General features: G+C 31.8%; 4 protein-coding genes across 11 annotated transcripts in view; 2 read left to right on the forward strand and 2 right to left on the reverse strand.

Moving 5' to 3' along the window:
- The first annotated feature begins 24855 nt into the window (after nucleotides 1–24855).
- On the forward strand, nucleotides 24856–27336 carry LOC112791988 (transcription factor DIVARICATA). Its single transcript, XM_025835060.3, has 2 exons — nucleotides 24856–26353; nucleotides 26760–27336. The coding sequence occupies exons 1-2, from the start codon at nucleotides 25875–25877 to the stop codon at nucleotides 27286–27288; spliced, it is 1008 nt and encodes a 335-aa protein (XP_025690845.1). The 5' UTR covers nucleotides 24856–25874; the 3' UTR covers nucleotides 27289–27336.
- Nucleotides 27337–35312: 7976 nt separating this feature from the next.
- LOC112791998 (uncharacterized) lies at nucleotides 35313–40896 on the reverse strand. 2 transcript variants are annotated; one of them, XM_025835071.3, is made up of 10 exons: nucleotides 40722–40896; nucleotides 40418–40626; nucleotides 39311–39515; nucleotides 38551–38641; nucleotides 38223–38368; nucleotides 37806–38049; nucleotides 36944–37048; nucleotides 36689–36871; nucleotides 36309–36510; nucleotides 35313–36030 (listed from the first exon to the last, which is right to left on the reverse strand). In XM_025835071.3, exons 2-10 carry the CDS (start codon nucleotides 40572–40574, stop codon nucleotides 35552–35554), a joined length of 1812 nt encoding a protein of 603 aa, XP_025690856.1. In that variant the 5' UTR covers nucleotides 40575–40626; nucleotides 40722–40896; the 3' UTR covers nucleotides 35313–35551. The 2 variants fall into 2 exon arrangements, with proteins under 2 accessions (XP_025690856.1, XP_025690864.1); XM_025835079.2 differs by lacking the exon at nucleotides 40722–40896 and having other exon boundaries at nucleotides 40418–40715.
- Nucleotides 40897–51128: 10232 nt separating this feature from the next.
- LOC112792013 (uncharacterized) lies at nucleotides 51129–56689 on the reverse strand. 2 transcript variants are annotated; one of them, XM_072236294.1, is made up of 3 exons: nucleotides 55153–56689; nucleotides 52304–53202; nucleotides 51129–51694 (listed from the first exon to the last, which is right to left on the reverse strand). In XM_072236294.1, exons 1-3 carry the CDS (start codon nucleotides 56234–56236, stop codon nucleotides 51263–51265), a joined length of 2415 nt encoding a protein of 804 aa, XP_072092395.1. In that variant the 5' UTR covers nucleotides 56237–56689; the 3' UTR covers nucleotides 51129–51262. The 2 variants fall into 2 exon arrangements, with proteins under 2 accessions (XP_072092395.1, XP_072092394.1); XM_072236293.1 differs by having other exon boundaries at nucleotides 51129–51697; nucleotides 55153–56687.
- A 9447-nt stretch (nucleotides 56690–66136) lies between these two features.
- Nucleotides 66137–72089, forward strand: part of LOC112792024 (phosphomethylpyrimidine synthase, chloroplastic) — a 7580-nt gene continuing 1627 nt past the window's right edge. For 3 of the 6 annotated variants that reach the window (XR_003817795.2, XR_011869241.1, XR_003197330.3), the window contains exons 1-7: nucleotides 66137–66423; nucleotides 67385–67699; nucleotides 67845–67972; nucleotides 68621–69447; nucleotides 69650–70326; nucleotides 70723–70829; nucleotides 70985–71175. Coding sequence is in view for 2 of the 6 variants with exons in the window: in XM_025835103.3 (XP_025690888.1) it covers nucleotides 67389–67699; nucleotides 67845–67972; nucleotides 68621–69447; nucleotides 69650–70326; nucleotides 70723–70732 (1953 nt within the window). In the remaining 4 variants the exon portion in view is untranslated. Of the gene's footprint in view, nucleotides 66424–67384; nucleotides 67700–67844; nucleotides 67973–68620; nucleotides 69448–69649; nucleotides 70332–70722; nucleotides 70938–70984; nucleotides 71176–71939 lie in introns of those variants that run through there. The other 3 variants (XR_011869246.1, XM_025835103.3, XM_025835118.3) reach the window with 3 other exon arrangements.

Genomic DNA, 72089 nt, shown 5'->3' on the forward strand with positions numbered 1-72089 from the left:
GTGAATATTTTATCCGATTCGGACAATTATTTTGAAAGAACAACGAGTTTTTAAAAAAAATATTCAACCTGGCTTTTAATTTTTTTTTTTGGATTAATTAATTTCTGTGTCAAAAAAATAATATTAACTTTTTTTAATACAAGGACTAATCAGTCTTATAAAAATAAATATCAGAGATCAAATTAGATATTTTTTTTCCAAAAGTCTCGTTGTCTTTTGAAATAATTGTCAGAGATTATTTTAGATTTTTCTCAATTTTTGAATATATACACTTTTATTTAGATTTTGTGTTTTTAAGACAGTAATAGATTTCCGATGTCAGAATTTTATAATATGAAAAATGATTAAGAATCTTAATTTATTCTCCTAATTATTTTTTTTAATTTTTAAATATAAAAGTTTTAAATTTTTTATTTTTGTTGTTTTCAAAATAAATTAGGACTCCACGTTCTTATAATATATACTGATATTTTAAACAAGTACTCTAAATAGTTAATTGGTTTAAAATAATTATATGAAAATATATATTAAAAAATTTAAAAATATTCTTCGTACGTTAAAATTAGTCACTACAATTAGTTACTAATATATTTGATTATAAATATATACATGTGTAATTTAATTTATTTTCAATGTGTAATTATATTTTAACATATATTGTATATTGGTAACTGATTTTTGTGACTAATTATAGTATACACATAATATAATAATTAAAAAAATTAATTAAATGAATTGTGTTCACGGTTAAAATTTCATGATGAATGAAAAAATATTTTAAAATAAATATATAATTAACGACTATTAATTATAACAAATAAATAAAAAATGCTATTGACGAAAAAGACAATTCATGTCATTTTAAAATAAAAAATAGAAGATTATTTTAAAATATCAATTCGAAGGAAAATTGAAAAAAAAAAGTTTAAAACGAACCAAAGGAGTACTACCCAAACAGAAAATTAGTAAGGTTTTGTATTTATTGTTTTAAAGACTTGACTTATATTTTTGTTATCTATCTGCCGACAATGGACACTTTCTGCAATAAACCAAACTACGTAAAATCAAGTATTCATCTTTCAAAGGGTAAATAATAATGCCAACTAATAAAAGCAGATCACTACCCAGTATAGTATATAGACTCTCTATTTATTTAAGCATCTAAGATGGAAGTTATTAATTAATTAAAAAATATATTTTTTATTGTGTTTAGTAAACTTTTAATAATAAAAATAAAAATATTTTTTAAAAGATATAATTTATATTTTTTAAGAGATTTTTTTACTTTAAAAAAATATTTTAACATAATAGATAAATAAATAATATTTTTATATTTTTGTACTAAAATATAATTGTTAAATAAAAAAAATTATATAAGATATTTAAGCATAAAATTATTTTTATTTTTTTAAATATTTTTTAAAAAATTACTTAAAAATAGAAAGTCACCCAAAAAAGAAGCTTAATAAATATTCAACAAGTGTTTTTTTCACCTAAAGAAAGTTTTAATAAAAAGTAAATTAAATATAATTTTTTATGAATTGAATATATTGAAAAATAAACTTTTAATTTTATTATTTTAACCAATATTTTTTTGACACTGTTTAACAAAATCTTTAACACTTATTACTAATAACTCTGTTTAACCAATATTTTCACGGCGGTGCTCCTCCACGGTGAGTGGTTGCAACTTGGAAGCAATGAAATCAAAAAAAGAAGTAATGTACTATCAACTTACAAACTTATATTAAATAATTAAATTTCATAAATATAATCGTATATAGTATTACTATTATCTCATAACGATACGTATGAATAATTGTTACGTTTGTTTATGAAGCATATATACTAAGCTTTCGTTTGGTAAAATTTGTTGGAGAGGTGTTGGTAATTTTATAAAACACAAATATATTACTTTGTATGTTGGAAATAAAAGAACTATGCATTTGTATTTGTAATTTTAAAAAATTAGCGATACCTTTTAAAATATCTAAAGAGATATTTTTTAAAATTGGTTTGTGTTTTTTGAAATTAAAAAAAATATAAATTTATATATTAATTAATATTTAAATTTATTCTTAATCAAATTATTAATATCAAATTTTAAGTCACAATTAATTTTATTATTTATATCTACTATGATCATTTTAAATTTAAAAACTATTTTATTAAATATAAATTATTGTTGTCTGTGTTTATTAAAAATTACCTTTAATTTAGTTTAGCAAACATAGGTTACTACAATTTTTTTAACAAGACTGCTGCTCCAAACTATATAATTATTCTAAATTTTGCAAAATACACGTGTTCATACCGTAACTTAAAATATAAGTCAGGCTCAAATCAGAGAAAGCTCAGAAGACAGCTATCAGATAATCGACCTCTTCAGAAGTTGGACTGAATGTTATAAAGTGATTACTTTTTCTCTAAAAGAGTTATAACTAACACCTATTATTTCTTACCTACTTCTAAAAGAGAGATCTTAATAACCCCTACTTAAAGGGGATGGTTATCCACCACCAATAGTGGAGCCACTCCAACAGTAGTTATTGGTTCATCACCTATAAATACACTGATACCCCTTAGGTATACTTAAGATCCAAATACACTAACACCCCACCTCCTCACGAAGAACTTGGACGGCAGTACCTCGGCGCGAGATCAATCGGGCACAGCCTCACTCGGAGTCTGGACCTCATGTCCATGCCCCAAATACAACCCAGTTTTAGGTAACGCACGAAACATTGGTGCCGTTGCTGGGGACTTGGAAGTTAACACCCCATGGCAGATGATCACTTTGAAGACGGACGTACAACATCCGAATCAAAACCAGAGCACCAAAATATAGGCAACGATGACCAAGCCATCGTGATACCCCCTCAGAGAACTGAAGAACCACATGGTGAAGGCACCTCGGAAAACCCTCCTCGTAAAAGAATTCATTCCGAGATTCACCACCCAGAGTAGGGACGGACCTAAGGGGACGAATGGAGGCCTCGGCTCCCTCCCCTAACTTTTTTAAAAAAAGATTAATAGTAATAAGTTATTAAGTATGATTTATTTTTTTTAATTTATTTAGTATTTAGTCTAATATAACTAAAAGTCCAGTTTAATCTAAATATTAATGATTTTTAATATCTCAAAAGTAAGTAACAATGTTGAAAAATCTGAAAAGATATTATTAGTAATATTTTTAATTAAATAAAAATTTTCAAATCCCATAAAGTGGATTTTTTTCTTCTTGTAAGCGTCTTTCTTGATTCATTTGATATTAATTCTCTCTGTTTCAACTACTACAACTGAGAGATCTTTTTCAGCTATGAATATTGTGAAGAATAACTCAAAAATAAAATGAAAGATGAATTTCTTGCTAATTGTCTTTTAATTATATTAAAAAGAAAATTATTGAAAAGTTTAATACAGATTCTATTATCGATAAATTTTTTAATACGAATAATCGACCACTTCGTTAATAAAAAGTACATACATATTTTTTGTACTTTAAAATATATTCTCTATCTGTATATTTTTGTAATACATTTTACATTATATAATTTTTTGCATAATTTTTTAATATTATATATGTTATTGGCCCCCATGATAATATTTCTGGATCCGTCCCTGACCTAGAGGATGAAGATGAACCCCATTCTACCGAACTTATGGGACTACTGGACAGACACCACGACCGACTCGAACAACTCCTACAAGGGATAGAGTGACAAAGAGAGGTAGAGAGAAACCTGAGGAAAGAAATTAAACGACGAAGAGAGCTGGAAGAAAAGCTCTGAAAGCTGGAATCGACCTTCGAAGTAGGAACCGACGCGCAGTTTAGGAAGACACCCCACTTGGAGAAGAAGATCCTTTCATCGAAGACATCATATGAGCAAAGGTTTCTAGAAACTTTAAAAGTCCCGACACGAGCATTTATGATGGAATGATCGATCCGATGCACCATTTGAGCAATTTCAAGAGTGGATGTATTTGGCTGACGCCTCAGATGCGACCCTTTACAAGGCCTTCCCAACAACCCTTTCTAAGTCGGCCATGAAGTGGTTCGATATCCTGCCGCCTAGGTCAGTCACTAGCTTCAACGACCTTGCAAGAAAATTTTTCACCCGATATTCAATTTAAGAGGACAAGGTCAACCATGCACTTAATCTGCTAGGAATCAAACAAGAGATTGGAGAATCCCTCAGAGATTACATGGAGATATTCAACAAGGCATGCCTGAAGATCCAAAACTTTCCCATAAAAGCAACAATAATGGGGTTAGTCAATGGTCTCCGAGAGGGGTCTTTCTCCCAGTCTATCTCAAAGTGGCATCCGACTTCTTTAAATGAAGTACAAGAGCGAGCCGAAAAGTACATCAATATGGAGGAGAATGTCAGGCTACGAGAACCTAATTTCCGATAAACACATCCTTATCAAGCTCAAGAAAAGGAGAAAGAACCCAAGAAGAAGGAAGAATACAACCCGGAAAAACCGAGTAGGTACCACAATTACACCCCACTACTAGTTTCCTTGTGGATGTTTATAGAAAAATTTGTCATACCGAAAAGCTTTCCCCTTCTCATCCAATTAAAAATAAGAGGAGTAGAAGTCGTACTAAATATTGTGAGTACCATAAGTTATACGGACATTCTACAAATGACTGTTACGACCTAAAAACTGTGATAGAGAAACTGGCCAGGAAGGTTGGTTGGATAAATATCTCATAGAAAGGTCAGACGGTCAGAGAAAGAGGAAAAGGGACGAGGAAGACACTGGACAAAGAGATCGGCCCACCTGAACTCCAAAAAGACATATCCACATGATAGTAGGTGGATTTGCTAGAGGCAGACTAATTAAGTTGTCCCGAAAGAGACACCTAAAGAAAGACTACCAAGTGAAAGAAGAAATCCTTAATTCTCCCACCATTTCTGTCACAAAAGAAGATGCGCAAGGTATACTACCCGGGCATGATGACCCCGTGGTAATTACTATGATACTTGCTAATGCAAATCGTCATAGGACCTTGGTAGATTAAAGAAGCTCAGCTGACATTCTATTCAAACCTGCTTTCAAAAAACTAGGATTGGAAAAAACAGAACTAAAGGCATATCCTGACACCCTCTTCGGGCTAGGGGATATGCCTATCAGGGTATTGGGCTTCATTTCCCCACACACTACCTTTGGTAAAGGGATGAGGTCCAAAACCCTGAGCATCGACTACGTTGTTGTTGATGTAGCTTCAGCCTACAACGTCCTGATAGGTCGGACATCCCTGAACCAACTGGGGGCTGTTGTCTCCACCCCTCACATCTGCATAAAATTTTTGACGCAATAAGAGATTGCTACTGTAAGAGGGGATAAAAAATTAGGAAGAAAATGCTACAATAAAAGTTTGAATCTACGTGGTAAAGGTAAAGAAGTCAATTCAATTGAACTCAGTAGAATCCGTGGCAGAGACGACCTGAGACCACAACTTGAAAGAAAGACAGAGGAAGTGCATATCGGGAATGAGGTTGGAAAAACCACTAACATAGGAGCGAACCTAGGGACAGATTTGAAGGAAGTCTAATTAAGCTCCTATGCAAAAATTTTGACCTCTTCGCCTGGAATTGATCCCGAACTCATAGCCCACAAGCTCGTTGTGTACCCCGAATCGCGACCTGTCCAGCAAAAAAGGCGTAAACTCGGGCCTAAACAAGCTCTAGTGGTTAAATAACAAGTTCAAGCATTGATAGAATCAAGGTTCATAAGGGAAGTAAAATACCCATCATGGTTGGTAAATGTTATGTTGGTGAAAAAGCAAAATGGAAAGTGGAGGATGTGCATCGACTACACCGACCTCGATAAAACTTGCCCAAAGGATCCATACCCTCTACTCAATATTGATGCTTTAGTAGATCCATCTTCAGGGTACCAATACTTATCTTTTATGTATGCATACTCGGGATATAATCAAATCTCGATGCTCAAGTCTGATCAGGAAAAGACATCGTTCATCACTCCAAGAGTGAATTACTGTTACATAGTCATACCATTTAGTTTAAAAAATGTAAGAGTTATATATCAGAGATTGATGAACAAAATGTTTGCACCTCACCTCAGAAAATTAATGGATGTATATGTAGATGACATGCTAGTAAAAACAAAGGAAGATGCAGATCTGCTATCCGATTTCTCACAAATGTTTAATACGATAAGGAAGCACGGGATGAGATTGAACCCAACAAAGTACACCTTTATGGTAGAATCGGAAAAATTTTTGGGGTTCATGCTCACACAAAGGGAAATTGAAGTCAATCCCGATAAGTGCAAAGCTATCTTAGATATGAGGAGTCCAACCTGCTTCAAAGAAGTCCAACAATTGAATGACCGACTTACAGTACTATCCAGATTTTTGGAACACTCAACTTTAATATCCTTGCCTCTTTTTTCATTAATCAAAAAAGGATGCCAATTCAAATGGACTACAGAATGTGAAGAAGCTTTTCAAGAGTTCAAAAACTGTTTAAGCCAACCGCCCATCCTTACTCAGACGAAGATAAGGGAGGAACTCGTATTATACTTAGTCGTTACTGAAAAAGCGATAGCTTCAACGCTGATATGGGAGAATGAAGATGAACAACACCCCATCTACTTTGCTAGCAAAGTGTTACAAGAACTAGAATTGAGGTACCAAAAAATTGAAAAGTTTGCAGATGCTTTAATTCTGGTTTTTAGAAGGCTCCGACTTTACTTTCACGCACACACCATAAAGGTCCGAACTAACTAACCCATGAAGTAGATCCTTCAGAAAATAGACATAACAGGCTAGATGGTACAATGGGCCATAGAATTGTTCGAATTCGACCTGAAGCACAAAACTCAGATAGCCATTAAGACCCAATATCTCACCGACTTTCTAGCAGAATACACTGGAGACAAGGGCAGAGTCCCCAAAACCTAGAGCCTATATGTAGACAGCTCCTCCAATAAAGTCGAAAGTGGCGCAAGCATTATCTTAGTCAATGAAAAAGGGACTCAAATAGAGCTCTCCTTAACATTTGAATTTTCCGCTTCTAACAACTAGGTCGAGTACGAAGTCATGATTGCAGGCTTAAAACTTGCTAAAGAAGTTGGAGCAACAAAGGTCGTAGTCTTAAGTGACTTTCAAATAGTAACTTCTCAAATCAATGGTATCAAGCGAAGGACCCCAATATGAAAAGGTACTTAGAAAAAACACTTGAACAACTCGGAAAATTTCATGACACTGAGGTCCGACATATAACTAGAGAGCTTTATAGTCGAGCTGACGCCCTTTCCAAACTAGCAAATACTAAGTCAGGGGAAATAATATAAGTTTGATTCAAGAGACTCTCCAAGAGCCATCAGTCAGCAAATTGGACAATAAGTCAGACATATTACCCATCTCCAATATGAACCTCGGATGGATGATTGCCCTTATCGAATACATGACATTCGACATCCTCCCCGAGGAACAAAAGGAGGCTAAAAGAATTCGAAGGGAAGCAAAAAACTATACTTTGGTACATAATGTTCTCTACAGAAGAGGATCAACACCCTTGCTAAAGTATATTCCAACTTGTAGAACTAAAAATTTTTGGAAGAGATGCATAATGGTATATGTAAGAATCATCTTGGAGCCCTATCACTGGCTAGGAAAGTAATCTGAGCCGAGTTCTTTTGACCAACCTTACAAAAAGATGCGCTGACTTTGTCAAAAAATATCCACCGTGTCAGATGCACGCTAACTTCCACGTCGCTCCCCCGAGGAACTCATCAGTATAACCTCCCTATGGCCTTTTGCAAAATGGGGGTTGGACCTAATTGAACCTTTCTCCCAAGCCCCCGGACAAGGCAAGTACCTCATCGTGGGAGTAGATTATTTCACCAAGTGGATCGATGTTGAACCACTAGCTACTATCATAGCCCAAAAAAGTCAGAAATTCATGTACATGAATATTATTACTCGATTTGGGATACCACATTCCATCACCACAGATAATGGTACTCAGTTTACCAACTCAACTTTCAGAAGCTTAGTGGCAAGTATGAAGATCAAACATCAATTCATGCCGGCGGAGCATTCCCAAGCCAATGGACAAGCAGAGGCAGCTAATAAAGTCATATTAGCCAAATTAAAGAAAAGGCTACGAGACGCAAAGGGAGCATGGGCAGAAGAACTTCCACAAGTCCTGTGGACTTATCGGACAAATCTTCACTCAACAATTGGAAAAACTCCATTCTGACTTGCATATGAGATAGAAGCTATAATCCCTATTGAAGTCAATGAATAAAGCCCAGGGATAAGATTCTATGATGAGGTAGTAAACACACAAGCTCTGAAAGAGGAACTCAAGCTCATCCCAGAAATCGGAGAACAAGCGCGGATAAGGGAAGCCGCGCTAAAACAAAGAATGTCGGCAAGATATAATAAGAAGGTCATTCGAAAAAGCTTCACCCCAAACGACTTAGTCCTGATAAGGAACGACATCGGGACAAATAAGTCAAGAGACGGGAAGCTCGTTGCCAATTGGAAAGGACCTTTTAAGATAGTTTAAGTATTCGGAAAAGGCTACAACAAGATGTCCGACCTGCAAGGGACCAGGCTTCCTAAGACGTGGCACGCATGCAACATGAAGAGATATTATAGCTAGAGGCGCACTTCGCTCCCTGGTGTACTCTTTTTTCCGACTTTATGATTTTTTCCGAAAAGGATTTTCCTGAAGGAGTTTTAACGAGGCATTAAAGCGAGGGTTAAGGACAAAAAATTTACCACCCTTAGTAGAAAAAACATTTTGTAAATTATTCTTCATTAATAAAGTATTCTTAAATTCCATTGTTTATTCTAAGACGCGCCAACTTAAGCTCGAAAAAACGCGAAAATCAGTTGCTCGACCTAAATGGTCGACAAGATAAAGCGACGAGACACAAGTCAGCGTAAAGAAGTTATACATGTTGATCATAAAATCCCATGTTTCACGACTTATAAGTCGGACATGTCCGGGCCCCAAAATGGAAAAAAGTTCCAAATAAAAGTTGCAAAAAGGCCGACTTCCAAAAAAAAAAGGCGGTCATCTGAGTACAGCAATGGAAAAATCATATACTTAAAAAAAATTGAGTTAAAAAACTCTCAAAAGGTAATCACTCGCAGCAAGCTTTTTATAAAGCTTTGCGACATTTAAGATAACAACTTAAACAGAAATATCTATAAAAAGGTATTCAAAAAGTTGTTAAATACCTAAAAAAGGATTAGCATCCACAAAAGTACGCAAAAAAAATGTTCATAAAAAGATCCACAAGTCAGGCCTTGAAAAAGCAACTAACAAGGACCAGTAAGAGGATTCTGAACATTAGAAGTCACATCAGTAGAGATCTCAAGTTGCGAAGAAGAAGTCGGCATAGTCTCCTCAGTTGGAACGACTTCAGGATGAGAACAGGAAGTTGGCACAGTCTCCTCAGTTGGCATGACTTCAGGCTGAGAGGACTTCCCAGTAGGATCCCCTGAAGCCTTCAGATTGGACATACGAATGTCGACTTCTCGAGGAGGAGGGACGATCTTGCCGTCAATCACAACCATGTCGGGGGTTAAGAAGAGAGGGATCCACCTCGGGAGCAATAACTTGAAGTTGGGCCTTCAAGTTTTCAAACATCTAATCTGAACCCTCAGTGACCGACTCTTCCAACTCGGCATATTCGTCCTTAAGTCACTTCACCTCCTCTTTCAGATCCATGTTTTCTCCAAAGACTCGGGTATAACTTTCTTCAGCTTTCTTTTGCAAACCCTCAGCCATCACACAAGAAGCAGAAGATTGCTTCTCCTTTTCCCGAGCTTTATGAAGGTTGGATTCCAACCTAGACTTCTCTTCCTCCCACTCTTTCTTTTTGTTCGCGAAGAAAGGACACCTCAACTTGTAAAGCCTCCAGAGAGTGTTGTGTAGCACCCAAAGGAGTCTTTTCCAACTCTTTCAGCAAAGCAAAGCATACCCATGCTGTTTGAATTTCACCTCAGATCAAGGCTTGGAGATGGTTTTTGATAGAACATCATCCATGACAATTAAGCTACGAGGAAGGATATGTTTCTCACAAAAACTCATCCAATCAAAACCAGCATCATGAATACTGATACTTCCAAAATCTGACGTTTTCCATTTTTTGGAATTTGGGTCCGAGAAGTGAGGGACATGAGGGGTAACAACAAAAGGAGGAGGAGGAGGAGGAAGATGGGATATCGACTTAGATTAGGAAGAAGTGCCTGAATCTGATTTGGTCGAAGAAGGAGTATCTGACCTCCCCAAATCGTGAAGCTATAGGGCCCGAGCTCTAGCATTCCTTTTGGCTTCTTGAACCTTTTGGTAGGCCTTCGAACCACTCTTCATTTTTTCCATACAAGAACATCGGGAATTGGAAACAACTCGGGTCAATAACAAGTATCTATAATAATAACGATAACTACCTATCTAGGTACGAACATAACTCGACTTTCCGAGAAGAAAATCTTCGTATCAAGATTTAGAGTCCATCTCCAAGCCTCTCGGGAGAACTCAAATATAGCCTCTTCAACCTCATTCAAATATATCAGGTTGTACTTATCGATAGGAGTTGACTTTACCTAATATAGTTGAAAGCGAGGTTCATGATTTTTATTTAGGAAAAATGGATGGTGACCTTTAACAGCCTGAACCTTAAAAAAGAAGTTTTTAAAATTATGGAATGACTCATCGAAAATAGAGAATACTTTTCGACTTTGTATAGCTTAAAAAGAAACCCATTGTTGTCTATTAGTAGAAATGAAAGGTCTCTTAAGTTGGAATAAGAAGAAAAAGATCTTCAAAGAGATCGGAAAATCGAGCTCACGACTCATGAGCTGGTAAATTTTCATAAACCCCCAGGAATTCGGGTAAAGTTGGGTGGGGGCCACTTTACAAAAAGACAAGACATCGATTTCAAAATCGAAAAATGGAAAAACCACCCCTAGTCGGGTAAAAAGACAGTCATACATGAAGAGAAAGTGGGATTCCGATGTGGTAACACGGTTAAAACATACTCGGTCTTCTGGGTCAGGGACCACTATTTCATACTTCTCCTCGTCATCCCTATAACTACAAACCCTATGGTGTCTGCAAAATTCATCTACGAACACATTATTTACTACAGGAACTGCAGAAAGAACCGAGATATCTACCCATCTCGACAACTCCTCAGAAACCTTATACGACATTCTCGAAACAATTGAACTAGACATACAGAAGAGATATACCTACATTATTGACAAACCCCATTTGTAGGGTTTATCTTGTACTGATTTTAGGGGATTGTATAACCTTTTACCCACATTTATGCAATGAAATAGCATGGTTTTGTATATTATCCTTTAATTGTGCTTAAGAGTGAAAACATGCTTTTTAGGTCTTAAAATAGCTAAATCTAATTCTCCTTGATTCCATTAGATGCCTTGATATGTTTGTTAAGTGATTTAAGGTTTAGGAGGCAAAGATTGGATCAAGGGAATGAAGAAAGAAGCATGAAAAGTTGGAGAACTCATGAAGAAATGAAAGAACCGGAAAGCTGTCAAGCCGACCTCTTTGCACTTAATTGACCATAACTTGAGCTACAGAGGTCCAAATGATGCGGTTCCAGTTGGGTTAGAAAGCTAACATCCGGGGCTTCGAAACGATATAAGATTTGCCATAGTTGCTACAAGTATGGTGGCGCGCATGCGCATAGTACGCGCACGCGCCGTTGCTGCCACCTAGTCCACTTGAAGCAAAACGTGGCCAGCGATTTTAGAAGCCTTATGGGCCCAATCCAACTCATTTCTGATGCTATTTAACCCAAGGAGTGAAGAGGGAAACACATATCTAGTTACCATTAGCCATAGTTTAGTTCTAGAAGTAGTTTCTAGAGAGAGAAGCTCTCACTTCTCTCTAGGATTAGGATTAGGATTAGGCTTAGTTCTTAGATCTAGATTTTAATTCATCTTCTTCTACTTCTATCATCTCAATTCTTTGTTGCTACATTCATCTTCTTCTATTCTTTTATTGTAATTTCCTTTATGTTGTTCTTATATTTTGTTGTAGATCTACTATTGTTCCTTCCATTTTCTTTCAATTCAATAAGAGGTAATTCACAATAATTGCTCTTCTTTGCTTTTCTATCGTTGATCTCTTGTTTTTGTAGTTGTAGATTCCTTTAATTCTTGCATTTAATAATGATTACTTCTATTGCACTTTATGTGTTTGTTGAAATGTCTCTTATAGATATAGTATAGATTTTGTTCCTCTTGGCCTAGGTAGAGTAATTAGTGACTCTTGAGTTATCTAATTCCTTTGTTGATTGATAATTGGAGAGATTGCTAATTGGTTTGGAGTGCACTAAAGCTAGTCTTTCCTTGGGAGTTGGCTAGGACTTGTGGCTCAAGTCAATTCATCCACTTGACTTTCCTTTATTTAGTAAGGGTTAACTAAGTGGTAGCAATGATCAATTCTCATCACAATTGAGAAGGATAACTAGGATAGGACTTCTAGTTCTCATATCTTGCCAAGAGCCTTTTATAGTTGTTAGTTTATTTTCATTGCCATTTACTTTTCATGCTTCTTATCCAAAACCCCAAAATAACTCACAACCAATAACAAGACACTTTATTGTAATTCCTAGGGAGAACGACCCGAGGTTTGAATACTTCGGTTTATAAATTTTAGGGGTTTGTTTTAGTGACAAACAACTTTTTGTATGAAATGATTATTGCTTGGTTTAGAAACTATACTTCGACGAGATTTTATTTGAGAAATTCTAAACCGTCAAAAATCCAATCATCAAAATGGCGCCGTTGCCGGGGATTTGCAATGGTGTTATGTTATTGGTTATTGTACATATGTGAATATTGTGAATAGGTTACCTTTTGTTTGCTTCTTAATTTTTGTTAGTTTTATTTTGTTCTCTCATTATGAACTCTCACTTTGGCTTTCAGTTTGGTTCTAATTGTGTTGTAGGAAATGTGGACTTTAATGGCAACATGTACCAAGGATGGAACACTCCAAGATGGGAGGAGCCTCAAGGAATTGATCACTCCTATTGGCAACAACCCCCGGATACTTATAGGTATAACTCCCATCCTAATGCATGTCAATTTAACGGCTATGATGACTCTTTTTGTGACACTCAACAATCACCATCATATGCATATGAATCTCATCCTCAACATGAACCTCAACCATTCTCACAAGCCTTTCCATACCAAGCACCTTCCTATGATCCATATTCACCATATGACCAATCATCCATGCCATATTCTTATGACCATTATGAGCGAGAACCCTTAGAACCACCACAACCCTATCAAGATTACTCCCAAGAACCACCTCAATACACACCATCTCCACAATTTTATCAAGAGGAACCACCTTCCTACCATGAATCCTCTCTCCAAAATAATGAACCTTCCTACTCACCCCAAGCCCCAATAGATGATTCTCTTACCTTGCTACTTCAAGGACAAGTGGATATGCAAAGGAACACCTTAGAGTTTGTGACTAACTTGACCAAGGTAGTGCATACTTTAGCCTACAAATGTCTGAACACTCAAGGTGCTTCCATAGCCACATATGGAGAATCAATTGAAGAGCAAAGCATGAAGGAGAGATTGAAAACTCCGGTGGGGGATGAGGGATGCTATTTTGTGTTGGAACAATTGGAGGAGCCTATGATCATTGAAGAAAAGGAAGAAGTGGTTGAAGATCTAGGGGATGTTGAAAGTCCATGGGAATGTAGCATCATGGAGCACTTTCCCAAGAAGCTTGATATTGATGTTGAGGAGGGTGCGCAACCTCCAAGGCATGTCATAGTTGAAGACTTGGGAGAAGCTTATCAAGAGATGGATTCAATCATGGATGAATTCCTCTCTACAATGGAATCCTCTCCCATTGGACATGAAGTTGAAACTATAAAAGAGTGTGCACAACCTCCCAAGGATAACGAAAATGGCATGGTATATATTGAAATTGAAGAATATGAAGAGGTTGATCAAGAGATGAACTCATTCATCAATGAATTCCTATCCAAAGTTGAATCACCTCCCATTAAACAAGATGAAGCTCTTGAAGACAACACCAAGCCACGTAACAAAGGGGATGAGGTTGAAATTGAAGAAGCTTGTGAAGAGGTGGAAATAACTAAAGAAGAGCCTAAAGAAGTAGACCTTGCATTGTCTAAGTGTGGGGAGGTCTCCCTTCCCAAGTCACCATCCAAAACAACATTCAACTGGGTAAAATTCTTATCCCTAAGCTTTACTTTCTCACTTGAATATGGTTTAATTGAAAATGATGGTCAACTTAGAGCTCTTTGTGGAGTCAAAAGTATAAGAGAGTTGTGTAGTGGTTGGAAACATCATTCTAAGCTCATGACGGTTGTAAGCTCAAAATTCAAGAGCAATGGTTGGTGTGAAACCAAATGGCATGGGTCTAGGAAGTTGTTTGGAGGTTTCTTTGAGAATTCCAAGGCCATACCACCCAGATGGAATAATGACGATCAATCTAAGGACGGGTGTCAAAACAAAGTATGGGATCCCGGATCGCACAATGAAAATCAAATTTGGGAGCTCATGGTTTGTGGAGAACTCCATCAAAGCTTGAAGATATTGAAATTGAAGAATGGAGCTTATTGGAGATTCAAGCATTGGTGGAAGTTCCAAGATGAGTACAAGCACAAGCCACCTTGAGAAGAGCTCCCCATAAGTCCAACTTAAGGACTTAAACTAAAAGTGCTAGGTGGGAGACACCCCACCATGGTAAACTCTTTCCATACTCTTTTAGTTTTGTTAATAAGTGAATTGAGTTGCCATTGTAGGTAGATTCTCATTTTCATTTTTATCTTTTGTAAATATTGGTAGAATTAGTTTAATTTCTTGTTTTTATTGTTTTATTGAGTTTAGTTAGAAGTATAATATGATAAATAAGGTTTTAGGGTGTTTTGGTAGCTGTTTGGAGGATTGAAAGGCTTGGATTGGTGCAAGAACTTAAAAAAAAAAGAAAAAAAATTTTGAAAAACTGAACACCATCCACGCGTGCGCGCACCTAACGCGTATGCGCACCTGAGCATTTTTCGACCACCCACGCGGACGCGCACTGTACGCGTACGCGTGGATGCAGAATTTCACCTCCTGCCAAAAATCCGAGAGTTAGGCCTACACTGTGCAAACATTGGGCCTGAGACACAAGTCTATGCACGCGTGCGCGCACCTGGCGCGTATGCGCACATGATCTTAAATTCGCAATGCACGCGCACGCACACTGTGCGCGCGCGCGTTGATTGCACAATCTGCACCCCCGGTACTTTTACCCGAGAGTTGTGCCAGACTTGGGCCGACATTATGCCTCCGGCCTAACTCGATGCACGCGTGCGCGCACCTGGCGCGTACGCGTCCTTCAACCAATATGCACATCGACGCGTAAGCACACATGACGCGCACGCGTCGGTAAAAAAAAAAGAGTTTTTTTCTCCCCTTCCATTTTCTTTTGCTTATCACATTCGCATACTTCTACTCTTCCCATTTTCGTTTAGTTTTTGTAGCATGTTTTCGTTTTTTTTTTCTAAGTCATTTTAATAATGGTGTTGCATCTTCCTACTCAATTGTTGAGGATTCCTTACATTATTTTGGTGCTTCTTGACTTGTTTGATATTGTTGGGTGATGAAACTTTTAAATCAATGCTTCATCTTGTATGACTCTTGTGTCCTTGTGCGTTGATATGACCTCATATTGTCTTTCATGACCCACTTCTTCTCATTTGAACTTGATGCTCAATACACTCTTCATGCTTTAACTTTACTCTTGCATCGGGCTTAATGATATGCCTTAGCTTACATTGTTTTCTCACTCACATGCTTAGCTACCATGTAGTAGGGAATCATACTCTTATTTGGCATTAGCCCTCGCTTATGTTCTATTTGCTTTGATATCTTTGTCATAGGCTTAATATTCCTTTCCTTTTCTATCCTTTTAGGTTGGCCACCAAGGAGGGAGAAAGGAAAAGCTGTTAAATAGGGCAACAAACAAGTCATCCGCACAACCTTTTGAAGGAGCTCATCAATTGTAGCAACCCGTCCACCTTGCTCTTCTTTGCATGCACCGAGGACGGTGCAATCTTCAAGTGTAGGGAGGTCGTCTGACCGATCTCCATGGGTAACAATTTTCTTTTTCAACACCAATGTTAGTTAGTTATTGCATTTGCATGATAAGTTGCATGTTAGTTAGAATTTGTACATATTTTACTACCTTCTTCTTATTAGGACTACTTGGTTAGGATGATGATTTCTTTTCCAAGAAACTGTTTTAGGGCAACCTACCAATTTGAAAAAAATTTCTGTTGAACTTGCTTGAAAGAATGTATTTTGGAACATGGTTTTTGAGCTAAGAACACAAGCAAGTGAGTTTTGAGCCTAATGGTGTGGTTACATCTTATAACCACTTATTTTCCTTCTTGTGTGCATTATTCTCTTTCTATGAATGTAATCTTTGATTTGTTTGATCCTTTATATCCATTATTTTGTGTATTTATGTATTTATATGATTGAGGCCATCATTTCATTAGCTCACTTACCCAAAAAGCCTTACCTTTTATCTTCCATTGTTAGCCAATTTGAGCCTACGCTTGACCCACTTGTTCTTATTTTAGCACATTACAAGCCTTAAAGCGGAAAACAATAAATGTCCTTAATTTGGATCTTTGATTGGCTTAGGCTAGTGAGTGTGAGTGTCATTCAAGAGTGGGAAAACTTTGGGACATTGGTTGGGATAAAAAGGTGTTTGTGTTTTTGTATTTTTATATTAGGAAATTGGGTACATACTCATGTATTGATTAAATGGATAGACCTTATGCATTGATGTTCTTGTGTATAGTTTGAAAGAAAAAAGAAAAATGAAAAGAAAAAAAAGAAATAAAAGTGAAAAAAAGAAAAAGAAAAGAAGAGAAAAGAAAAAAAATGTATATAGAAAAAGAAAAAAAAGAAAAAAAGCAATAAAGGGGACAAAATGCCCCAAAGTGAAGCTCAATAAGAATCAATGCATAAGTGTTGTGAAATGAAAAGAAAATGCATGAGTATGTGAAAAAGTGAGGAATGGGTAGTTAGATTAGTGCTTAATTGTATTAGGTCATTGTATAGGTTAGGTGGGAAAGTCTAGGTTAATCAAAGATTCAAATATTTAGTCCACTTAACCATATACAATCCTACCTTGACCCTAGCCCCATTACAACCAAAGAATAAGACCTCATGATAATTTTATGCATGCATGAAATATATGTTGATTGTTAGAAGAAAAACAGATCTTGGAAAGCATGATTAGGGGAGAATTGAGAGAATCAACCCTACACACTTGAGCGACTAGAGTGCAAACACTTCCGGTGAGGGTTCGATGCTCAATTCCTTGATTCCCGGCTTTCACGAGCGTTCTTCTTGCAAGACTATGTGAACTTCATGTTTGTACTTCAATTGGTAGGACTCATGAATCGTTATATGATCTTGGCCCTACTTGTGCATATATGTCTTGGAGATTGATTTATTTTTAACCAAGTAGGTAAAACCATTTCGCATTTAGTTGCATATAGTTTAGGTTGCATATAGTTTATTTACATTGAATAAATGTTGATGCCCTTTGCTTTCTCTTGGCTTAAGCATGAGGACATGCTTGGTTTAAGTGTGGGGAGGTTGACAAACCCTATTTATAGGGTTTATCTTGTACTGATTTTAGGGGATTTTATAACCTTTTACCCACATTTATGCAATGAAATAGCATGGTTTTGTATATTCTCCTTTAATTGTGCTTAAGAGTGAAAACATGCTTTTTAGGTCTTAAAATAGCTAAATCTAATTCTCATTGATTCCATTAGATGCCTTGATATATTTGTTAAGTGATTTAAGGTTTAGGAGGCAAAGATTGGATCAAGGGAATGAAGAAAGAAGCATGAAAAGTTGGAGAACTCATGAAGAAATGAAAGAACCGGAAAGCTGTCAAGCCGACCTCTTCGCACTTAATTGACCATAACTTGAGCTACAGAGGTCCAAATGATGCGGTTCCAGTTGGGTTAGAAAGCTAACCTCCGGGGCTTCAAAACGATATAAGATTTGCCATAGTTGCTACAAATATGGTGGCGCGCACGCACATAGTACGCGCACGCGCCGTTGCTGCCACCTAGTCCACTTGAAGCAAAACGTGGCCAGCGATTTTAGAAGCCTTATGGGCCCAATCCAACTCATTTCTGATGCTATTTAACCCAAGGAGTGAAGAGAGAAACACATATCTAGTTACCATTAGCCATAGTTTAGTTCTAGAAGTAGTTTCTAGAGAGAGAAGCTCTCACTTCTCTCTAGGATTAGGATTAGGATTAGGCTTAGTTCTTAGATCTAGATTTTAATTCATCTTCTTCTACTTCTATCATCTCAATTCTTTGTTGCTACATTCATCTTCTTCTATTCTTTTATTGTAATTTCCTTTATGTTGTTCTTATATTTTGTTGTAGATCTACTATTGTTCCTTCCATTTTCTTTCAATTCAATAAGAGGTAATTCACAATAATTGCTCTTCTTTGCTTTTCTATCGTTGATCTCTTGTTTTTGTAGTTGTAGATTCCTTTAATTCTTGCATTTAATAATGATTACTTCTATTGCACTTTATGTGTTTGTTGAAATGTCTCTTATAGATATAGTATAGATTTTGTTCCTCTTGGCCTAGGTAGAGTAATTAGTGACTCTTGAGTTATCTAATTCCTTTGTTGATTGATAATTGGAGAGATTGCTAATTGGTTTGGAGTGCACTAAAGCTAGTCTTTCCTTGGGAGTTGGCTAGGACTTGTGGCTCAAGTCAATTCATCCACTTGACTTTCCTTTATTTAGTAAGGGTTAACTAAGTGGTAGCAATGATCAATTCTCATCACAATTGAGAAGGATAACTAGGATAGGACTTCTAGTTCTCATATCTTGCCAAGAGCCTTTTATAGTTGTTAGTTTATTTTCATTGCCATTTACTTTTCATGCTTCTTATCCAAAACCCCAAAATAACTCACAACCAATAACAAGACACTTTATTGTAATTCCTAGGGAGAACGACCCGAGGTTTGAATACTTCGGTTTATAAATTTTAGGGGTTTGTTTTAGTGACAAACAACTTTTTGTATGAAAGGATTATTGCTTGGTTTAGAAACTATACTTCGACGAGATTTTATTTGAGAAATTCTAAACCGTCAAAAATCCATTCATCAATTATAAAATAAAAATCATCACAACAAGTTGAAAACAAGTGGAAGGCCTCTTTCAGAACAAAAAGAATCAACAATAAACACAAAAGAGGAATCTCTGGAAAAATAAAAATGACATCATTTTCAGAAGTAAAATAATCTCATTTAGGGGCATCACAATACAAAAAGAAAACGGCAACAGTCCAACAAACTAAAAAAAGCACAAAAGAACCCTTTTTCCATGAAAATATGAAAGTAAAAAACTACGGAAATAGCAAAGTCCAAAAATAGTAAGATCAACAAACAAGATTTCATATTTATGCAAAATTCCTTAGTTCAAATGCACAAAACAATACACAGTGCAAAGAGCTAACCTTTTTCTTCAAAAGAAAACAAGCCAACCACACAGTGAACGTACAAGGAAAAAAGAGAAGACACAAAACCAACCTAGAAGAAGAAACGGAGGACACCTTCAAACAGCAAATAGCAAGCGAACGATGCTAACGCTTCAAGGAGTAGCACGAGAAAATGCTCAGCACTAGAAAGAGATTGCAAGAAGGGGGTTCTTTGCAGAAGAGAAACAGCGTATAGGAAGAAGAAGAAGTGAAAAAATAAAAAAGATAAAGGGTTGGGTATTTATAAGACCCAAAGGACAAAACAGTAAAATCATACTCTCATTTAAAGACGTGCGTGGTTACCAATGAAACCGCATTCCACGTGTCAAAAATAAAAGCCAATAGGCGCAACGGTTGATGTTCCGAATTCACGTCGGATTTCCGACTTGAAAATGAAGACCTAAGCGACCGACATGATAGCTCTGCTTATCATCACCTGTTCGATTTCTCACATACTTGAATCCGACCTAAGCAAAATATCAAACTCAAGTAGGGACACTGTTCATACCCTAACTCAAAACATAAACCAAGCCCAAACCAGAGAAAGTCCATAAGACAGCTACTGGGAAACCGATCTCTTCAGAGGTCGGACTGAACGCTACAAAGTGATTACTTCCCCCTGAAGGAGTTATAACTATCGCCTATTATCTCTCACCTACTTTTAGAAGAGAGATCTCAACAACTCCTAGTTAAAGAGGACGGTTATCCACTACCAATAGTGGAGCCACTCCAACAGTAGTTATTGGTTCATCACCTATAAATACACTGACACCCCTTAGGTATACTTAAGATCCAATCTAACATAAACCTGCTGGAACCCTTGCTAACTTAAGCATAAAAGTGTCTTGCAACTACTATCCCCTACCTCCTCACGAGGAACTTGGGCGACGACATCTCGACACGAGATTAATCGGACGCAGCCTCATTCGAAGTCTGAACCTCACACCCAGACTCTAGGGGTGTGCATGGTCCGGCCTGGCCTGAAGACCCGGCCCGGCCCCGAACACTTTAGGGACTAATTTGGTGTGATTTCACTGGGTCTAAGGTCGGGTAAGGGTCTCAAAAACAGACCCGGTCATTATTTCGGGTCGGGTCCGGGCCATGCCTCGGGTCACCCGAAATCGGCCTGGTGGCCCGGTAATCATACACAATTAATATTTTGTGTTATTAGTGATGGATGATGGCTATTCTTATGTGGAATTTAAGTATTGTAAACCTTAATATTTTGTGTTATTAGTTATTATAAGACTATAAGTTAATGTTTTATGTTTAAAATGTATAAGATTTTAGACTAATCAATGCATAATATTGTATTATTTGTATTGATTTAAATATTTGGTGATATTAGATAATATTAGTATTGATTATAGTTATGTTTTAATTTTAGAGAAGAGTTGGTTCTTGTTTTATTTTTCTAAGTGATTTTTACCATGTTAAATAATGGTTGGAGTATTGAAAATTTGGATATTTTCACATGCTAGCTTATAAGAAGGTATCAAGGTAACATAATGTTAACGACTTAGTTTTCACCCGGTATAATCGTGGCCCGACAGTGTATAAGTTTCATTGGGTCTAGGATCAGATTCAAGTGTAATAAATAGGTCCAATATATATTTCGAGACAAGTCTGAGTCACATCAAACTCGATTTCACCTGACCATGCACACCCAGCCCCTACCAGACTCAAATACAATCCACTTTTAAATAACCTATAGAACAACATGTATTTTATCTATAAGTATATTTTTTATTTCACTATGTCAAATAAATTAGTTTGAGAATTGATCTACTACTGTACAAAATTGAGCAATATTGGGAGCCAATATATGAAAATATCTAAGTAGAATATTTTTAAAGATCATTGTCAAAAATATATCTTTATGAGATATTTATTGTAAAAAATAAATGTCAACAAATAAGTAATCTCAAAAAAATATTTTTTTAATTATTAGTTGCCATCAAGAATGTCTTTCAACACCTCTTTTGACGAGTATTGAGTGTTGCTCACTAAGAATACTATTTATTTTATTTTATTTTATTTTTGGACAAGTAATGATGATCATAAAAAATATTCTACCTGAAAGGATAGTGTCACTCATGACCATCAATTTTAGCTAAGGTTTGATCCACCCACAAAAATGCTTAACTTTTCTTTTCTTGTTTGAAATTTAGTATTAGTACGTGTTACTCCTAAATTAATGTTGGGAGTAACAAATTAAAATAACATACAAATCAGGTTTTCAATTTGTTAATAAAAAGTATGTCTCTTTCATCTTCAAAACTTTGTATAAGAGATGAATCAATAATGTTGGGCCCTACTAATTGTTGGGGAGAATGTTGCCATTTATTTGTTCCAAGAGAATGAAACTGAAAAATTTATTGTATTAAGTACATAATAATTATGTATTTGTATTTAATAGTTTAAATGTTTAGAAAAAATAATTTAGTAATATATTATCAAAATACAAATTTTAAATTTATCATTTTATTTGATTTTTACTATCCTCATTTATTTAATAATTTCGCTACACATCTAAATTTTTTTAAAAATCAAATCCGATCAAATTGGCCTAAATCTAAAAAAATCCACTCACACAACGTATATGTAAAATTACATTTTTTTTTATTTTTTTTCGTGCCGTGTCCTCCTTCTTCTATTAGTGCTACTATTACTACGTTTTATTTTTATTTCTTTTTCTCCTCCTCTCCTTCCTCATGTGTTATTGTAGTTATTTCTTTTTCTTTGTTTAACTTTTTCGTCTTTTTTTTATTTTATTCCTCTTGAAAAGAGAAAAAGAAGAAGAATTATTTTAAATCTTTCTAAAACATATTACACATTCAATGAATTGAATGTATTTTCTATATAAAATAATACATAAAAATCTAAAAAATAATACCGAAATGTCTTTACTTTAATATCAAAATTTCTAACTAAATATAATAAAACTAAGAATTTTTTTTCATGAAAACTTGAGTTGTAGATTTACATATAAATTTTAATAGAAAAGAGAATAAGTGAAAAAAATTTCAGATAACACAACGAAATTAAGTAGAACAAATACAAAAATTTAAAAGAAAATGAACAATAATATTTACGTATAAAAAGAAAACGACAATAACGACGATAATAATAATAATGATGGAGGGAGAAAAGAAAAAAAAGAAATCAAATAAGAAAAGAAAAAAGAAGGAGAAGGAGGAGGTAATGATGATGGTGATGACGATGACCACAAAAATAAAAGAAAAAAAATAAAAAAAGAGAAAACAGCACAAATATAAATAAAAAGAAGAAAAAAAATATGCACACAATATTTAATTGAATTTATTTAATTATTTTGCTTTGGTTGAAGAGTTTTATTATTTGTTTTAAATAATAATAAAATTTTATTACAATTCAAAAACATAAATATAAATAATTCATTCACAGTTTCACACATAAAAACTTGTCCTATTGTTACAATGTTACTTGCTAGTTCAAAACCTATAATATATAATTGTTATTATTAATGCTCTCCATTTATCACTGAACTGGATTTGTTGCTTCTAACTTCTAACTATTACCCTAAAATTCAATTTTTGACCCAAAGCAATTAGATTATCTGTAACAATCATATCAACTATATGATAGATCTCTATATTTGGAAACAGTTACTTTGAATATATTCTAATAGGAAATTAAAACTTAGAGAAATTCCAATAGAAAGATTAATTTTTTGTCCTTTTTTTCTTATCCCACCTCTTATAAAAAAAATTATCGATCATGCTTTTTATATAAAAAACAAACTACTAAATTAGTCATGTATATAAAATATATATTAAAATATATAATAATTAATTTAGAGTTGATTTTTTATGTAATATATATATATATATATATATATATATATATATATATATATATCACGAGACTAAGATTTAATTTTGATAAAATTTTTACTTTTTAAAAATAATTTTTTAATGTTATTTAAAAAAAACTTTTCAAAAATTGTATTATTTATATTTAGTAAATAAGACTAAAGATGCTTATCAATAAGCGTAAACAAAAATATAATTGTATTTAATAAAATAATTTTTAAAATCTAAAAATATTATAATAAATATAAATATAAAAATAAATTTAAATAATTATTGATATATAAGAAGATATATTTTTTAAATTTTAATAAGTATAAACTAATTTTAATTAATATATGTTATAAAAAATCATTTCCTTAAATACTTTTAAAAATATCATTAATTTTTAAAATTACAAAAACAAATACGTAAGTTTTTTAATTTGTCAAATATAAAATACAAACTTCTCTCTAAAAAGGTTGATCAAATCAAAACATAGGAGTTAAGAGTACCATTTTTCTCTTCAATAGTTCAATGAAACAAAAGTTAATCTTGATTCTTATTGTAATTCCAAATATCAGTCATCATGGTCTAAAATAACTTCATCCAAGTAAAGATTGTCACCCCTTCTTTCTACAGCATGTGATTCATCATATTCTCTTTGTTCTTATGGCCAAATTCAATTCCCCAAAAGGATATGTACAATGGTCTATAGATTATTATATTACATAGTTTTTTGACCACTTAGTTTGTATAAGGGTTCTATAAAAACAATAATTTTTATTTTTTAAGTCAACTTTTTACATAAATATTGCTACTTATTTAAGGGTAGAAGAATAGTATAATAATACTAAAAAACTTCATGTATTCCTGGATGTTGGTACATATACATCAATATTGATAAGGAAGTATTCAACATGTTAATAATAAATTAGTAATAATAATAAAGAAAAGGGGAAGTATTTAAGACTATTTTGAGTATTTTCCCTTTTTTTTCTCCTTTATTTATTATTTTTTAGACACCATTTATGAATCAATTCTTATCTGTAGTTTTTTGAAGGAAAAAAACACACACGGAGTGATGATAAAGCAAGAAATCGTTTATTTATTTTTTAAATAAAGCAATTATTTTGATACATATAACTGAGTTTCATTGACTAGTGCAAAACAGGTGAGCTTGATTGTTATTTGTTTCATTAAATTCCACTATATTGATTTAAATATTAAAGTCTAAAACCAATTTCTTTTCAACCAAAATAAAAATTCACATTTTAAAAAAAGAAAAGGTTTATTTAAGATTAATAATTTATAATAATTAAATAGTAATGAATAAAATAAAATTGACAAGCATATGTGAACAAATAACAGAGCATCTTATAAAAGAAATATATATGTCTTCCTATTTATTTAATATTTTTTGAAAAAAGTGCACAGTAGCAAGGGGTTCCTATTATTATAAAAAGACTAAAAGAGGGAACTTTTCCTTTTTTTTTTTTCTTTTTTAATTTATAATTTTTTATATTATATAGTTGCAGGATCCATAAACATATTGCACCCAATCAAAGCTCACCAGCTTCATCCACTTTCTTTCTTGTGCTTTCCCCCTCTTGTGAAAGACCATTATTATTATCATTGTTGCTGTTATTGTTATATAACCAAAGTTTGTTTTTTTATTCATTCCTTGAAGCTTGGTAGTGTCCTTGCTTTCAGCTTCCATATAATTCAACCCCCTTTGTTTTCTGTTCCTCAGAATCAAGGAAAAGGGAACTTAAAAAAAAAAAAATCCAATTTTGTCTCTCCCCCACAAAAAAAGTTTTATTTTTTTCAAACTTATTAAAGACCCTTTTAAATTCTGTAGTCTTTCTGCTACTTTCCTAGTTTGGGTTTGCACCATTCATTGTATTTTGCATTCTCCCATTTTCCTTCTTTCATTTTCTTCTTTCTAAATTGGGTTGAGCATAAGTTAGAAGCTGCAGTAAGTAATTGTAAGAACTTTCCATCTATGAAAGTTGTTATCTTTCAATTTTTCATGGGAATTAGATCTCAGTAGTGGTTCTAGGTTAATCCTTTTGTACCAATTAGGAAATAATACTTTCCTTCATCAGTCTCAATTTAGGAGTATTATTCTCTTCAAATTTCCTTTTTGTTTAATTTTAAAACAAAGTGTGTCTTTTTTTTCCTAGATTCCTGTAGAGCACTTGTCCTACACATAAAAAAGGGGTATTCTGATTCCTTTGAATTTTAATTTTATTTTTTTAATTAAAAAAAAGGTTCTTTGTGGGATTTATCCTTAGTAGTGTTGTGGTAAAACCTCCACCTCTGCTTCAAAAGTTCAAAACCCATGTTTGTTTCTCTATAAAGTTTGAATCTTTTCATTGAAATCTTTGAAATTATAGACATAAATTGTGCAATTAATTAGTTGGGTGTGATGAAGTGGGAAGTAGAAGTACTCTCTCCTTCTTCACCTTATGTTCATCATAACAACACAACTCATTGGTTTCTTGGAGATAACAACATCATCAACAACAACAATAATAGGAGCAGCACAAAATGGACCCATGAAGAGAACAAATTGTTTGAGAATGCTCTTGCTTTGCATGATAAGGATACACCAGATAGGTGGCACAGGGTAGCTGAGATGATTCCAGGGAAAACTGTTCTTGATGTGATGAAGCAGTACCATGAATTGTTAGCAGATGTTAGTGATATTGAAAATGGGTTGGTACCAATTCCAGGTTACAGTACCAGCACAACAACAACTACTTCACCTTTTACATTGGATTGGGTCAACAATAGTTGTTCTGGGTATGATGGGTTTAAAGGAATTGGTGCTGCTGCAAAGAGATCTTCAAAAACACCAGAACAAGAGAGGAAGAAAGGTGTGCCTTGGACTGAAGAAGAGCATAAGTAAGCTTATCACTTCTTACCTTCTTTTTTACCTTTTAAGTTTAATTTTAATGATAGAAAGTTTCATAATTGGATACACTTGTAAATGGTAACAAAACATAAGAATTAAATCTAGTAAGGAAAGTAAGCATTGGTGGTTGTATTTTATAGTCTATAATCTCCTTGATATGAATTATATGTATTTGTTAAGATTTAGAATTATAGCTTAGTGCTAGCATTGGGATAGGTTTATTTCATAATGTACTAAAGAGTGACAGTAACTGATGAAAGTGATTGAGTGAGTAATTCTTGTTATTGGTGTTGAGGTTTTTTGAGCTTTGAATGTTGTAGTTAGCATTAATCAAATTCATGTTCTGTTTTTGGTTGTTGGATTGAGACCTGAACATGAAAAGTTGTGTTTGTGCAGATTGTTCCTACTTGGTCTAAAGAAGTATGGCAAAGGAGATTGGAGGAACATTTCGCGCAACTTCGTGATCACTCGGACGCCAACTCAGGTGGCGAGCCATGCTCAGAAGTACTTCATCCGACAACTCTCCGGCGGCAAAGACAAGAGGAGGGCAAGCATCCATGACATAACAACAGTTAATCTCACAGACAACAACAGAACACTTGCTAATCCTTCCTCAGAAGATAGCAGCAAGAGATCCACTTCACCACAACACCATCATTCCATGGTGTTCTCAAATTCAAATCCTATAGGGAAATTCCAATGGAACAATAATATTAATAATGATAATGATGATACTAAGTCAAATTCAGGAGGAGGAGTATCCACTATGAGATTCAACAATGATGATGAAGCTTTTATGTCTCATCATTATGGTGTTAATTCCTCCTATGGTTTTAAGATGCAGGGTCAGAATATGCATAAAAGTGCTCTTAATGAGTCTTCTTACTTAGCACTTCAGACACAAAACATTGCTTTCCAAATGTAGTTGTCCCTTACAACACATTACTATCATATATGCCTGCTTGTATTCAAATTATTTATGCCTAGAACTAGTACTATCTTTTCTTCAGTTATATTATATATATATATATATATATATATATATATATATATATAGAGAGAGAGAGAGAGAGAGAGAGAGAGTAAAATAGTGCTTGTGCGATTTTCCTTCCTAGTTTTATGTGAATATATTTACATTAGATTACTGCATAATTCTTGTCATGGATTTTAAGTCTATTTAAAAAGAGAGAGATGAAAACAGGGAAAATGTTTTTTGTTTTAAGACACTTCTTAGGCATAAGTTTTAAGTATACTTTTATATAAATATATATGTAGTTTAATTTATTTTTAATGTATATTTTATATTTTAATATATATTATATATGAATGGCCGATTTGATGGTTAATTTTTAGTGTACGCTTAATAAAATTGTACTATGATACCTTAGCAATTGTTCTCCAAAGATAAGATGTACAAGTAGGATTCATTAGGTAATTAACAAATTAATTAGTTAATTTTTAAGGATTTAGTTATAGAGAGTTTTAATAAAGACATTGGTTTAGAGAATTTTGTAATTTTTTAACTATGGTGTTTTTAAATAATACTCTTAGAATATTAATCATTATCTAATTAAAATGCATACGTTGTAAAATGTGTTTCATGTGGAATTCCCAAGAGGTTTTGATCACCTTGTAGAGTAGTAATAGTGTACAATAGACACTGAAATCTAAGCCCAAATAAAGCATCATAGTCTTTTTATTATTATTATGTGATTCTATATGTACGGAGCCTCTATGTATTAAAACACAATTTTAAATGTTTCACTACCCTTATTTTGATTGGCCAAAGTTTTTGAACCCACTTGTGGAGACAACCTAAGCCTTACTTCACTAAAAAAATAACTCTTCAGCCTATTAACTTGCCATTAGTTATAAATTACCTTTTTGACTTTAAATAATGTTAATTTAGTAGTTTCAAATTGTCACAAAAAAAAAATTAGTTTTTTTTCAAATAAATTACATTTAGTGTAATGATTATTTTTTATTACAATATTTTACTTAAGAACAAATGATTGATCACAATTTGGTTGTCTAACTTCTTGATACATATGTCTTTATCCTTTTCTAAATTAAATTAACCACTTTATGTTAGTGTATTCCTTATTAGTAGTAATGAAATGAGAGGAACACATTCGTTATCATTGATTCATTATATATATATATATATATATATATATATATATATATATATATATATATATATATATATTGTTGTTAAATTCTCGAGTTAACTCGGATACAAACTCGTTTTTGGATAGACTCGGGTAGACTCGGGTAAACTCGCATAAACTCGCGAGTTTACGGGTGAGTCAGCGAGTTTGTTTTGTTTGGCCTTTTTTTCGCAAAAACGGAGCCAGGGACAGAGCTAGAAGAAATATTAGAGGGGGACTAAAAATATTTACACAATAAAATAATATTAAAATAAATTTTTGAGGGAGGTTAAACTAAAATTTACATATAATTTACATGTTAAAAATTAAAATTAGGGGGGTCGTTGCCCCCTTTTCGCAGTATGTAGCTCTGCCCCTGAACGGAATCATTTTTGGTCCAAAAAAGGAAAAAAGGGAGTAACGTATGAACGTAATACTAAACAACTAAATTCCTCACTTTTTTCGTTGCACTCACTCAGTCACTCTCCTCCAAGCCCTCTTCGCGTTTCGTCTGTCCCTCGCTGCCGTTCGCCATTTGCCGTTTCCCAAATAGCTCGTAACTGTCTCTCTCTGCTGTTCTCTCATTCTCCTTCTCTCATTCTGCTCTCTATTGACTCTATTATGCATCAAAGCTCGTGAACTCGTGAAGCCTCTGCCGTCACCACGCTACCGTCGTTCGTCACATCCTCTTTTGGTCGTTGCGTCCTCTACTGGTTTGTCGTGTCCTCTGTCGGTTAGTCGTGTATTCTGTCGCCATTCGTTCTTGTCTGCTTGCACAGCACAGCAATGCCTGATTCCTCAACTGAGCCTACTCCATTCAGCCATTCAGATTTAGGTATATTTAAAAAAAATAGTTACTAAATTGCTGCACGTTGTAGTTGTTACTTGTTAGTGTTAGTTTAGTCTATTCTTAATTGCTATTTCTTGTAATTTGTAGTTGTTACTTGTTAGTGTTAGTTAATTGTTACTTGTTACTGAATCTGAATGTTTGAAACTCTGATCTCAAATTTGAATTTACCAACTTTGATAGTGGATAACTTTGCAACTGTTAGTGGATAACTATGTAATAACTAAATAATTTGAATATGTGTTCTAGAGTACTTGTTATAATTGTAGTATTATGTTAATTTATTATGTATCTTTATGTTGAAATTGTTGAGTTTTAATGCTTATATTTGAGTAAACATATATTTTATACACGATATATATTTCTTTTACAAAAAAATTATAACAGGTAAACTTATACGAGTCTACGAGTCGAGTCTACAAGTTGAATTTAGGTAAACTCATTTAGTTTGTATTTTTTTTTATTTTTAGTATTTTTTTATTTTATTTATAAAATTTTAAATACAAAAAATACCGAAAATAAAAATACAAAACAAACACACTCTATTTTTCATATGAATTTTATACGCCAATATTTTTATGAAAAATTCAATAAAAAATTTTTACTTGAATTTATTATATATAAGACCGAAAGGAGAATTTGAGATTCTCTTTTTTGGGTGAGAACCACATATCATTTTGCTTTTCTTTGAAAGGGAGAATGAGTATCTTCCTCTCTTCCTTCCTTCCACAGAGAGTGCTTTGTGGACCTCATCATAATTGAAAATATCAAATTAAATAATTAATGAAGTTGCTAATACAGTTCTCATTAAATTTAGACTATAATTAATAACTTGATTCTTATTAATATATTAGTACTAATGTCATGGTCAATTACCACTTATTCTTTATGATTAAACTTGAAAAAAGTGGTAAGGATCTAAAAGTCAGTGAGTGTGCTCTCTTTCTCATATTCCACATTGGACACGGTTGCAACACTCTTACTACCCTTTTCCCTTCGGAGAATCTATAAATTAAGAGCAGTTTTATTTTATTTTTATAAATTATCACTTAAAGTTAAAGATCAATAACTTAGTAAACGTGTTACACCATTTTGACTCTAGCATTTTTTTTAAATATTAATTGATTCAGAATCGATTACGACATATGTAGAAACCAACAAAAGTTAAAATATAAGTTAGTTTAGGATAGATTTAACTCCCAAATTTTAAGGTATATTTTAGTTTTTAACTTTTAAAAATATACAGAAGATTCTAAGGGTGTGTTTGGTTTGTGTTTTTATTTTTTATTTTTATTTTTGAATTTTGTAAAAAAAATAAAAACAATAAAACTAATAAAATTTTATTTTTTATTTTTTTTTAAATTCAAAAAACAGAAAATATTAAAAATGAAACACAAACCAAACACACTCTAAATTTTTAAAGGTTTGATTCATTTGTGTTTTAATTTTTATTTTTTAATATTTTCTATTTTAAAATTTTTGTTAAGAAAAAAAACAACGAAAACAATAAAATTATTTTTGTTTTAGAGAAAATAAATGTATTATATCTCTCTGGAATACACTACTTTGACGGTTTGATAAGTTTATATTATTATTTTTAACAATTGATTATTAAAATGAGTTCAAGTGGTCAATTTGCAAATTTGAAGAAGGTGGGGAAATTGATTGGTATATAAAGTGCACCTATTATTATGTGCATTTGATTAGAGATGCATAAATCATCACTTAATATTAGCTTTCCTTCTTTCTATGAACGAATTAAATTATGATTGTATATATGATTAGATTATTTCTATTTTATTTTACTCACTTCAGGACAAAGTATGAATGATTGAATATTGGACGGTTCAGCTTAGTGGACTTCATAGTAAAATTATGCAAGAACATGAAGTTGGAAATTTTCAGGAGCAATAAACTATTAAAAATGTCTCTAAATTATTAAATTGTTTTATAAAAGTATCATTTAAATTTGTTAACTAGACAAATTTTTTAAAATATTTTAAAATACAATAAAAGTACTTAATTATTAAATATATAACTCTCATAAAGGACTTGAATTTTGATATGATTTTTTATAACATATTTATAAAAATAAAATATTTTTATGTTTAAAATTTAATAATTTTACGCTAAATAGATTTTTTTACAAGTCTTTTTTTTGTCAATAGTAAAAAATATTTTTAAAAAATTAACAAAAATTTAGAGATTGAATTTCAGTTTGACTTTTTGCATATATTTTTTTAAATAATTATCCAAATATTCTTAAAAAAATTAAATACACAAGTAATTTGTCAAATATAAAACTCATTTGCTATTTATAAAAATGGTACTTTTTTGTTATTTTTATCATATTTAAAAAAATTATGAAAGTATTTTATCATTAATAAATTTTAAAAATACTTAGTTCGGTAGTTTAATAATTCAAGAATGTTTTTTTTATAGGTTACTCTATTTTAAATTTATTGAAACCAATGTCTTACTTTCTACTACAGTTTCACTTTTATTTATTTTCCTGTTGAACGATGTTTATGATACACAAGGTGCATGACGCATTAACCAACAACAAAAATTGCCACAATTAATCTTTGGAAAGAAAAAGAAAAAGAAAAAGAAAAATTGTAAACCTTTATGAAAGTAATAGAGTACTTTCACTTTTTTTTGTGCTAACTTTATTGTCAATTATTTCAATGAAATTCCAAAAATAATTTGTTCAATTTTTAAGATGGCCCTTTGTTTTTATCCCTTTGCAACTTGGCTAAAAAAATATCTTGTATATGCAAACCCTAATTCAAATAAAAACAAACACATTGCATGGCAGTATCTGCCACATGGGCCTCCAAGTCGGTTTTCAATTTTTCTTTTTTCATGTACTATGTGACAAGACCAACCACCATCCTTTTCAATTTGAAAGTGTCACCTTTTATTTATTTATTTATTTTTTCTTTGCAAGTGGAATTAAAAAGTAGCTTGGACACTTTATTCCTCATTTCCATCAACACTTAGCACCATTTCTAACCACATTGTTTGTAGTAACTACAATACAATTTTCTTTTTGGTGTATGATGGAGGATTAAGCATCTAATTAAATAATATAGAATAAGTATTTTAGTGGAGAATCAAACAGTTACAAGCATAATTACATGCTACCTAAGATATTGTGAATCATATTAGCCTTATGTGTTTAGTTCTTGTCCTAAAACAGAAAAGAAAGATATATTCGGATAGTAGAGATGCCTCTTTAGTTTTTCTTTTTTTTTTCATAAATTAATTTAAAACTCTTCATCAAAACATGTTCTTAGGTAGTATGTGGTGGAAAAAAAGAGAGAGGAAGACTGAGTCAGAGACTGAAATAAATCTCAGTATTTTGTTTGGTGTAAAATGAGAGACAGAAATTGAAACAAGAATAAAACTCTAATTTAATTTGAACAAAGGGTAAAATTGAAATTAATTAATTGAAATGAGAGTATTTTAAGTATAAAATGTTATTAAAGTTTCAGTCTCTGTCTCTAAAAATTTCAGTCTTTTGTGTCTCCATTTTTTTTTAAGGTACTGAAATACTGAAATTTTGGAGATAAAGACAGAAATTTTAATACCAGTCTCTAAGTCAACAAACATGATACTGAATCTCAGTCTTCCAGTCTCTATCTCAGTACCTCAAAACAAACACTACCTAAATGTCTTTCTACCTTAAAAGTACAAAAATTATAACTTAGATGATTTTAAGTTTTCATTTTCATCTTTTTTTTTTTTTCTGAATACATTGTTTTTTTCAAACGTTTCGATCTCAGTCAGATTAGAACGAATTGAAGTTCAAACCAAAGTGCCAAAAGGAGTTTGATGAACCCAAAAGCATGTCCTTACACTAAATTAAGACAAGCTTTTTCCCCTTAATCAAAGTTTAGTCCTACCCAAAAAAAAGGTTAAAAAATAAAAATTTGGTAACAAAGCTCATGTCCTTTTCATGGGGGGTCAACAAAGCTCAAAGTCCTTGCAACTAGCATTTTGATCACAAAGTCCTTTTTTCTAAAGTGGCTATGAGAGAAGTGGGTAGGATTCTCACTATGCTTTCAAATTGTCCTAGAATCTAAGGCATGGTGTTATTTTATTATTAGAACTTATGTTACACATTGATAAGGAACTTGAAGAGGACGGAAAGCTGGTGCATCAAATCTCAATTTCATTGGTTAATGCAATTTGCATCTTAAAAAGATATCATATATCCCCATAATGGGAATAAACCAGAATATTGAGCATTGAGGAACAGAGTTCATGATTAGGAGTCTAGTGATTGTGGACAAATAGAAGGGTAAAAGATGGTGTCTTCTCAATAAGATTATGAGATCTACCAAGTTGAGTATGAATTGAAATTTCCCATGTGAAATATTTTAATGTGTTCATTTGCATATGACATGGGACCCAAGGTTGAACAAAGTCTTGTGTGTAAAGGACATTCTTTTTCTCCTAATCATTCCTTTATGTAACTCAATTAGTATTATTAATTTTTTTTAAATACTAAATTCTAAATCCCTTTTCTCTATTTTTGAGAAAAATACACTCATTTTTTTTTAAATTTAAGTAATAGTATATTTAGTAACTAAAAAATTTAGATATAAATCTAAATTTGATATAATATTTCAAAATAGAAACTCTGAATAAAAAAACATTTTTTGATTCAAAATAGATACATGCTAGTGTTGAATTTTCTCAAACCCTATCAAAAGCAGAAGATACCATACTAAAGTAAATCATCCCAAATTTCATTTTAGTGCATTACACCCAAATGAATCCATTTCAAAAATAAATCCTAACATTTATTACCTCTTGTATCTTATATAGAACATAAGACTAAATATTTTTCTAAACATAACACTAAATCAATTCTACACAAAATATTCCTCTAAACATAACACTAAATATTCTTTTCTCATGTTATACAAACTTACTTTTATCCAAAATTAATTCTATAAAATCACTCTCATTCAAATTCTAGTTTAATAAACGACAATCCAAACACACACTCAAGGTCACCTGAACAAGAAGAGGGAAACACAGTAAATTTGAACATTTACCATACCTTAAAAAGAAAGTCATTGTAATTTGTCATCAATTTTAACTTCAACTGGTTGATCAAACTGTTCAACTTTTTGAATAAAGTCACTAATAGTTGGCACTTGTAATCAAGATCCCAACCAGAAACGAGCATTATTTTCTCCATCAGCCATAGGCCATACTGCCATAGCCCTAAGAACAAGGGTCACCTAGCTATCAGAGTAGCCACTATAGACATTTTGTCAGCATCTACCTTAGACACTACACCAGTGGAAAAAGGAATAATGCCATGTATATAAGAATATTCACATATTGCTACTCTGTCAGAGTTCCAATTATAGAAGACTTAGCATGTGGATCTACTTTAAAATTAAAAAAAATAAAAATAAATAAAATGCAACATTCCTTAACCTTATTATATAACGGTAAGCTAATAATACATAACCCTAATATGTCAGAACAAAGGGCTGAAAATAAGTCAGAACACTACAACCAAATGTATATGTCCACTTGTGAATTCCAATGTTTTAACTTTTTAGAAAATGTTCAAGTATTCCAAAAATACTAATATTTCAGTGATTTTAGTTGTTGATTTCAATCATAAAATTTATATTGAAATTAATTGCTAAAATCATTGAAATACCAATATTCTTGAAATACTTGAAACTCGTTCTAGCTTTTAACAAGAATTAAGAAGAACTCATACCTGATAATAAAAACATATTCTTCATCTTTCAAACTGGAAATGCAACAGCAAATCAATATTGAAAACTAAGATCATCAGGATGAGTAAGGGGAATTCTTGGTGGAAGAAAAATCTTCCAAGGATCATTTGCACTTTCTACTAACAAAACAAGAACAAAGGATTTTCAAACTGCTTCACAATGAAGAGGCCATAGCATATGAAAGACAACCATCTTATATTATTAATATCTCAATTTATTATGATCTGTTTAAAGACCTTATAAGCTCTATAATAATTTCTCCCCATCTGAACTGAAGTATTGAACCAAGGGGACCAATTATAATACATTGATAATATGGATTAACTAATTAATATTCCCTATGGATCACCAATACCATTCACTATTACAGAGTCCCTGCTATATCTTTGGTGTACTTAAGCAATTATGTAAATTCTCCTATTTATATGTCAGGCCGAAACCAAGAGGAAACAAGGGTTCTTGTGAACTAACTCTATTGGTTGGTTGATCGAGCTGTTCGACACTTCGAATCCAAGTCACTGGTAATTGACCCTTGAAGTCATGATCGCCAAAGATAACGTCCGCGATTCCCAGTGCTTCGGAACCAGGCAACCAAGCAGCAACAAGTGCATCTATCTTTTCCAACAACTGTGGCTCTAAGAGTAAGGGTCTCCCGGATATCAGAATAACCAATGTTGGGATTTGTTCAGCAACTAAGCTTATAATGTCAGGTCCATTGAAGGGGATTTTAAGCTCAGAATTGTCACCCAAGGACTCTGCATAAGGAGGTTCACCAACAGCTACAATTGCAAATGAGAACTCACTACTGTTTATGGTGTCTTTCGATGGGACCTTCTCGTAAATAACTTCAGTTTCAGCTCCCACTGTTGCCTTTACAGCATCCAAGATTGTCGTCCCTAAAACGGTCGGTGTATAAGACATTTGTAACATAAGAACGTAATCATATGTATAAATCAATCTTAACTGCTATCATAAGTATGAGTATAGGACAATCCCTACTAGAAAACTAATATTGAAACTTGGGAATAGATGGAGTAAAATGAATTTCTAGATTTATTAGTTAATGAAGCAGTGAGCAAAGTAGTACTTCAGTATTGTTGAGAAGGCAACAAAGGTTCTCAGTTTTTCAGAGGAAACAAAATATGTCGGGAAAGCAACGAAATCATTGGCTTACCAATGGTAATCCTCCCACTACATCCATACCAAGTTTTTGTCCAACCTCCACACTGAAATCCAAGATCATCGGCATGAGTCCCAGCAACAAGGATTCTCTTTGCTTTCCTATCCAATGGAAGAAAGGGTTTGCTAATATCTTTTCCATTTTTCAACAGAACCAAGGACTTTCGAACTGCTTCGCGTGCTAGATCTCTATGTTGCTAAACAATGAGGGTAAACAGAGTTAGAACTAATTTTCTAACTATTGCTCACTTGACTTTATTTAAATATAGACATAGTTAAGCAGCAATAGTTTACACAATTACCTACAATGATGTTGATATTTGAATCATGAAATAAAAATCAACTTAGAAAGGATCAAAGAGATTATTTTCTTACCTTGCATCCAACCGTATCTAGCAAAGATCTGTCACTAAAAGGAAATTCAAAAAGACCAGCGGCGAACTTCACTCTCAAAATTCGCTCAACAGCATCATCAATTCTGCTTATTGGTACTTCCCCCGATTTAACAAGAGAGGTCAAATCTTCAATGAATGGTTCAAATTGTAAACCCACCATTACCTGTATGTAATCTTAAATAAATGAACAAATTCAAAAAGTTCAAGTAAAAAATTCCACTTGGAAGATCTATACCATGTCAATTCCAGCATTGACAGCAGATTTAATGCAGTAGGGATAATTTGATCCATGAGGATGGCAAAGACGATCAAGTCCCTCCCAGTCAGAAATCAAAAAGCCCTATATAACAGCAGCAGTGTAGTTAAAATAAAAGTGCTATAATCAAACGAAGAAACAAAATAAAAGGCAAAAAAAATTGTACTGATATATGGAGGCTCATAAAACCATTTTATACCCCTTTATGCAAGATCCATTGGGCATTGAAGTGTGAACAACAGTTTATCTTTCATGAGAAGTATAAGGATTGCAAGGATTGAACTCCTGGCAACTTAGACATATATACAGGTTTTGCTATAAAGGACCAACTTTCAAATTCTCAGTGTAAGACGTATAAATGGTTTTATTAACATGCCTCTTCACATCAAAGACCTTTGAATTTGAATGATAGATTATGTGCTAACCCATTTCTTAAGATCAATTGGTCTAAAAATTCAACCTATATCTAGAAAATGTGGGAGGCAAGCATCGAATTATTTGATCAATTGGTCAAAGAAACCTTGATACCATGTCAAAAACCAACTCTCCTTGTAGAGGCCCGCGAACGATTTTATATCCCAATGAGTCCACATGTGCAACTTCAATCTAAGCATGGATTAAATTCCTAACCACTTAGTTGATGAAATTTCAACAAAGCTTGATTGTTAGGTGGGGGGTTTTAAATGATTTTCTTATCTATAATCTATTAATGGAAATAAGATAACAATAAGGGTCCCTGTGTTTTGAATAAGAAAAATGGGAAACGTTTTCTACATTTACCAAATAACTGCAAATGTGTAACATTAGCTAGTTATAATGAGAATATTGTTTGAGTTTTTACCTTAAAACCTAGCCTTTCTTTCAAGATTTTAGTCAGAAGAAACCGGTCAGCATGGAGTTTGCGCCCATTCCAGCTAGAATAGGATGCCATAACCGTTGAAACTCCCTGGGAAATGCAGTCTAAGTAAGGTGCCATGTGGATTCTCTCTAATTCTTCATATGATAATATAGTATTTCCCTCGTTTTCACCTTTAGAAGTACCGCCATCTCCGACAAAATGCTTGGCACATGCAACAACGTTGTTCCTGAAGAATAAATTGTACATAACATGAACAACTTGACATAAAAAGTAATGGTCAGTTCATGACATGAGAAAATTGAAAAAATAAAAAAAAATATACAAATTGGATAAGCAGTTACAAAATATCATTAGCTTGAAACTTTTGTAGTTTTTCCTAGTACAGTAGTATGGTGGTACCTTCCAGCTACAAAAGGGTATCCATGTTCATGTCCTTCAGGTGGCTTGCCCTGCAAACCCGAAACGATGGAAGTCATCTTTCTGACTATTTCGGTGTCTTCACCATAACTCTCATAGCATCTTCCCCATCTAGGATCTTTGCAGACCTGTATATTTAACCAAGTGCCTTTTAATGAAAATAAAAATAAAAGAAAGATGCAAGAGTTAATATATTTTACTTCTTTTATCTGCTGTTTGAAACATGTAAATCAGTGCATCATAGCAATGCAAATTTGCAAAAGCATAATACATCTATGCATAGAATGGCTAGTTGAATGCAGTGCCTTACTGCCACACAAGGAGCAAAGGTATAGTGAGCTCCACTTGCTCTAACTTCGAGTGCTGTAGCGGCTCCAATTCTTTCAGCTATATCAGCATCTCTACAAGAATTCCACCAGTTAAAATCCGAAATTGATTTCAGGGGGATTCTACATCTAATGTAATGTTTCCTCCAGCTAAGATCCCTATATTGTAAAACTCCTAAAAGCGGTTTATAGGGTTTTGACAACAAAATTTTTAAACCAAGGGAACCTGGTTGTTAAAAAAAACTTTGTACAATGGAGGGGCCTAATCACACTATTCCAAATTGTAGGGATCTAAATGAATGTGTAACTCTGAGTATTTGATTACAAATTAGTACTATTGAACTTTGTATCACTTTATCAACTCAATATCACATTTATATTTGTATGAATGGACATTGTTGAACAGCATTTTAATCCACATTATCAACATATCAAGAAGCTTTCAAAACAATATCTTTTAGCACATTCCCATCTCTCCAGTATAAGAAATATGATTACTAGTGTCGGCTTCTGTTGACTAAACATATTTAAAATGACAGACTAACATGCAGTCCTGTCAAATGAAACCCCTGATCAAGTGTTCTTTTCTCATAATTATGCATTGTTTTCTCAAAAATAGTAAAACAATAAAACCACATCATTACTTCATGCCATACTGCTTTACTCTTTAACCGCTGCCCAATGTAAAAGTATTAAATTCATATGCTAATTGAGTTCTAAAGGACAGGAAAAGTGCATACAAACCTAGTAGCTCCGAGGCCAACATTGTGAGGAAATATGGTTGCGCCGTAAACATTATTATTACCATGAACTGCATCAAGCCCGTAGATGATTGGTATTCCAAGCCTTGACTTGAGAGCCGATTTTTGAAAGCCATCAATCATATCAGCCCAATCCGATGAACGAGCATTTTCAAAAGGTATGCTGCCTCCAGAATTAAGTATGCTGCCTATAAATGAACATGTAGTCAAATGCCAGCAAAGGTTCAAGTCCAAAACACCACAAGCACACATGGGGACATCAAAGTTCCCATTTCTAAGACAAGCTCTCAATTTGGGGTACACTGAAATCGTTTCAACTCCCAACTAGCCCAGAGCTAGCAGAAGATGTAACCACAAAGATGCACACATCAAATTTCCTTTTTATCTTTTTATTCAAAAAAGTAAAAACCTTCTCAATTGAGGTCCCTCAAACTTGTTCAAAAAGTTCAAAGCTTGCACAAATGGACCGATAAATATACACACAGACATCAAAATTCTCATTATTTATGAAGCGTTTTTAATTGGGGTCCCTCAAACTTCTTTCAATTTCCAACAACTTCAAAGCTTATGAAAGAAAAAAAAAAAGGAGGGCTAAAACTTACATACACGTAGGGATCAAGGTTCTGACTTTTAAGGCACACATTCAATTGGGTAATTCAAGTCAAAATCATTTCAACTTCCAACAAGTTCATTGCTACTTCATCAATTAAACAAGGAATACAAAGTCACAAATGTATACTGAAGATGATAGTTAAAATATCGACACATGATATGTCAAGCAATTTAGTCATCTATGTCAAACCATCCTACAGTTCTCAATTATCGTCTTCACTAGAAAAGTTTGAGCCATAAAGTACACAAAGACAAAGAAGCAACATCAGCCAGATATGGTCGGTTACATGGATCAAACGACAACATTACGCAATCCTGTTATGTATCATGTCTATAGAGTACACATAAACAACGATTCATAATTTAGGGGACAAATTACATTTTCCACCCAAAACATACACAAGGTAGGAAAACATGAAAGCACACACTTGAGTGACACACTCAAAGTCAATTGAGGAAGGGGTAAGTAAGAAAGTACCAATGGAGAAATGTGAGAGGGCAAAAGGGGTAGCAAAACTACGCTCGATCTGAGTCATCTGACCAATCTTCTCCTGCAGAGTCATCCGGGAAAGAAGGTCCTTGACGCGCGCTTCAATGGGCGCCTTTGGATTTTTGTACAAACAATCATCCTCCATGGCTTTTGTTTCTTGATTGGATGAATATCAATTCAATTTGAGTTAGTTAGAGCTGAAAGAATCGAATAGAAGTTCGGTTAACAGAAAAAAAAAAGACAAAAAGAGGGTAGGTAGGTGGTTGTTGCGGATAACGTTGATAGTTGTTACCGTTTTCAGCAAACATCTGCAGTCTGCACTTCCTTAATTATAGTGCAAAAAATTGTGCCCTCCAATCATTTATTCCATCGCCACAAAAATGCTTTGAAAAGTTTTAAATATTTGATAAAAGTACTCGGACTATCGGACAAGAACATACTATAAAGCAGACACAAGGAGCTTGTTTGAACTGAGTATCTAAAATTTTTTTTTAAATATATTTTTTAAAAAATTTTATAAAAAAATAAAAAAAATTTTATATTTAAATATTTTATATAATTTTTTTTATTTATCAATTATATTTGAACATAATAATATAAAAGTATTTTTTATGTATTTATTATGTAAAAATATATATAAAGTATAGTTATTTTAAAAAATATTTTTTTATTTTTAATATTTTTATTTTTATTATTAAAAATTTATCAAACACGTTAAAAAATAAAAAATAACAAGCACATACTTAGTTTGACGAGTTTTAAAAACGTTTTATATAGTTATGTAATCACATATGTTCTTTTAGATGATCAATTACATGCTTAATATAAAAGTTAATTATTTTTGTTGATATGACCGTATGTAATTAGATATACGTATAAAATTATTTTATACTAATAGTGTATCAAAATTAAATTATTAGTTTTATATAAAAATATTTTTATTAGGCATTTTAAAATTTTAACAATATAGAAGTGAATTTAGTTTTGATACACGGTTAATAACTTAATGTAAAATACTTTCACACATATATTTAATTACAAAACGTTATATCATTAAAAGTAACTATTATGTATGAATTGTCATCCAAAATAACTATTAGTTTGGGTAATTATTATTATTGTTTGATTTGTATTTTTATTTTATATTTTTATTTTTAATAATTTATATTTTTAAAATTTTGTAAAAAAATAAAAAATATTTTATTTTTTATTTTTATTTTCTTATTTTTAAAAGAAATTTAAAAATATAAAATATTAAAAATATTAACACAAATCAAATGCATACTTAATTAATCTAAAAGATGTTGAATTATTTTGAACTAAGTTTTTCATATAGATTAGGAATGCAAACTTGGATTTTAATCCTATAAATAATGGTCATATGATATATTGCTAATGCATATATATAAATTCAAATTAGTTCTTATGATTTAATGTGAGTTATTTTAGTTCTTAAAATGAAAAAAAGATAAAAATTACTTATTTCACTTATTTTCACAAAATAACAAAATTATCTACGTAGTTACTGAATTTACTTTCAAAATAATTGTAAGCTTTACAATGTTAAAAATTTTCTTAATAGTTTTATAAATATCCACTTTTTATTTTTTTAAAGAAATCATTGTGAAAATCATTTTTTGGGTCTACTTACAAAGTTCCTTGACAACTTGAGGGACTCATTGGCTAATATGCTTAGTTCTAGCTGCTAAGTGTAAGTAGAAGACTAGAAGGTAACTAATTATCAAGTTAGTTCTCTACATATATAAGTTAAGGGGTCGTTATACCGTAAAGATGTAAATTCATAAAGATTTATAAATATTCTTCTTCAGATAATAATAACTTGATACGTGTATACATGTCTATCTTTGAAGAAGCATGTCACGCTAGGAGCCACTAGTCCTTTTAGCTTGAATAGCCGATCAGTGTTACATTGATATAGCATGGAGATGTGGTCGCTGTTTAGATGTGTTTATTGTAGATATTTTTAATTTTACGAAAATGGGGGTATTTTTTATTATGTGCCTCTAAACATACATATCCACCCTAAAGTTTACCTTTTACAGCAACATGTATTTAATTCTTTTTTTAAATGTCCAAAAAAAATCCCACTTTTCATTTTAATAGATTTACAACATTTCAAAATACCAAAAATAAAAAATTTATTAAAAAATATTTATAAAAGGAAATTACATTTCTTTAATTTATAACGCGCTAATATTTTTAAATTAGGTTTAAGCCTTATTTAAATTATATTAGTCGTTGATATTTAAATTTTATGAAACTTTTAAAATAAAATTTTTATATAAAAATATTTATAAAAAAAAGTAGATAACTAATTTTTTTTTTAAAAGCCATTTGAAAATAAGGAGAGTCTTATCATTAGAATTAGAGACGAATCTATATATATTGTAGAAAGAGTAACTTACCTCACTACAATTTGAAATTTTTTTTGGAGAAGTCTAAGGGTCAAAAATTTTATTGAATTTTGGCCAGCATGTAACTAGCACAAAAATGTGAGCCATTAAATGAAATCTCACACCAATCTCACACCATTAAATTATCATTGATGGCTATTTGATGGCTACTAATCACAAAGTTGTTGGCCCCTAACATTCCTCAATTTTTTTAGTAGTATATAATAATAATATTTATTTGTCTTCATTAAATTATTGAATTTGACCCCACAATAATTTTTTACTCAATTTTTGATACTTAATAGTCAGTTTAAGAATTTCATATTAGATGTTTATTAAAATGATCAATTCTCAATTTAAATAAGATTAGTATTCTTTCTTAAAAATGAACTCGATCAAAAGATATTATTTATCTTTTTTTAAAATTAGTTTTAATTTTTTTCTGTAACAACTATATTAATTGAAAAAATATTTTTAACTATGAATATCATTGAGAGTTGGCTTTTGATTATATAAGAAGTGAATTTTTAAATAATTATTTAGTGATATTGTATATATAAAGAGACATTTCAATTGTATTAATTAAAAAAAGATTACTCAATTTTTTTAAAAATATAAAACCTAAAAAATAGAATTATAAACTATATATTATTATTTAAATTATTATTTTAGTATTTTAATTTGTAAATTATATATTTTGAAGACTAATCATATTTTACAATAATAAAATATAATTATAACGATAATTATGCTATATGTACATAAAAAGTAACTACCCATATAGAATATATATTGAAATACAAAATACATATTGAAAATGAATTAAACAATAAATATATTTATACACAAATACATAATGGTTAATGAACAATTTTATAGTTGATTTTTATGCAATATAATATTTTTATTATAAAAATTTATCTTGTGCCCTAAAGATACATATTAAGATTATAAATTGAGAATATTTTTATTGAAAATACAAAAAATTTAAGTTTTTAATATATTTATTTTGTAATTATTAATAATAACTATCTTTGTTTCAATTACTCTATCTCATTGGGCCGCAACATTAATAATAACAATTAAAAGCTAATTAGGTGTTTAATACATTAGATCAATGTTTGTCATCATCAATTGAGTTAGTTAATTAGACACCAAAAAAATTGAATTAGTTAATTTTTTAACTCAACAATTTTCGTTAAAAATTATTTTTATATTTTACTATTAATTTTCTAATATCAATATATATTATTTTAATATTAAATAAAAAAATCTTGGTAAGATTATTTTTCGATATCAATATATATTAATTATTAGGACAATTCACAGTTAATAAGGCAAGGGAAGAAATTTACAGAAATCCGCTAAACCAAAATCTGCTTCATGAATCAACCAAACCATGTTTATATGTAGTTCGAATCAGTTCATTTGAACTCTATTCACACATATTGATTCGAATTATACACAAACGCATACACACTAATTTGAATCAACCTGATTTGAATTACACCCATAGTAATTCGAATCAGGGTGATTCGAATTACACTCACACACACTGTGCATAGTAATTCGAATTGGCCAGATTCGAATTACTCATGATTTAATTCTGCCAATTCTTTTATTAAAAAATTAATAATTGATTAAAAAAATTACTAATTTAAAAATTAAAAAATATATAATTTATTTCATGCATTAAAAAAAGCTAACAAAATATTTAATTACGAGACTTTTTTAAAATATTAATGAGCTATCAATTCGAATTTTATACAATACTCGTTTGCCCATTTATAATAGCTCATGAATATTTTTTTATAAAATTTTTTAATAGATTTATTTAAATTATACCACAAAAAATATTTTATTCTATACAAAATAATTTAAAAAAATGGCTTAAAAGATGTTAGGAATACTATAAAAATTTGTAATGTCCTAATAACTTAGGACATTAAAGAAATACTTTACATAGTCAATAATAATTTAGAAATTTTAAAAAAATAGTTATAACCAATATTTACTTAAATTACTAGAATATTACAAACTTTTATAATACTCCTAACATTTCTTAAGCCCTTTTATTTTTAAATTATTTTGCATAAAAAATGACTTAAAATGGCTTAAAATGTCCTTTGTTCTATACAAAATAATTTAAAAAATAACTTAAAAAATATTAGAAGTACTGTAAAAGTTTGTAATGTTCTAGTATAAAAGTTTGCAAGGTGTACTAGAATAAAGGGTATTTTAAGCCATTCTAAGCCGTTTTTTTATGGAAAACAATTTAAAAAAATGGCTTAAAAATGTTATGATCGGAGTACTATAAAAGTTTGTAATGTTCTAATAATTTAGGTAAATACTGGTTCATAACTATATTTTTTTAATTTCTAAATTATTATTGACTATGTAGAGTATTTCTTTAATGTCTTAAGTCATTAGGACATTACAAATTTTTTTATTTTTAAATTATTAATTTTTTAAATCAATTATTAATTTCTTAATAAAAAAATAGACAGAATTAAGAGTAATTTGAATTACTATGTGCTTGTGCAGCGTGTGTGAGTGTAATTTGCAGCGTGTGTGAGTGTAATTCGAATCACCCTGATTCGAATTACTGTGGATGTAATTCGAATCAAGTTGATTTGAATTAATGTGTGTGTGCGTTTGTGTATAATTTGAATCAACATGATTCAAATTATGTGTGAATAGAGTTCGAATGAACCTGATTCGAACTACATATAAACGTGATTTGGTTGATTCATGAAGCAGATTTTGGTTTGACGGATTTTCTGTAAATAAATCCACCCCCTTGGCTTAATTGAGTGTTTTGCCCTAATTATTATATATATTAACAATGGTAAGATTTTTTTATTTAATATTAAATAATATATATTGATATTGAAAAAATTAATAATAAAATATAAAAATAATTGTTAACGAAAATTTTGGTAAAATTATAATTTAATAATTAAAAAATTATTGAAGGCTATCTTAGAAAAAAATAATTTAATTATTATTTTATTTTAAAAATTTTGATAAAAATATAATTTAATTAATAAAAAAATAATTTATTAAAGAATATTTTGGTAAGTAAAATTTAATGATAAAAAAATAAAATTTTTGCTAAAGAGTATTTTTGTAAAAAATTATTTATTTTTTCTTAAAAAATAGATAAATTTAATATTAGTTAACAGAAAAAATTTAAAATAGATTAAAGAGGTGATTTTTTAAAAGTTATAGAAGAAGAAAATGTACATTTTACAAATAAAAAGAATGAGAATATTATTTTAATATTTTTAGAAAAAGAGAGTAAAATTTTCTGTTATTTATTTTCAAATATTTTTTTAATAATTTTTATATATGTGGTTATTTTTATTAATTATTAGTGATAATGATTCTTAATAAGATAAATAAAACTTCGATAAGTTTTTATTGAAATTTTATTTTCTAGATGCGTATTTTAGATCAAAATAAAAAAATTATTTTAGTCAATTATATAATTCTCTCATTGAATTAACATAATATTGGTAAAAAAAGGATTATTTTTTTTATTATGCTGAACCGTTATCAATTTTAAAATACTGAATATTCATATTGGCAAAATACCTATGTAATTCACCTCAAAGTTTATAATCAAAATAACACTAAAAAATCTACAAAACATATATATAAGTCAAATTATTTTACCTAAGAAGATGGTATAACATCTGTGCTAAACAATTCTTTTGTTGTTCAAAATATTTAAAGAAAATTATTGTTATAAGGAGAGTTGAGTTTCGGGTTTACACTGTCTCCAATTTTTTTACCTCTTGTTACGAAAAATATCCAACCCAAAGACATAAAGCCGCTCGTTTCTCGCACAAGTCATCTGTAGTTTTCAACGGTGTCAGACACAATCTCGCCAGCCGCCTCCAGCTTTCTTTATGCGTGTCTCTATCTTAACGACTATAATGGAATCTCTTTATATCTGTACAATCTAACATCTGTACATTATAATTTTCCATAAGTTAATTGTTAGTCATTATTAGTACTAGTAGTTAGAACATATGGTATGGAACTATGATGATGCTACTAAACGTCAACACATGTATACCTTTTATTGTTAGATATAAAGATGAATGTAATGAGAAAAAATAAATCCAATAAATATATATTATTTTTATATATATATAAAAAAGTCTAATAGACTAACTACAATAATATATAAGTCAACTTCTTTTATTTGTAATTTTAAAATTTAAAAAATTAGAGTAATAATTTTTTTGTAATAAATTTATTTTTTAATTTTAATGAGTTGAAATTGACTTTATTCCTAGTTAGTTTTACTAACAGAATAAAAAAAATTATACATTTTAAGATATATTAAAATATTTTAGTCATATTTTAAAAGATGATACAAAGACATAGATCAAAGACATTATTGCACTAAAATTAGGTCGTTGTCTGAAAGTAACGTGCTATATGATTTGCATACAGTGTCAAATGAGTAAGAACTGCTACATTGGTGTCCGGGTATAGTGTTAAATAAGTAAGGGTTCCTGTGTTTTTGTAAATGATTGAACGAGAGTAAATAAGCTAGTTCACAAAAAAAAATATAAAAATAAAAGTTGGAGCGACAGAAGATTGAGATTTGGGACATAGAACATAGGCACTCTAACAGAAAATCTATGGAGGTGGTGGATACCATGACAAGAAGGAAGATTAGCATCATGTGTCTACAAGAAACAAAATGGGTCAGCGCGAAAGCTAGTGACTTGGATACTTCCGGATTCAAACTTTGGTATACAGAAAAGGTAAAGAATAGGAATGGAATAGGTATTATCATGGATAAGCAGTAAAAGAAGGACGTAGTGGATATCAAGAAGGTGGGTGATCGGATTATCTCTATCAAATTTATGATAGAAGGAAGTACTTTTCATGTGATTAGCGCCTATGTACTGCAAGTGGGTTTAGACGAGCAACACAAAATAAGGTTTTGGGAGGATCTAGAGAGTTTGGTCTAAGACATACCTTCGAGAGATAATATTTTCTTAGGAGGAGATTTAAATGGCCATGTTGAAAGATAAGTGACTAGGTATGGAAGTATTCACAAAGGTCATGGTCTCGGAGTGGCCAATACAGAGGGTAAAACTATTTTGAACTTTTTCTCAATCTTTGACCTTCTCATCACAATACATATTTTAAAAAGAGAGACAAGCATCTTATAACCTATAGGAATGGCATGACAAACTCTCAAATCGACTTCTTGTTGAGGAGAGTCGACAAAAAATTTTGCATTAATTGAAAAATTATTCTAGGAGAGAATTTAACAACACAACTCATGGATTTTTGCGTTGAGTAAAAATTGAGAAAAATACATCATATAAAAAATCTAAAGACGAGGTGGTGGTGGATGAAAGTTAAGGAACAAAGAAGCATCCTAAAATGGGTAGGAAAATAGGCAAAGTGGGAATGGGATAGAAGCGCAGAAGAGATGTAGAGGGAGATAGCAGAAGTTATTAGAAGAACAACAACAAAAAGTTTTGGTGAATCTAGAGAGATAGTACCAAGAGACAAGGAGTTTTGGTGGTGGAATGAGAGTGTACAAGAAAATATAAAGATAAAAATAGAGTACTTTAAAGAGTTTCTTTGTGCCGCAATGCAGATAATTGGAAAAAGTATAAGGCAGTTAAGAAAGAGACAAAAGTGGCGATAAGTGAAATAAGAACAAGAGCATATGAGAGTCTCTACCAGTCTTTAGGCACGAAGTAAGGAGAAAAGATATTTATAGAATTGCAAAGAGTCGTGCGTGAAAGAAAAACGAGAGACTTGGATCAAGTTAAGTGCATAATGAATAAAGACGGAGAGGTTTTGCCTCAAGATAAGAAGATCAATGAAAGGTGGAAGAGCTACTTCTACAAGTTATTTAGTGAAGGATATAAGACTCTTCCGAGCCTTGGTCGGTTATGCACGAGGGAAGAAGATTAAAACTTCGACTATTATCGAAGGATTCAAGACTTCGAAGTAAAAAAGGCATCAGGTGATTAACCAAACTTTTTAATGAGATTTTAAAGTTAAAGATGATGCCAAATGAGTGGAGAAAGAGTACCTTAACACCTATATACAAGAATAAGGGAGTATACATAGTTGCGAAAAATATAAAAGGATCAAACTCATGAGTCATATCATGAAGTTATTGGAAATGGTGATAGAACGAAGGTTGAGACAAGTGACACAAGTAACAAAAAACCAATTTGGTTTTATGCCAGACAGATCTACCACTGAAGCTACATATCTATTAAGAAGGATGATGGAGAGGTATCATAGTAATAAAATGGATCTACATATGGTGTTTATTGATTTGGAAAAAGCGTATAATAAGGTGCAAGTGAGGTCTTATAGAACGTTTTGGAAAGAAAGAGAGTAAGGATCACATATATTCGTGCAATTAAAGACATGTATGATGGGACCACAACTAGTGTGAAGACTCAAGGTGGTGTGACAAAGAAATTTTCTATTGGTATAAGATTACACCAGGATCATCCTTAAGTCCATACCTTTTCACATTAGTTTTGGAAGTACTCACAGAGCATATTCAAGATCCTGTGCCATGGTGCATACTTTTTACCGATGATATCGTTCTTATGGAAGAGTCAAAGGAAGACCTAAATAAGAAGTTAGATTTATGGAGAGAAGCTCTAAAAGTGTATGGTCTGCGCATAAGCCATAGCAAGACAGAATATATGGAATGTAAGTTCGCCCGCCGAAGAAAAACCTCTAATATAGAGGTGAAGATTGCAGAAAATATCTTACAAAAAGTTAAAAGTTTTAAATATCTTGGTTATATCATACAAGATAATGGAGAGATTGAACATGATGTAAATCATAAGATCCAAGCAGGTTGGTCAAAACGGCGGAGTGTGTCAAGTTTTATAGTGCCTTTAAAACTTAAAGGTAAATTTTATCGCACTGTTATCAGACCGGCTGCGGCTAAAGGGAAGCAAAAACATAAGTTAAGTGTGGCAGAGATGAAGATGTTAAGATAAATGAGTGATCATACACGATTGGTTAGAATAAGGAACGAATATATAAGAGAGAGAATTGGAGTAACACCTATTGTGGAAAAGATGGTAAAATTGCGTCTCAGGTGGTTTGGACATGTGAGAAGTAGACCGACAGAGCACCCAGTCAGGAGGGTGGATGAGATGGAAGATGGACAATAGATGAAAGGCAGAGGAAGATCTAGGAAGACCATCCATGAGGTGGTCAAACGAGATCTACATGTAAACGGTCTCTATAGACATAATACATTATAGAGTTCAATGGCGTCATTTGATTCATTTAGTCGATGCCATTTAGTGGGACAAAGTTTTGTTGTTATTGTATTCAATTTGATTTTTTAATTTAGTATTTATGACTCACGTTAATATGTGATATTGTTTTTATCATAATACTATAAGTTTAATTTTGATGCACAGTGTAAAAAGTTTTATACAGTATAATCACATTCGTTATTTTGAATGACTATTCACAGGATTAAAGTGAAAAATAGTTATTTTTGCTGATGTGGTATTATATAATTGAATGCATGTGTAAAATTATTTTACATTAACAATATATCAAAATTAGATTCTAATACTATTTATAGCATGCTGAGATAGATTAATGACTATATCTTGCTAGACTTTTTATTAATGACTATCTAAAGTTATATTTAATTTTTTTTAATTTGCCTCCTACGAAATACTTAAAAAATTCTGTTAGAGAGTCAATGAAGTATTTGTACAATATGTACAGTGTGCAATTTATTTAGCCTAATATAGGTTAAAAAATGAATATTCATGATAAAATACTACTAATTTCTCAAACACAATACACGCATACTATCCAGAATAACCATTCGGGTACTAGGAATAATAAATATCTGATATTCTACTGAATTGAACATTTCTAAACCTCCATTATACACATTGTATAGATACTCCGTTGACTCTCTATACTTCCTCATACTTAAAATACTAATTCTAATTTTAACAAATCATTAATAATTATGTGATGAAAACAGCATCAGAGACTAACATAAGTCACAGATATTAAATTTAAAAAAAATTGATATTTTGATGAGAACCAAATTAAAGTGAAGTGTAATTATTCGAAAGACCAATTCAGATATTAATGTATTTTTTTTTAATTTTTATTGTATTCAACTTCTAGATGTACTCTACTTAAAGCAACAGTTAACTTATCTCCAAAGTCAGATTAAAATCGTAAAATCACTAATATAATTATCTATATTACATTTTTTGAATAAGACATTTCTCCAAATTAAACATTGCATTAACATAAGATGTTTGTACATTGGCATATGTGATTGACTAATTAAGTTTGTAATATAGATATAAAAAAAAGTTGAAGTTAAAAACAAAAATAAACATTTAGCCCCAAAGATTCATACTTGCAATTGAAAATCATGTGATTCATGAGTTGAATCCTCCCTCAAAGGTAGATTGGTTTGTGGGATGGTGGTGGTGTTAAATGGAAGTTCATCAACGTTTGAAGTTTCTTGTCCCAAATCTTGCATGGTTGATAATTGGTGATGAGCATTATTATTTGCATGCACCTCATCATGTTGATCAAAAGCTGATGGTGATGAAACATCATCTGACATGGTCTTCTCAGGTAACACAGACCTTGGTGATGATGCAATTGAGAAGATTAAGTTTTCATCTATTGATTCTTGCCTCGCAACTGATAATAACATGCTATGATCTTCATTGCTTTGTGATGATTGCTCATTGGCTCGTATTAAGTTATTCAAATTATTGATGACTCCATTTATTAAATTATTATTCCCTCCCAAGTTATTATTGCTCCATTCCTCCTGCTGGATGCAAAATAAAAAGTTTTTTTTAAGAAAAATTGAATTTGAATATTCTAATCAAGAAAAAAAAAAGTACTTGCAAAAATAGTGACCATAATTTTTCATTTATGAACAAAAAGATTATCGTAGAAATAGATAATAGTGATCAATTCATATCTTACAAATCATAATATATATTATTCTCCTGGCCTCTTATTTTACTACATCTGTTTTAAAATAAATGTTAATTTAAGTGAATTTAAATGTTAATTTGAAGACAGTCATTTTTAATATTTTTTGCTATTATTTGATTAACACAAATATTAAATTATCTTTAACAAATAAATTTTATTAATTTATGTATATAAATTTTAATAAATATAAATAAAAATTATATATTTTTTGTGTATAAAATTATTGTATATTTATGCAAATTATTGCTAATCATACTGATCATTTAGCATTATTTAAAGTCACAAAAAAAAATATAGCATTATTTAAATTTTTTTTTCCATTGGAAGAATATTATTATTTCACCATAAAATTTAAGAATACTACTTGATAAAGATAAAATTGGAAGAAGAATATAATAGGGTTTTGAATAGATAATAGGAGGAAATTGATTCTTACCGGAGACACTTGTGCTTGTGTGTCATTGTAAGACAAATCCTCCATAGACCTGCCACGTGTCAATTGCTTTGACGGTGATGATCCTGATGAGGAAGAAGAACTTGAAGAAGAAGAAGAAGAAGCTGGTCGAGGTGCGTCACTTCCTCCAACAGCAGTGGATGTTGAAGCCACCGTCATCATCACATCTTCCTTTTCATCTCCATTATCATTCACTCCACCTTGCTGTGACTGCTGTTTATTACCATGGAACGACGCTCCCCACAGCTCTTCACTTCCAGAACTAACATCTCTGTCAATGTCCCCGTCGTATAACACCGACGACTCTCTCTCATCGGAAGATTCCTCCGCCGACGATGACTCATCACCACCACTCTCACCGTTCTCATCAACCGTTGACGCCAGCGAACCGACCTCGGAAACCTCCACTTGTAGATCTGACGCTATGGAATACGTCGGTGTATGACAGTTATTCAGAATATTCCGCCGATCACTGAAAAAGATCGCTTCATGTCTCTTACTAAGCGGAGATGGAAAGTTCTCGTATTCATTTTCTGCGGCGGCGGTTGCGGTTGCGGTGGAGTTATTTGGGAGGGAGAAATAGAGGAGCCTACCGGGAGGCTTATTGCTGCTGTATCTGGGGAGATGCTTTCTTGTTTGATCTGATGCTATGGATTTTGTTTGATCATAATTATTATTACCATTTTCTTCTGCTTTCTCATCTTTCATGGCTGCTGTGATGTTATTATTGCTTTGGATTTTTGCATCAGCTTCTTGTGTTGTTTCCTCTTCTCCGGTTTTCAATGGATTTGGTGTTTGATCATCCATGATTCCACTATTTTTTGCAGCTTCAGCAGCAGTGCACATTAACTGGTCAACTAACCAATCGTGACTTCCTTTATCTGCAAGTGTTGTCACATGCAAGTAGAGAAATTTTAATGCCAATATTTTTTAGCTAAAAAATATTAGATGATTAGTAAATATTATTATTTTTATTAGTATTTAATTAATAATAATATTTATATTTATAAAAATTTTATAAATAAAAAATATATAATTTGTATTTATATTTATTAGAATTTATACGTATGAATTAATATAGTTTGTATTTATATTTTTTATAGTTTACATATATAAATAAAAAAAATTTATTTATTAAAAATAATTTAATGTTTTTATTTGCCAAAAATATTAAAAGTTGTTGGTCATTAAATTTTTTTTATTATTTTTTAATTATTTTCAATTATCAGTTTTATATAAAAATAAATGCATATGAGTCTTTACATATTTTTTATTAATTTAGATAATATTTTGGACCACAATTAATTAGGATTTAAAATTTAAAATTTAACTAATATCATGTTTTTAATAAAAAAAAGTTTAAAATCAACGAATCAACGATTTTAGTTTGTATTAGTAATATTTTTAATTAATAATTTAATATTTTTAATCTAACAATTTAATTTTATACTTTTAATTCATACTTAACTATTGGTAGTTAATTATTAATAAAAAATAATAAATTATAATGACGATATAACATTATTGTTATATCTTCTTAATATATGACGTATAAAAATATATTTAATTTGTTGGTTTAGTATTGACTTAAAATAATAAATTTTTTGTTCATTAAGAAAAATGTGAAGTCCTTCTACTTTAGTTGGGTATGCTAAAAAAATGACTTTTAATAAATATTTTATAAAAGTTGTGTGTTTCATAAAATTATTTTTAATATTTTAATATGATGTTAATAGACATAAATATCATAAAGATATTGATTAATATATAAAATTATATTAATTTTTTATTTTAAAAAATATATACTCACTTTGAAAAATATATTTGTACATGTTTTTAAAAATATCTGTAATGTTTTTTATTTTTCAAACACAAACACTCCCTCAAAAAAATTTCACTAGTTAGATAGACTTTAGCATTAAGATGGATTCATGAGAAGCGGCATATATAAAGTAAAAAACTTTATTTTTTTAATATAAGAAATGTATATATTCAATAACATGCTAAAGATGGTATAATTTTTTCTTTTTAAAAAATATTGCTTGCTCAAACTCTTAATTAACTTCTTTTAATCAGAATTTCTTATTTATTTCGTGGTAGAAAAAAAATAATAATAAAAGCTTGTTCGAAAATCTTAGGATATCTTTAGTTTGTATTTTATTTTCTATTTTCACTTTCAATATTTTCTGGTTTATGAATTTTATGAAAAAAAAATAAAAAAACAAAAATAATGAAATCATATTTTTTATTTTTATCTTTTTTTTTACAAAATTTTAAAAATAAAAAATACTAAAAATATTAACAAAAAATAAAAATACAAATCAAATATACCCTTAGCTTTAGAATAAAATTCTCTAAAAATTTAGAATTTCATTTCATCCTTTACTATTTAAATATCCCATATGTTTCCGTTCTATCGAGAATCTCATATTAAGAATATGAAAATGTATAGGGTACCAATATACTATCTACTAACTTATTATCAATAATAATTAATTATTATATTTTAAACACATGTATAAAGAGATACATCTAAAAAATACATCTATAAAAACACTTTCATAAGATACCGCTACAAAAAAATATTTTTATTAGACACATTCACAAAGACACTTCTATTAAATATCGTTATAAATCAGAGTTAGTAGAAATTGGCAAAAATATTGTTAGTAACATAACGAGATTAAAAATTTTAATTATAAATTTAATAAAATTATAAGAATTAGTAGAATAATTCCTTTCTATAAGGTATTGAAAATGAAAACAAGAAACAAAAACTAAATAGCGGCAAAGCAAAGATAAAGAAAAAGAGAGTAGTATATGTTTGTCACCTGGAAGTTGTCTAAATTTTGGGTGTGAATTACTGCCACTACCATAGACATGGTTGGGATCCATAGCTTCATGTTCTTCTTGAGGTATTTGAGGGCTACTAAAGCTTCCATGCCTACTAGAAGGCATCTCCTCTGCTCTAATAACAAAATCTTGAGAGAAACTACCTCCACTCAGATCCATTTTCTCCTCAAAAGGATCATAGGGAATGTCATATGGGCTTCTTGGCATAACCGAAGGTGCGGAACCAGGGACATTTTTGTCAAAATAACTCTCTCTTGAAACAAGCACTGGTGAAATAACATTTCTTGGCGGCATTGCTGATTTCTTATCATCCAAACCATTCTTCTTTGTGTCAGGGTGGAATCTAAAATTTTTTCTACGTTTTCTTTTAGCTATAAGATTCTCTAACCTTTTGTTTCTCTCCAAATCTGACTTTCCAAGATCCATGAAGTTCCTTTGATCGTCTTCCGTCCATTCTATAGCTTTCTTGTTTTCCTCTTGCATCTCTTCGTCATCTTCGTCCTCTTCAATCCTCTCTGTTTCTATCTCTGAACTACCTTCCACTAATTCGCGCATGGACGGTTCGAATCTCGATGCTTGCTTCCTAGGAGGCTTGTTTTTCGAGGTGAATTCGTTATAAAACGCGGCGTTTAAGTCCTTGGCCTTTTCTTCTAAACCTCCATACACATCCAATCTTTTCCCTCTAAAATTTCTCCTTCTACTTGTAGCATTTTGTGAGGGATACTTATAAAGAAGCTCCCTTCTAGGTCTACTACCTAATGGTATCTTTGGTTTTGATTCTATCTTTTTTGGTTGTGAATTTTCCTCATCTTTCTTGACATATTTGAATTGAGTTTGCTCGGAACTCCAAAAGATTTGTAAAAAGATTATAGCACATGCAAGAAAAGGTGACAAGTAAGCCAAGAAATTATAAATGTAAGAAAGGAACATGTATAGGATAAAGAAGATCAAGGTAGCACCTGAAAGAAAAGGATGTTTTTTTGCAAATGTGTAACTAGACTTACTTGAATAAACAACCTTTTGGAAAAGTTTGAGTGGCATTTCCTTTACCTTTGAACCCATTTTTAATTTGATTTAAATGTTAGTGAAAGGAAAAAAATTAAACTAAAATACTTGTCACAAAAATCAAACTATGAAGAAACTCAAATTGTGGGCATGTTGTTGATTATCCTGGATAATAAGAAGTAATTCTAATGATCATAGTGGTGGGTGAAAAAAAATTACAAACCCCACTTAAAAAAAAAAGAGATGTGGCTTTTTTCTACACCAAGGAAGGAGAATCCAAGAACAATAACTAATAAGTAATTGGCCTTTTCATGAGAAGCTAAAATGTAAAATGGGGTTCTAATTGAAGAACAATTTTGTAGAACAATGATGGCTAATAAAATTGAATTATTGATTATGATTTTGCATTAGGCTCACACAGAAATCATCTAGAAAATTGAAGGAGAGAGATGCAGAAAGAATGCCAATTAGACCCCCCAAATGGTGGTCAACAATAAACAAATGCTTGATGTTCCCTAATGAATGGTTAGCCATTGAAATCCAACAATTTAGTTAACTTGTGTTTTTTTAAGGAAACTTGTTTGGTTGAAAAGTTCATCGGATCCTATTATTTGGGAGCATTAATTATTTACTATGTATTATTTCCTTTCATTTTAGTGACGCCACTATAAGGAGTTTTTGTTTGTTTGTGGTTTGGTTAGAATAAACCAAAATGTGGGTTCAATTTTACTTTTATTTTTTATTTACAACAAAAAAGAATATTTCGAATGCAATTTAACATCATGAAATTATATTTGTATCATTTTCTCATATACTTTTTTGTATGGTATAAAAACTAATTTTTTATTTTCATTTACTTATCAAAAGGAATGGCAATAGTACAAAAGAAAGTTTTAAGAACTATTATTTTTATTAAAATTTAGTCAATATTTAACTATTAAAAAAATATGTAATCTCATACTATTAACAACCGTTCATATTTTATTTATCGCTCCAAAGACATATCAATGAATATCTTATATTTTTCATATTGGTCTCCCATAGCCTTGAACGTGATGCTTTCCTTTTTTTTTTTTTAATGATATCTTTTCTATCTGAATATAATTTATGATCTATAAAAATAAAATATATAAAGCGTTAAAAAGATCACATAAATTTTAAATATAATTCAATTATTACATTAAAAATTCTAAACAATTTTAAAAAAGTTTAAATTTATCAAATTTCATAATTTATTTTAAATCTTCATTAAAAATACACAAAAAATAAAATGAATTAAAGAAATAAATTATTCCTCTGTTTCTTCCTTTTCATTAGCGTTTCGTTTCTCCGTCTTCGATATATACATTAAGGATAGTAAAATAAGAATAATATCAGTTTGGAAAAGTTTTTATATTTTAAAAGTAGCTTAAAATCTTTACGTACATTTTAAAAATAATTTATTAAAAATGATTTTTGAAAAATAGATTTTACTAAAAACAATAATATTTATATTTAATGAATTAAATTAAAAATAATTTTCAACAAATATAAACAATAATAGTTATATTTAATAAAATAATTTAAAAAAATTAAAAGTACAAAAAATATAAATATAAAAAAATTTAAATATTTATTAATATATCAAGTTATATTAAATTTTTTTATTTTCTTTTTTAATAAATATAAACACATACTGGTGTAGCAAAGAAGGGGAGAAGGCTGCTAATAAATAAAAAGATAAATAAATAAATAAATAAATAAAATAAAGTGGCCTTTAAGCCACATTAAGAGGGAGAGAGATTTGAATCTTTCATTTGAAAAGGAAAGAAACGAACACCAAGAGTGAGAGAGAGGGTTTGTGGACGAGAAGAGAAGAAGAAAAGAGAAAAATGGTGGTGTTATTTTGATTTTATTGATTTAGTAAATTTGTTTTATTTTTTATGAAATTTTAGTATATTATTTTTTGTATAAAGATAAACATTAAAATATAACTTGTTATTTGTATTGTTTTTTTTCGTTTGATTTGAGATACCTGATTTTATGGAGGACTTATGTTGATTTATCAATTTTAATAAAGTATTTTAATTTGTTGATAGACTGATTGTAATCTATTATTTTGATAATGAAAAATTTTAGTGGACTAAGTTCCATAGGTTTTTTTGTCTCTCTTTGGGAGTTTTTCTATCATACAAATTTCGACATTTAATTCTTTAATTTTTGATCTACTATTATATTTGCTGTTTTGAATATATTTAAAATGACCTATTTAATTGCATAAATTGTAAAAAAAATATTTTTAATATTTCTACTATTAGATTAATTTTTATTGAACCTCAGTTTTTCTAGCTGCTACTAACAAAATTTATCATCAGAATATGCTTTTTCATTGTCGTTCTTGGTCTCTCCTTTTTGCCAGAGTAAAATGGTAGTTAGTTACAAGTTTAAGGTTGAAAATAGGTACCGTTGGAGGTTTGGAATGGGTGCAAGTGGAGTTGAAATTTGAAAACGATTTTTTTTGTTTTATAATTATTTTTATTAGTGGTAAATTTTTTCAAAAACTAAGATTTGAGTAGCAAAACATGATTTTGAAAAAAAAAATAATTTTAATTTTATCAACAATTTTTAAAATTAAAATAATTTTTAATTTTTACAAATTATAAATACAAATATATAAATCTTTTTATTTATCAACTATAAAACATGACTTCTTTACAAATTTTACTAAACTAAGGCTCAAACTATTGTATGTTATTGAATACACTTCGGATTGAAACGATACCGTGATCTTTTGTTGATCTATTATACAAGTTGAAAATTCAGATACAGTCGATTTCACATAAAATTGATATCTGAGAACTGTTAGATAATTTGATTGATTTAACTAAATTTTTATTTAACGACTCTCAAATACCAATTTCACGTGAAGTCAACTTCACCTGAATTTGTACCATTGTCCAACAATCACCAACAGCATACACTAGGGGTGCACATGGGTCGGGTGAAGCTGGGTTTGATGTGACCCAGACCCGGCCCGAAATATACACCGGGTCTATTTATTAGACCCGAATCCGGTCCTAGACCCGATGAAACCAATACACTTTTGGGCCACAATTATACCGGGTGAAAACCAGGCCGTTAACATTACATTACGTTGATACTTTCTTGTAAACTAGCATGTAAAAATATCCAAATTTCCAAGGCTCCAACCATTAGTTAACATGGTAAAATTCACTTAGAAAAATATAACAAGAACCAACCATTCTTCAAAATTAAAGCATAACCACAATCAATATTAAAGCATAACCACAATCAATACTAATATTGTCTAATAATACCAAATATTTAAATCAATACAAATAATACAATCTTATGTATTAGTCTAAAATCTTATGCATTCTAAACATAGAACATTAACTTATAGTCTTATAATGACTAATAACACAAAATATTAAGGTTTACAATACTTAAATTCCACGTAAGAATAGTCATGATCCATCACTAATAACACAAAATATTAATTGTGTATGATGACCGGGCCACCGGGCCGACTTCGGATGACCCGAGCTATGGCTCGGACCCGATCCGACCTGAAATAATGACCGGGTCTATTTTTGAGACTCGTACCCGACCCTAAACCCGATGAAATCACTTCAAATTAATTCCTAAAACGTTCGGGACCAAACCGGACCTTCGGGCCGGGCCGGGTCTGTGCACCCCTAGCATACACATCTTCACATCCTTTTACTCGCAACCATTCGTCGATTGCTAGTACACGTCTTTTACCCTGCACATAGAGCAAGTCTAGTTTATACAGGTTACCAGTTGATTATGATTTAAAGGCAAGGTAAAATAAAAAATACCGATATTTCATGCGCATGTAAATAGAATATTCTAGACTATCTTACCACCCCAAACACAAGTAGTGAAGAAGAAAATAGGGAATGTGTTTTAGAAAATCATGAAATTAAAAAATTATTTTAAAAGTAATAATTTACGTTCAGTTATTTTTATACAAATTAAATTATATATTATTTAATAATTTTTAATTATTAATTTTTTTATAAAAATAATTACACATAAATTTTTATTATTAATTAAACATGCAAATATAAAAAAATTATAAATATTAGGTAATTAATATCTTATTTATTTTTTATTTGAATAATTCTCATTTTTTACTAACTGTATTGTATGTACATTAAAAATTTATCACAAATACAAACTGTATATTAAAATATAGATTATTTTAAAATATGTATGTGTAAAATAATATATAATTTTTATACACGAATAATTATACTATATGTAATAACAAATTGGTTATTAAATTAATATTTTATATAAAATATATATTAAAAATAAAAATTATATTAAAATTTAATTATTATATATTATGTATAAATATATATTATTTAATTTATTTAAAAAAGTTACAGAGAATGGGAATCGTAAGGTAAGGGGCGCCCATTAAAAAAAATGGGCATAAATGTGTCTAATCTAATTCGATTTACACATGTAGGTTTCTAATAAGGTAAATCGAATTAGGGTATTTCGATTATTTGAAAAAATTTTAACTATGTAAAAATTTGATTACTCTAATTCAATTTACCTATTGCATGCATAAATTGAATTTGACTAATTTGATTTATGCCCATCTCAACATCTCCTAATAAATCTAATTAGCCTAATTTGAATTAGGGTTAAGTGTGATTTTGGTCTCTAATGTAGAGGTCGGAAATTTATTTCGTACCCATCCTTTTTTTTTTGCTATAAAATGATCCCAAAGGTTTACCTTAATTTTAAAATTAAATCGTCCTTCGGACGAAAATACCCCTACCTCCCCTCTTCTTCCTCAACATTAACCAGAAGCAGAAGCAGAAGCGCAAACACATAAATAGAAGCAGACAAAAGCAGAAACCATAAACAAAATAATAACAATCAAACAACAACAACAATAACAATGGATAATGAAATCAAAGTGACAACAAAAACAGAACCAGAAGCAGAAGCAAAACAGAAATAGGTAGAAGCAGAAGCAACCAAAACATCAACAACAACAATGGAATAAAAGGAATAAACAACAGCAACCAAAAGCATCATCAACAATAACAACAATGGAATCCTTTAAATCTAAAAAATTAAAGAAAAAAGGAATAAAAATTTGAAATAGAGGGAATTGTGTTCGGTTCGGTGTCCTTTTTTATACAACTGATGTTCGTTTTGCAGAATTTTATGGTAAAAATCCATGGCAAGAAATACACTGATAAAAAGACAAACAAGGCCTACTGGTTCGATATTGAGCATTATGTCCACCACCGCCAATTTATTGACAAAAGAAAACTTACATCGCATCTATATGTAAGTTGTAATTTCTAAAAATTCTTCGATAATTCTCTCGTTTGCTATTGTTTTGAATGAAATATTCTATCATTTTTCCAAACTTCAGCTATTTGTGCCAATTTGCAATGGAGCGCATTGGTGGTTGTGGATTGCCGATGTCAAGAATAAGAAATTCTATGTGCTTGATCCTATCAATAAAAAGAAAGAAGAAATTCCTAATTTGAGGAAGAAACTGAACAAATTTGTTGTAAGTTATTTTGTTGTAAATTATTCAAATTATTCAGTACATTAAACGAGTTCGGTTCACTAACGTTGCTTCTCTTTATTCTCCTTTTCTGTCCCTTTCAGGTATTAATAATATCCCAAATGAGGGTTTACGCTGGGACAGAACCCTTAATAGAGGACGGACTGGGAGAAGAAGTAGAGTATATCCAACTGAACAGTCAACGTACAGAGTAAGAATCTTTCATTTCTATAGTGCTATATTTAATGTATTTTATTTTGTATACTGTTCATGATATTATACTCAATTCTTGCTTAGCTATGATTGTGGAATATACGTCATGAAATGGTTCGAAATAATTGAACCACAAAAGATCAAAAGCGGGAAGAGATATAAATATAAAGTTTGGACGCAAGTAAGTACTTTCTAAATTAATAAAGTTCTTTCTTTTCTTATTTCAGTTGGGTTCATTTCTTATGTAACTAATTCATTTCAATTGGAATGCAGGACGAGATTGATGGCTTCAGGTACAAATATGATCTACACATTCTGTTGCACGAAATGAACAAAATCAGAGACCAAATGATTCGGGAATCTGAAGTAATAGGACTCCCAAAACCATCTGCTGTCCTCTCCAGCCTTTATTGTAAATTCTCATCTAGGGATTTAGATAGTAAATAGGACATACTATGATTAATTGGTTGTAATTAACAATATTTAGTTTAACTTGTTTAAAAAAGCAAACAATGCTTCTTTCAAATGTATATATGTCAATATTAATGTAAATGTTAATGTATATATCTATTCTTAATATCAATGTATGTATCAAATGTTAATATTTATATCTGATTCAAGATGGATTACTTCTTTTCCTGTCTGTTGGAACTGTCTGGTTGCTATTTTGTACCAGTGATTGAAAACAGTGTATTTACTAATACATTAAGAACACCAAAAATATAGTGAACAGAAATTAATACACCAACCGAATCGAAGGTAGAAAACACACTGTACAAAAATTCAGAGAACTAATTATAAAAAACTGTTTCTATCAATATTCAGTTACAGAAACACCTAAACTTTATGACATAGCACAATAAAGAAAAAAGTTGACTTTTGGAAAAAAGAATTTCACAAAAAAAGTGATATTCATTAAAGACTAACAACAGTAAGAAATTAACCCACCTATAAACTTGGTGAACCGAAATTGATACATCGATCGAATCGACATATGCTCATGGGTGAACAGACATATCTATTAATAAAAACTAAAACTAGTATAATCCTCTCTTGAATAATTCATATATGGTGCATTGTAAAGACTAGAACTTGACTGAATCGATGATCTGGCGTCTAAAAGGTTCAACTACAAAAAGACATAATTAATTGTATATCAGCAAAATGCACAACTGAATTTTTACCTAATCGAAAGCAAGTCAAATTTACCTCGCTTGGAGCTATCTTTTTCTTTCTCTTCATGGAATTTGAGATCTTTTTCCAGGTTTGATCCAAGTCTGTTTTTGGGTCGGCCTCTTGTTTTGACGCATGGCGGGCTTTGAAGGTCGTTCACATCGCTCAACGTTGCTTCTTCATGGGATAACAAAGTTTTTCCTTTGCTTCTCTCTTGATATTCTTGCATCTCAGCCATGACCTTGTCAAACGCCCGATGCAAAATTCCGGTCAACTTCTCGGACTCAGATGCAACTTTGCATATATTATGCGATCGAAATACCAATTCGTCGAATCTCTTACTTCTTGACTCCAATAGAGGCTCATCTTGACTGTTCTTGATGTGTGTGCCTCCTCTTTATATTCTTGCTCCAGTGTTCCAGTATGTATTTTGGTGTCACGTTATCCACTTGCTCAAAGCTTAGTACACTTAGGGAATGACGGCACAATATGCCCCTTGACTTGAACAGCAAACACTAACACTTTACCTCTCTTGATATTGCATCGTAGGTGACAACAAACTTGTTGAATGTGGAGTAGGAAACCTGCTCTACGACTTCATATGTTGTAAAACCTAGAGTGGAATGCATTGATCTTGTGATACAGTTCACTTTATCTCTGAATTTAGCTTGAACTTCCCTGAACTTCTCATGGGTATACACATGCTGAAACTGTGTCTCTATTGCTAATTTTGTTGCACACGATATCATAATGTGAAAATCTGCAGCATCAAATTCTCTCTCTGCTTGCTCTCTACTTGCTAGGCAATTGTTGTATTGCTTCACAAATTGTCTCAAGGAGCTATTGCGTGTAATGAACTTGTTGAAAAATGAATGCATGCTCTTGCTCCTTTGTGTGCTTCTCATTCTGGCTCAGAAATGGTGATCCAAGTAAACTATAATCCATATATACCGATCCTCATACAGCTCTGCATAATAAACCGAACTAATAAGGTGTGGTGAACCGAAACCAGTTCATGTTTTGAAAAAAAAAGGTATGGACATGAAAATAATTCAAATTGAAACCTCGGTTACCTGACAGCCACTTGTTGCCTTCGAGGCCATACTTTGTGATGAAATCATTATAGTTTCTATCAAATTCATCTTTTGTGTACGAGTTCCAAATAACATGGTTCATATCTTGATTAATTTCGTCGTGTCGCTTGTAACCGTTTAGTTTATTTGGGATCTTCTTCATGATGTGCCAGATGCACCACCGGTGAATTGTTGTTGGCATGCAGACCTCAATGGCCCTTTGAATCGATGCCATTGGTCGGTAAGAATGCCTGTTGGTGCCTTCCCTCCCATGCAACAGAGCCAACACTCGAATAGCCATTTGAATGATTGGATTTTCTCATTTTTCATTAGCACGCATCCGAGAAGTGTCAACTGACCGTGGTGATTCACACCCACAAAAGAACCTAAAACTAGATTGTACTTGCATAAATACACACCCAGACCGTGGTGAACCAAAAGTTGTAAATTCAACGAACATAAAACTATTTGCAACTGAACGGAATACCTGTTTGTGTTGTAGGTAGTGCCGAATGAAACCACGTCTCCGAGATACTCACATGCGGCCCTGCTTCTTGCGTCGGTCCAGAATGCATGTTTAATGCAATGATCACCTTCGAGGTTGAGCTCAAAGAAGAAATTTTTGTTCTTCTCTTTGATTCTTAGTAGGTACTTCCCAAATTCTTTGGCATCGTCTTGTTCAGAAATATTCCGTACTTCCCTTGTGATGTAATTCCTCATGTATTTTTCTATAAAACTTAATTCACGGTGGCTGCCAGCTGCTGCCACAAATGATTAGTAAGTTTTGCTCGGTCTGATTCCGGCTTTCTCGTAGGTTTCAATAGTGCAATGCACGAACATGTTAAGCTCTCTGTGTTGTTTAAGCATCTCTGCTCGGTTTGGACAGTAAGGATGTGAGTGATTCAAAACAACTTTAAAAATTGTCCAAAGACCAACATCTTTCATTATGTGTATGTAAATCCTGGCCGGACAATTTAACCCAGCTGAAGGGTTTGTCTTCAAACTTGGAGATATCTTGGATTTCCACCTCCTCTCTCTAGTGCATACGATTAGTTGATTCTTAATCTTGTCTCCGTCTCGAGTCGTGTTCCTTATTTTCGTAGAAAAACCGACAAGTTTGGAATAATGTTTGTAGAACTTTCCAGCTTCTTCTAGTGTCTTGAAAATCATTCCCACCTCTGGAACAAATTTTTTATCTACAATACAGCTGGTTTGCATGGTGAACCGAAAGCTTAATTATGGTCAAACAATTATGTAGAGCTCAGTGAACAAAACAGAATATATTCCTCTAATTTGTTTACAGACTCCTTTCTGTATACCGAATCGAACACATGCTTATGATGAACAATTCTATAATACTTACCGAACTGAAAGGTTACTCACAGTAAACGAAAGATAATCCATTATATAAAACCAAATTCGAAACAACTCTATCTACAATTTAGATATTATCAATTCAATTAAATTCAGATTCAGATCACCTCCGTTCATTCAATTCAATTAAAAAAAATTAACAATTTGATTCGATTGAATTCGATTCAAAATTCAATAATCCAAACCTCATCAAATTGATGCGTTTCAGAAGAATAATCGAAATCGCACTCATTCAACTGATTTGAAGTTGATTCATTCATTAGTCCAGATCGAAGAAGAAGAACGCCGAAGCTAATTACGTCGAAGTCAATCTAGATCCATAATGTAGAGAACAAGGAATTTTATTAGGTTGAAGAAGAAGAAGAAGAAGAACGAAAACGCAAAAAGAAAAAAATGTTTACGTTGAAAAAGATTTATCACGCAGAAAAAATTTACGTTATATACATTATATGAGAAACGTGTATAACAAACAATTGTGGGCACGAAGAACGTGCGTGTGGAGGAACCTATTTGAATAACATCCATATTTAATATTTATGAATCTTAATATACATTTTTGTAAACCTTAGTTAGTCCCCACATTTGGTAAGATGTAAATGTAATGTAAAGAGTAAAGTCTAAAGAAGCGATTTTTTTTTTCTCGAAATATCTATGCTACAATGAATGCGGAATTTTGTGGTGTGGTTTGCGTCAGTATCTTAAAAGTATCTATTATTTCACTCTCTATATAAACCCTCTATCCTTTCATCACATTCACTCACTCACGCACTCACTCACTTTTCTCTATTTCGTTCCAGATAACACTCAACCCTACCCTCCCCAATCCACCCAGCCTTTCCTTCAAGGTTCTCTCTCTCTCTCTCTCCGCAATACATTTTCATTCTTTTTTGACATAGTTCGATTGTAAATAGATTGATTTTTGTAATTGATTGTTGTTAGGTTTTAAAAAAGGTGAATTAAAGACGAACTTTTTGTGCTTAAGGTTTGTGCATGATTGGATCGTGTAAAATTATCACCTCAGATAATATGGTGTGCTGTATGGGAATGGATTTTTCTCACTTAAAAAAAAAATCCATTTTCATCATTGTAGGACCCATTGTGGTCCAAATTTAAATATGAATCGTAAAAATCTAAGCTTGTCATGTTCGAAGAGGATTTTTTAATTGAGAGAATATACTTTGTGTCCTTTATTATTTACTGAACCCTTAATAATTTCTTTTATTTTTTTTAAATGATTCTTTCTGGTTATGAGATTTTTTGATATCTCTCATGATGGCTTCTGTGGTTGTCATAAATATCTTTGCATGTACAAAAGAATGTTTCCATTGAGCATGATGTGCTTGAAATTGTTCCGGAATGGAACTTTTGTTATTGTTTATTTATTTTTATGTAAACCTCTTTGGAAAACATGAGATTTTGGTATTTGGTTAACTAATAAACTTCTGTGCTTGACTCATATCTGTTTGTTTAAGCTTTTATTTTAAGGAAAAATAATTTTAATTAAAAACAGATGGATAAAAATTTTGAATAGTTGGATAAGTTTTAACTTTTGTGACATTTGATATTAAATTTTTTGGGCTCAGATTCATGTTTCACATAGCTAACTTGGAGGTTCTGAAGTTCATGAATATGTAGTTAATTAGATAAGCAATTTGTGAATGTCAAAATTTTACATAATTTGATTCTTTTAACAGGGAATCTCTCCATATATGAGTATACAGATATATTCTGACATTATACATGCATGCTGCTTGCTGTTTAACTGAAAATTAACCTTTCAAACATTGAAATTTTATATTTCTGCAGTGAGATGGCATCCTTGCATGCCAATGTGACATCAGTTGTTTGCAAAAGTGGCAACAATGCTTCTCAACCGAAGTTCCCAAGTACTACATTTTTGCCTGGGTTTGATGTAGCTGGATGCATTTCAAGTGCTTGGAAGAAGGAACTTGTCCCTTCTTACGTGGCTTCGATACCTAGAGCAACATTAACATTTGATCCTCAAACAACCAATTCGGACAAAACCAAACAAAAGAAGCACACTGTTGACCCTGCTTCCCCCGATTTTCAGCCTCTTCCTTCCTTTGAACAGTGCTTTCCTAAGAGCACGAAAGAATACAGGTCTGACTTGTTTTCTCCTTTAGAAAGTTATGCAACCAATGTGATTCGCTTTCAGATAATATATGGCTTTCCAACCCATTGTTGATAATCTGAATAAGCACACAGCATATTCTTGGATAGCTCATTCTATTACCAATGTTTACAGGGAAGTCATTCATGAAGGAACTAGTCATGTGCTCAGAGTTCCATTTCGACGAGTTCACCTCTCTGGGGATGAAGGACACTTTGATAACTATGATACAAGTGGTCCCCAAAATATAAGCCCAAGTATTGGTATGGCAATCAAGCATGTTGTCATTTTTCTTTGCCAATGGAAACCAGCACATTTTTCTTATGCATAATGTTGGGATAACAAGGACTATAATTCCTTTCATGCATATGTTCTATGATATAATCATTGATGTCATCACCAGCTTTGAGGAAAATCATAAGTACAATTAGTCCTGTCTTTTCTTCGATCACTTCTTTTCTGCTAGCTTTTATAGGTGCTTAACTGAGATTACTTGAACTACATCTTCCTCTTTGAAACTTATTTTGATTGAATTTCATTAACAGGTCATGTATATGATATATAATCTCGTTCCAAGATGTTTTTACTTGTCCTTTTATAAATTATTGTTTTAACGTCAGTTTATGCTTATCTTCGCATTCTCCAATTTGTTACTATTATCGATATGTGATCGACTAATTAAGGCTAAGTTTCACAGAATTGCAAATTTCTGCACTAATATGTATCTTGGTTATGCTTTGTTTTTGAAATCTGAGGTTATACATTACACCTAGCCAGATTAGCATTTTTTTGTATATATTTATTTAACTTATTATTGTCATTGAAGAATCTAATTTTTGATTGTCTATACGCTTACATTAAGCCTTAGAAAATACATTCATTTACTTCATTTCCTTTCATGGATAAATTAGGACTCCCCAAGTTGCGCGCACAGTGGGTTGATAGGAGAGAGAAACTTGGTACACCAAGATTCACTCAAATGTACTATGCTAAGCAAGGGATCATTACTGAGGAGATGCTTTATTGTGCCACTCGTGAGAAGCTTGACCCGGAGTTTGTGAGGTCAGAAGTTGCTCGTGGACGAGCTATCATCCCGTCCAACAAGAAGCACTTGGAGTTGGAGCCTATGATAGTTGGAAGAAATTTCTTGGTGAAGGTAAATGCAAACATTGGAAATTCTGCAGTTGCTAGCTCTATCGAAGAGGAAGTTTACAAGGTTCAGTGGGCAACTATGTGGGGAGCCGACACAGTCATGGACCTCTCAACAGGTCGCCATATCCATGAAACTCGTGAGTGGATATTGCGCAACTCCCCCGTGCCAGTTGGGACCGTACCTATTTATCAAGCACTTGAAAAAGTTAACGGCATTGCTGAAAACCTTAGCTGGGAGGTTTTCAGGGATACACTGATTGAACAAGCCGAGCAGGGTGTTGATTACTTCACTATCCATGCTGGTGTTCTACTTAGGTACATTCCCTTAACAGCGAAGCGCATGACAGGAATAGTTTCCAGAGGAGGATCCATTCATGCAAAGTGGTGCCTTGCTTATCACAAAGAGAATTTTGCTTATGAGCATTGGGACGAAATACTTGACATCTGCAATCAGTATGATATAGCACTATCCATTGGTGATGGGCTAAGACCTGGATCCATATATGATGCGAATGACACCGCTCAATTTGCTGAGCTCTTGACGCAAGGAGAACTGACACGTAGAGCATGGGAAAAGGATGTTCAGGTGATAAAATCATAAAACTTTCTTGATATGCACGTACTAATGTTCTGATAAATTAATAGCCTGTGAAGTAACTTACTCCTTAGCTTCAATTTTGTATTGACTCTAAATATTATTTGGGCTAGATGGCGACCTTATCTATTTCACATGATCTTAAGAAACCAGTGCATTGAATTACTAACCAGTGCATTGAATTACTTTACAGGTGATGAATGAAGGACCTGGACATATTCCAATGCACAAGATTCCTGAAAACATGCAGAAGCAGCTAGAATGGTGTAATGAAGCACCCTTCTATACTCTTGGTCCACTAACAACTGATATTGCCCCTGGTTATGATCACATTACCTCTGCTATTGGTGCTGCCAATATCGGGGCACTTGGTACAGCTCTTCTCTGCTATGTAACTCCAAAAGAACATCTCGGTCTACCAAATCGTGATGATGTGAAGACCGGAGTTATATCTTACAAGATAGCTGCTCATGCTGCTGACTTAGCAAAGTGTCATCCACATGCTCAAGCATGGGATGATGCACTGAGTAAGGCAAGATTTGAATTCCGATGGATGGATCAGTTTGCTTTGTCTTTGGATCCAATGACGGCCATGTCCTTCCATGATGAAACATTGCCATCTGAAGGCGCAAAGGTAGCCCATTTCTGCTCTATGTGTGGCCCCAAATTCTGCTCTATGAAGATAACCGAGGATGTCAGGAAGTATGCTGAGCAACATGGCTATGGCGACGCCGAGGAGGCTTTGAAGCGTGGAATGGATGCTATGAGTGCTGAATTTCTAGCTGCCAAGAAAACTATCAGTGGGGAGCAGCATGGTGAAGCTGGTGGAGAGATTTACTTGCCAGCAACATACCTAAATTCCAAAGAGAGGTGAATTTATCCCCGAACATTTTCATCACTTAAGTTCCAATTAATAAGCTTATGTTTGAGCATTATGTGAAAAAGGCTTTCTGTGCAATACACACTATTTTGAGTTTTTAACCAGATTGACCTAACTATAAAATATTTTATATTTATATTAATCATCTTATACCCTTTTTAGTAATGTTATCATATAAAAGCAGCTTTTTTTCATACATCCCAAATACAACAGATTATCTTAAAACAACTTATCTGCTGAAGTATCCAAACATAAATTTATTGTTACATATAGCTATTTTGAGGCCTCATCAAGTGGGAGCCTCATGCATCGATTTGCTTTGTGGCTTGTGCAGTGCCTCATTTTTTCTCAAGATGTACTTATTTTACTTTTATCATATATTACAGGACTATATAAATGAAGCAGATCAATGGTAGAATTGGCTACACAACCGGCCTTATCTATAAGGATAGTGTGAAACATTTTCAAGCTGGCTGTAGGAGAATAATACAAAGTTCAGTTTGTTGATAACATCTTAGAACTCCTATCTTCAACTTTACTTTTGTTGTGAATTATCCAATTGTCAGGAATAAATTGTGTACTAGTATTTTGTTTGGTATCATCTTTTTATCTTTCTGGGAAACTTTATTAATACCCAAGATGCACCAGGGGTGCCTGAATCTGCATAAGCACTGGCTATTATTAAAGCTAGGATGCTAGCAGATCAGGCTGAGATAGTCCCTTTGAACCTGATCAGGGTGATGCCTGCGTAGGGAGCGTGCATTTTTCTCTTTCTTTTTTTGTATGCTTCTGCAGGGAGTGTGCCTTATATACAATGGTTTGGACTTAAGCCAATCCTGGTAAGCAGATTCAGTTTGTTGGCCATGTTAATTTCTAAGGGTTTGAAACTTTTTAAACTGGAAAATATAATACAAAGATCTGAAGTTATTAGTTTGTTAATATAGAGCTAAGATAAGAAAATATAGCATATAACCTTTACTCTTCCTGCTAATCATGTATTTTAGAATAGAATGAATTTTTTGGGCATCCAAAGTTGGTGTACATTTGACATCATCAAGATTTAAGAGGTGAAAAATAAAAGTTTAGTATTGGAATGGGGTCATATCGATTTCTAAGGGTATTGGAGTGTGGTAATATAGACTGCAGGGTTACATACATCTCATGGTGGTATTATAAGGTAGTGTTTATTTTGAGGTATTGGGACGGAGACTGGGAGACTAAGACTCAGTATCATGTTTGTTGGTTCAGAGACTAATACTAAAATTTTAGTCTTTGTCACCCAAATTTCATTATTTTAGTATCTCTAAACAGTGGAGACAAAGGGGACTGAAATTTTTGGGAACGGAAATTGAAACTTTAATAACATTTTATATCTAAAATACTTTCATTTCAATTAATTAATTTCAACTTTACCTTTTGTGTAAATTAAATTAGAGTTTCATTCTTATTTCAGTCTGTCTCCCACTTTACACCAAACAATACTGAGATTTATTTCAGTCTCTGTCTCTCAGTTTCAACCTCTCAGTCTTTGTCTCTTTTTCAAACGCTGCCTGAGGGTGGTAGGGTTAATTCCCTTGCTTGTCTTAGCTCTACCTGTTTATAGGACTCAAAAGGCCTCCATCAAGGTGTCACTCTAGGGGTCTCCTGAAGATTTGGTATTGTATTAGGATTAAGGAATTGATTAATTGAAGGTGCAGTTTGAGGATGAAATTGCAATATTGGGTCAGGATTGGAGGTTGGATTCCCAAAGATT

This window comes from Arachis hypogaea, chromosome 1 (assembly GCF_003086295.3).
Source record: "Arachis hypogaea cultivar Tifrunner chromosome 1, arahy.Tifrunner.gnm2.J5K5, whole genome shotgun sequence".
In the NCBI taxonomy this organism is placed as follows: Eukaryota; Viridiplantae; Streptophyta; class Magnoliopsida; order Fabales; family Fabaceae; genus Arachis; species Arachis hypogaea.

Coding starts and splice junctions, on each gene's coding strand:
- LOC112791998 (XM_025835071.3), bottom strand. CDS start 40,574: ATGGAGGATGATTGTTTGTACAAAAATCCAAAGGCGCCCATTGAAGCG. Junction 38,369..38,550: donor CCTTTGCTCCTTGTGTGGCA/GTAAGGCACTGC, acceptor TTAAATATACAG/GTCTGCAAAGATCCTAGATG. Junction 36,031..36,308: donor TAGTGGGAGGATTACCATTG/GTAAGCCAATGA, acceptor CGACCGTTTTAG/GGACGACAATCTTGGATGCT.
- LOC112791988 (XM_025835060.3), top strand. CDS start 25,875: ATGAAGTGGGAAGTAGAAGTACTCTCTCCTTCTTCACCTTATGTTCAT. Junction 26,354..26,759: donor TGGACTGAAGAAGAGCATAA/GTAAGCTTATCA, acceptor GTGTTTGTGCAG/ATTGTTCCTACTTGGTCTAA.
- LOC112792013 (XM_072236293.1), bottom strand. CDS start 56,236: ATGGGTTCAAAGGTAAAGGAAATGCCACTCAAACTTTTCCAAAAGGTT. Junction 53,203..55,152: donor AAAATTTAGACAACTTCCAG/GTGACAAACATA, acceptor CAACACTTGCAG/ATAAAGGAAGTCACGATTGG. Junction 51,698..52,303: donor CACAAGCACAAGTGTCTCCG/GTAAGAATCAAT, acceptor TTTTGCATCCAG/CAGGAGGAATGGAGCAATAA.